Source organism: Mus caroli, chromosome 8 (genome assembly GCF_900094665.2).
Source record: "Mus caroli chromosome 8, CAROLI_EIJ_v1.1, whole genome shotgun sequence".
NCBI classification, from domain to species: Eukaryota; Metazoa; Chordata; class Mammalia; order Rodentia; family Muridae; genus Mus; species Mus caroli.
Genome location: NC_034577.1, coordinates 76808248 through 76879680, shown reverse-complemented (window position 1 = coordinate 76879680; position 71433 = coordinate 76808248). Strand labels below are relative to the sequence as shown.

At 45.6% G+C, this 71433-nt stretch overlaps 2 protein-coding genes across 2 annotated transcripts in view; one reads left to right on the top strand and one right to left on the bottom strand.

The window, feature by feature from the left end:
- Nucleotides 1-11904, top strand: part of Dnaja2 (DnaJ heat shock protein family (Hsp40) member A2) — a 15946-nt gene extending 4042 nt beyond the window's left edge. The window contains exons 4-9 of the mRNA XM_021170603.2: nt 2495-2575; nt 2761-2894; nt 4736-4932; nt 10086-10230; nt 10363-10490; nt 11143-11904. Of these exons, the coding sequence (XP_021026262.1) occupies nt 2495-2575; nt 2761-2894; nt 4736-4932; nt 10086-10230; nt 10363-10490; nt 11143-11334 (877 nt within the window). The 3' untranslated portion in view covers nt 11335-11904. The remainder of the gene's footprint in view (nt 1-2494; nt 2576-2760; nt 2895-4735; nt 4933-10085; nt 10231-10362; nt 10491-11142) is intronic.
- A 10944-nt stretch (nt 11905-22848) lies between these two features.
- Gpt2 (glutamic--pyruvic transaminase 2) lies at nt 22849-56850 on the bottom strand. The gene is made up of 12 exons (XM_021169462.2): nt 56678-56850; nt 56198-56462; nt 46688-46777; nt 44560-44668; nt 40934-41064; nt 37866-38109; nt 34101-34180; nt 32229-32365; nt 30727-30901; nt 28871-29026; nt 27011-27123; nt 22849-24921 (listed from the first exon to the last, which is right to left on the bottom strand). Exons 2-12 carry the CDS (start codon nt 56438-56440, stop codon nt 24831-24833), a joined length of 1569 nt encoding a protein of 522 aa, XP_021025121.1. The 5' UTR covers nt 56441-56462; nt 56678-56850; the 3' UTR covers nt 22849-24830.
- Nucleotides 56851-71433: the final 14583 nt, after the last annotated feature.

Here is a 71433-nt window from a genome sequence, read left to right as displayed (position 1 = left end):
TGGAGAACGTCAATATAGTCAGATTATTATTTACAGTTTTCCTTTCCCGGTCTTGTAAGGCTTAAGATGTAGATCAGTATATCATTATTTGGATGTGATGATGTATTGTTGGTAATTTTTCATTTATAAGTGGTTTTTAAATTTTTTATTTTTCATGAACGTGGAAATCAGGGAGGACAGTTTGTGGGGAGTTGGTTGTCTTTCACCATGATCAAATTTAGGTCTGCAACAAGTGCCTTTATTATCTGCTGAGCCATCTTGCCTACCTATAAGTGTTACTTTATACTGTCTACAACATGGGAAAGTTTTAAGTTTAAAGTAACAATTTGTCGAAAGGCTGAATACCACAAAATATTGTAGGTGCCTTGGAGGATGACTTCAGACGATTTCTTTGTTTTTTAACCTGAATTCAAGGGTTTTAAATTAGTAAGGAAGGTTTAAAGGCTGCATGTGTATAGATCAGTGACAGAGCCCACTTAGCATGTGTGAAATCTGGAAAAAGGTGTGGTGGCTCGAACCTTTAATCACATTACTTGGGACAAAGGGACAGAGACAAGCAGATCTCTTGAATTTGAGGCCAGCCTGCTCCAGAGCTACTTAATTTATACTAAGTAAAAACAAAGCAACAACCAACCAACCAAACCAATCAAAAACCAAATGTGTATTATTAAATCTGTGATATAAATGGATGGTATTGTTGAATAATTTTTAGAATTTTATTCTTTTACAGTTTGATACACACAGAAATATAAAATGTAGTTTTACAGTTTGGCAACGATCTTCATATTACCTTTTCCTATGCTTCCCCTTCAAACTAACCCCTCTTTCTAACAAGTCCCTCCTACTCTTTTGCCTTTCACCCTTGGCCCTTTATACTTAATTATAGTTTCCTGAATGAATAGGGATGGTAGTGTTATTTACCTGAGCAAGGGCAGCGTACCATTGGCCACATCACTGAGAATGAATCCCTTCTCTCAGCAACCATTAACTACAGCTCCTTAGGGAGGGATGGGGCTACTTTGTTTTTTGAGATTAGTTTGGAAGTTGGTCTTGTAATTGAAGTATGCTATATATGAATAAAATTGAGTTGTTTTATTAGTTATGTGTGTGTACCTCATACCTTCATGTAGAGGGCCTCTCTTCCTAGCTCACCCAGCAGCTGGCACAAGCCAGCAAGCTGACCCAGTACATCACACATACAGGCATGTATATATATAGTTTGTATGTTTGTTTGAGACTGGGTCTTTCTATGTAACCTTGTCTGGCCTCGAACTTGCTACATAGGAAAGGCTGACTTTGGACTTTTGCCAGTCTCCCTGTTTCGGAATTAAGATTATAGGTGTGCACTGCCACATCTAGCAAATACACTTTTTAAATTGTTTTATTTTAAAGAAACACTTATTACTTTTTTGAAAATGTGAATGGATGTTTTGCCTGCGTGTATGTCTGGGCACTGTGTACAGTGAGTGCCCATGGAGGCCAGAAGAAGGTATTGAATCCTATGGAATTGAAGTTGTAGACAGTTGTTAGCTCCTATGTGGGTACTCAGAACTGAACCGAGGTCCTCTGCAAGAATAGAAAGTAACTGCTGAGCCATCTTTCTAGCCTCCATATATATTTTTAGTAAGCCTTTTTTTTTTCTTTACCACTTTTTTGAGGTAATATGGATATATAGAATATTGTGTACTTTTGCATACAATTTTGGTAATTTTTAAATTCAGCATTTTGAGTTAGATACTTTGAAGATGTGTTAAAAGTTGTTCAGGGCCACCATGCCAACATTCATCATGAACACTAAGGAGCCTCATACCTTCATGTAGAGGGCCTCTCCTCCTAGCTTACCCAACAGCCGGCACAAGCCAGCAAGCTGACCCAGTACATCACAGTGCTTTTGGCTGATCCTATAGAAAGCTGCTATATGTCTATTGGTTGATTGCCTGTGCATCAGCCCAGACCAGATCTGTACCAACCATTACAATATGAACTTGTCCAACCAGGTCTGGAATGCTTCCATATTCACTTGAGTGCTGGCCCAACTTACCTGCATTGCCTGGTGAATTTATTATTTTTGCTGGGTGGTCGTGGCAGTGGATGTCTCATGTCTTTCATCCTAGCACTCAGGAGGCAGAGGCAGGCAGATCTCTGAGTTCGAGGCCAGCTTGGTCTACAAGTGAGTTCCAGGATAGTCAGGGCTATACAGAGAAACCCTGTCTCAAAAAAAGAATTTATTTTTGCAATTTTGAGTGTGCATGTGTTCAAGAGTCAGAGTCATTGGATCCTCTAAGAGCTGTTGTCCCAGGTAGTTCCAATGTGGGGACTGGGAACCAAACTTTTGTCCTCTGAAGAGCAGTGTTAACACCATGTATATTGTTTATAGTCATAGTTATTCTTGAGTTCTTTGTTACAGAAAGTCAAGGTGAAATTTGCTCTGTAAACTATTTTTATCTTTTAATATTGGCAACATTTGGTTGAACCTGGTTCTTTTTCTCTACAGAGTATCTTTAGAAGACCTGTACAATGGCAAGACAACCAAACTACAACTTAGCAAGAATGTGCTCTGTAGTGCATGCAGTGGGTAAGTGTGTTGTTGCTACACAGTGTCTCTGCTTTTTGAGGAACTTAATAAGCATCTGGGCACCTCCTGATACCTCTAAAGGTCACGTTAATAATTACTACTGCAGAGTTAGAAATCACAGTTTGTATTTTTTTAATGACTGTAATGGTTTGTAGGCTAAGGTGTGATTTATACTTTTGCTTTAGCCAAGGTGGGAAGTCTGGAGCTGTTCAGAAATGCAGCGCTTGTCGGGGTCGAGGTGTGCGCATTATGATCAGACAGCTGGCTCCAGGAATGGTGCAGCAGATGCAGTCTGTGTGCTCCGACTGTAATGGAGAAGGTAAGGCCCCGGATTGGAATGTGTTGGGAATATAGAAGTTGGAAATGTTTTATGTATGTGAGTACATTGTTGCTGTCTTCAGACACACCAGAAGAGGGCATCAGATCCCATTACAGATGGTTGTGAGCCACCGTGTGGTTGCTGGAAATTGAACTCAGGACCTCTGGAAGAGCAGTCTGTGCTCTTAACCACTAAGCCATCTCTCCAGCCCCCTACAATTTTTTAAAAAATAAACTTATATTTATTTTATTTACAAAATGAAGATCTAATAGAAGATTGGAATTTTTTATACCATTGCTGTTTCAGTGTAGTGTCTCTAACCTAGGCTGACCTTGAACTGTGTTCAAGGATGATCTTGAATTCCTAATCTGCCTCCACCTCTGAAAGCTAAGATATTTTGCAAACTCAGCTAGAAATTAATCTTTATCACTAATTAGTAGGGTTCTGGGGGTATTCTAAAATGTCCTAATCAGGTTCTGAAATTGTTTTGTTCTGTTTTGTTTTGTTGTTGTTGTTGTTTTAAGATTTATCTATTTATTTGTAAGTACACTATAGCTGTCTTCAGACACACCAGAAGAGGGCATCAGATCTCATTACAGATGGTTGTGAGCCACCATGTGGTTGCTGGGATTTTAAGTTGACTTTAATCAAGGGAAGGAAAGATGTGGCTAGTGTAACTAAGAAATTAAGTTTTGAATTAGATTAGTTTATGTGGAGAATTTTGCCTTAGCAACACTGGATAGTGAACCCAAATCCTTGAGTGTGCTTGGCAAGCATTGAACTATATCCACCAGTCCTCACTCTCATTTCCACTACCTACACCTACCCTAGCCCTGGTGGGAGCGATTACACCTAGGACCATCCTTACCACTGAGCCACAGCCCCCATTCTGTACTTTGCTTGATGGTTAATTAGTATACTTGTGGAACTTCCCTTTTCCACTTAGTTCTTAGAAATGATGAGGTCATTTTAATAAGGTATATATTGGGCTGAGGTGATAACATTGTTGCTACAGTGACTGCCTTCTAGCATGAGGGCCTAGCCATGGGTACAGTCCCATAAACCTGTGTTAAGGCCAGTAGTGCACATTTAAGAATCACTGTGCTAAAGAGAGAAGCTGATCCCAGGTCCTCACTGACCAGCCAGCCTAGCCTACTAACCTCCAGTTGAGTGAAAGATTCTGTTGTATAAAGCTGGGTGGAAGAAGACAGCTAATAGCGGAGTGACACCTGAGGTGGTCTCCTCCCTAGCTTCATGTTATATTCCGATGAGTGTCTGCATTCTTGGTTGTTAAAATTGCTACCTTCAGCTGAAAACTAGCAGCTGAATTGAACCAGGTGTAATCTGTGTGGGAAGCAGAGGCAGGAGGGTAGTGAATTTCAAGCATAACTCTCTTAAAATTCTAAGCAAGGTTTAGTCTTTGAAGTAAACTGCAGTACCAACTGTACAGTCTAGTAATTCACCATCAAGAATATTTAAGGACCAAGTATAGATAGATCATTTGCAAGTTCTTAGGTTCAGTAACCCTTACTGGAAAGAAAAATTAAAATTTTACTTGGACTGTCTCTGCTGGTAGCGTACTTGAAGTAAAAGCTTAAAAAGTTTGCAAAAGCATTCATAGAAGCTCCAGCAGCTGACTGCCCAAGGAGCTAAGGAAATGTCAGGATAGGTTTTACTCTGTAATCTTGGGTAGCTGGGACCCTTTTTGGGTGACCTTTGGTAAGAGTTTTGTCACTCATGGTGGCTTTAACCAGTGGCACCCAAAATGTTCTTTTTGAGTTAAGGGCACTGTGAAGACAGTGTCATGTTGGGTGCTCTTTCTTACAAGAAGCTCTTTGCAGGGGAGGTCATCAATGAAAAAGACCGCTGTAAAAAATGTGAAGGGAAGAAGGTAATCAAAGAAGTCAAGATTCTGGAAGTCCATGTAGACAAAGGCATGAAACATGGCCAGAGGATTACGTTCACCGGAGAAGCAGACCAGGCTCCAGGAGTGGAACCTGGGGATATTGTTCTTTTGCTACAGGAAAAAGAACATGAGGTAACTTCCTTTTGATTTATTCACTTTTTTCCCCTTTCTATTTTACTCAGAATTGATCTTGCTTGTGAGAAATAGGATAAATCTGTTGGATGCTTTGAAGTTAAAACTGGACACAAATGAAGTTAAGGGAGTCAAGTTAATTTTCAGCTCATAGTGAGCATGGCCAGCTTACAGAAACTGACTGGACAGATAAACCAAGTAAGGTGTGGTCAGAAGCAAAGAAGGTGTGGTCTTTGCCCTATCCTTTCTGTAGATTAGCACTGTGCCCTTACGTGATCTTGTTGTCTCTGCACTTCATTTTCCTTTATGTAAAATAAGCCATTAGACTAGACGGTGTTAGGCAGCATAACTTCACTTGAGAACTCCTTGGATGCACAGTGGGTAGGTTCAGTCTTCACTCTTCTCAGCACTACTATGTTAATTTTACTCTAATTACTAGGTAGCCAGCTAAGTTTTCTGAGGTCAGGAGTTTATATTTTAAAGTAATCTGTTTTATTGGTGCGAAGGACTTATTCATGTTATAGTATGTATTAGAGGACAGTTTTGTGGCATCGGTCTTCCACAGTGGGTTCTGGGGTTAAACTCAGGTTGTCAGTCTTTTGTGTGGCAAGTGCTTTTACCCTCTGAGCTATCTCACTGGCCCAAGTTCTAGAGATTTAAAACATTTTTAATTAGTTTCTAGTTGAATGTGTATTGGTTATATCTGTTTGAGGCAAAATGAACTTGTCTAGTGATGAGGTCTGGTGTGAAATTTTGATGAAAGTACTAAGCATGCTTACTTATATTACTGCCTTCACCCCCTTTCTTTTTCTGTGTTATACCCTAGACTGACCTTAAACTTGCCATCCTTCTTTCTCCGCCCTATCCCACCATGCTTAGCTCATCTATAGTTTTTAATACCTTAGTGGCACATCTATAATCCCAGCCCTTAGGAAGCCAAGACAAGAGAGGAAGTTTGAGATCATCCAGGGTTATATAAGTAACTCTAGGTCTTAGATATCACATCAGAGGTGGCCTTAGCAGTGCAGCCCCTAACTGCTCTATAGCAGGTCATCAGTGCCATCCACCAGCAGCAGCTGCTTGGGCACAGGAGCAGAGACAGTGCCATAGGGCCCTATACCTTGCATAGGGTAGTGTAGGGCTTTCTAACCTTGATCCTTTGGTAGCTTTAATTTTGGTCTGCTGGCAAGTCTGTTTCTTCTGCTCTGCCATGATCTTTAAAACCTCATCCTTAAAAGATGCTTTCCAGGGACTGGAGAGATGGCTTGGTGGTAAAAAGTACTTGCTGCTCCTGTAGAGGACCCTGGTTCAATTCCCAGCAACCACAGTGGCTCACAACCTACTATGACTCCCATATCCATGAAGATCAGGTGCTCTTTGTGTGTGTGTGTGTGTGTGTGTGTGTGTGTGTGTGTGTGTGTGTGTGTGTGTTTATAGTTTACTATAAAGGAGACTTATTACAGTGGCATGTAGGCTGTGGTCCAGCTAGTCAGCAATGGCTGTCTACCAATGGAAGGTCCAATGATCCAGTAGTTGGTCAGTCCATGAGGCTGAATGTCTCAGCTGGTCTTCAGAATACATCAGAATCCTGAAGAAGTAGGCTCTAAAGCCAGGGAAGGAGTGAACTTGAGAGTGAGAGCAAGCAGGCAAGGAAAGAACAGCTTTTTCTTCCATGTCCTTTATATAGGCTTCTAGAAGAAGGTGTGATCCAAATTAAAGCTGTATCTTCCTACTTCAAAAGATCTGAATTAAAGGTATACTTTCCTGTCTCAAAGATCCAGAGAACTGGATCTTCCCATTTCAGATGATTTAATTAGTTTAAAAAAAAAAAAAAATCCCGTACAGGTATGGACTGCAATTTGGGTTTTAGTTAATTCCAGATATAGTCAAGTTGATAACCAAGAATAGTCATCACAATTAACATAGAAGAGATAATTGCTAGGTAAAATTAATAATCTCAGATTTTTTGGTGGGCAGAGAGAACACATAGATCTCTGCGGCTTGATCTTCATGGCCTTGATAGGTAGTCCAACTTGGTTACAGGGATCCAGTCCTTGTCTTAGGCTTTGCCTTCATGTGTTCCACAGCCTTGGTGCTGCATACCAAGGTGAGGCTGAATCCTCTGGTAGCTACTGTGGCCTCCCAAGCCTTGTCCATTCACTATTTGGTGTTTTCCCAAGGAAGAAGCTGCATTTTTTTAAAGTAAAATCATTTCAAAATTACAATATGAGAACAAGGTCATATTGAAAAGCACATTTTAGAATTTGAGTTATTCTCATAAAACTGTGACTTGATTCCTGCACAGCCCTTTCTGATATACGAGTCAGATCTCACAAAGAGGGGTGTGCTGCCGGCATCTTGGCTTTCCCTCAGTATTGCCTATGACTGGAAGTAAGAATAGTGTCTAGAATTCTGCCTTAAGATCTTTTTTTTTTCTTTGTGGTTTTTCAAGACAATTCTCTCTAACCTTGGCTGTCCTGAAACTTGAACTCAAGAGCTCTGCCTGCCTCTGCCCTTGCAAGTGCTATTACTGCCTATTTATTCAATATTACTGTGCATAATGCCTGTAGGACACAAGAGGTGGAAGGCTAGATGTTTCAGTAGCCACATCACTGAAAGTTGGTAGAGTATAAACGGTGATTTATTGTTTAGATATCACTAGGGCATTCGGAGTGTTGCACATACCATAATACTAGCACTTGAGGTTAAATTGTTGACAGTAGTAATAGTGCATGGAATTGCCAACCAACAGCTGATTGCCTGGACTAGAAAATAGTAAAGGGTAGAAGTTAGTTTTAGTTTCGGTTTTACTGTGACTAGAGCAGTAAATGTATGAGCCAAGGATGAGGTTTAGACAGGTTGGTTAACTCACTTCACTTGGAAGAATAAAACAACAAACTTATACTTTGAACTAGAACATAGGGAGGGCTTGTGTGTTATATGTCAAGAAAAGCATTGTCACTTTGTCTCTTTGGGCCTTTTTCCCTTCCAAATACCTATCTGAAGAAATTGAAATTGGATGTGTGCAGTGGCTGAAAACTTATAAATGAGATAAAAGCTAATGAGCTCTGGGAGTGCTGTGTCCTGAGCATTCTTCCTACCGTGTTGGTCTGGGAGTGTTAGTGTCTGTATAATATAAGCATAGGATTTTGGTTATGTTAGTTCCTTCTCTGTAACTGCTTCAGAAATTACTGAAACTTCTGAGGGTTTTATCTGTGTGCTTCATTAATCTTTTCACAAGTTCTCTGGCAAAAGAAAGAGAAGGAAGAAGTTGGGCATTATTTGTTTAAATGTTAGCATCAAGTTATCAAGACGCCTCCCCACCCCCCATGACAGCAACTATCCTGGTAATTTTTTAATTATAAATACTTTAAGTTGGGTGCTTCTATAGAAAAACATGGTATTACTTCTTGTTCCTTTTGTAGCATTAACAAGCATTGAAACATTGGCATTTTGTTATATAGAATTTTTTTTTAATCAGCATTGAAACATTCTGCTTTTTAAATATCTGATGATCCTGTTACAAGAGACCCTGAGTTGAGTAAATGTGTATAACTAATCTACATTCTTTTTTTTTTTTTTTTTTTTTTTTTTTTTTTTTTTTTTTTTGGCCTTTTTGGGGGTGGGGGGAGTTCCAGACAGGGTTTCTCTGTATAGCCCCTGTTCTGGGGATGGCAGAGATTTTCCAGAAATTTAGCTGTCATTTTTTTTTTTTTTATGTTCCTTTAATGGTTGCCTTGTCTCTTCTGGCATTGAATGGTCAGTTAGCATACAAATGGGATTTAAATGATCTGACAGTAACTTTGGTAACTATCTTTGGTCCAGCCAGTTTCTATTAGCCTATTTGTGGCCTGTAGACATCAAAGATAAGCTTGGTGTAGAAATTAAGCTGGCTCACTTAGTACTCAGGAAAACCAAGACACTTTTTTGTTGGGTTTTTATTTTTGTTTTTGTTTTGAGACATGTCTATAGACCAGGCTGGCTTTGAGCTCAGATGCTGTCTCTTGAGCGCTGTAATTAAAGGCATGACCAACCACTCTGACTCCAGGCACACTTTCTTTTGAACAAATTTTGGTGACCTTTTCTCTACAGTTAATTTTATTTCAGTTTAAGTTACAAATTTTAAGTATAGATGTGGCAAGCTCTTAACTAAAAATTACAAGTTGAATTATTTTGAAATTGATTTTTTTTTTCTCCCAGACATTGAAGCTCAGGACATTCTCAGCACTTAACTCAACCTTTGCAATACAGCTCTCACCTTCAAAGGGATCAGAGAATTTACTCTGTAGTTAAGTGTGAATGGCCATAGCCTGTAACTCGAATTCAGGTTACAGGAAAATCAATGTTACAGTATTGAAAGCAGTAACCAAACAAAGTCACAAATCAAGACACTTTTCCAAATACATCAGTAGAAAGTAGGTAGTTATAGCAAAGTATAGAAATCTCAGCTGTCGGCTTCGGGTGTTTGTCAGATGACTCTTACCCTGGGGTTGGTAGAAAGTACAATTTTATTTGTTAAGTCACGGGATGTTCAGTCTGACACAGTGGTGGGCAGCGACTAATTTGGGGGACTAAAGATAGCCCAAGATAAATTATTAGGCCCTGGACCTGCGGTATTCTGGGGGTTTTTGGGCGGGGTGGGGGGTGGGTTTTTTGTTTTTTTGTTTTGGTTTTTGGCGACAGGGTTTCTCTGTATAGCCTTGGCTGTCCTGGAACTCACTCTGTAGACCAGGCTGGCCTCAAACTCAGAAATCCGCCTGCCTCTGCCTCCTGAGTGCTGGGACTAAAGGCGTGCGCCACCACGCCCGGCCCAAGTTTGAAATTTAAGCCAGATAAAATTTCTTTGTACCTGTATGAAGTGCAAAATTGAGTCCTTAACTTTCCTGACTGCACCTTATTGATTGAGCTTTTTTATAAACACTAATTTTAGACTCTCTTCTTGCCTCATTGGGATCATGTAATAGAAGTTTCTGGCATACTCCTTGAGAGTAGCTAGCTCTGCTAATAAAAAGCTTTGAAATTAGGGACAGTGGTTTTGGCTCTGGTAGTGGATGGTAAAGGTAAGATTCTGAAATTGACTTAAGGAATGCTCAGCAGGGTAATGTGTTTTTGTTTTTGTATTTTAATATATTTTGTATATACTTTGTCTATAGGTGTTCCAGAGAGATGGGAATGATTTGCATATGACATATAAGATAGGACTTGTTGAAGCTTTATGTGGATTTCAGTTCACATTTAAACATCTTGATGCTCGTCAGATTGTGGTGAAATACCCCCCTGGCAAAGTAATTGAACCAGGTAAATGATTTCTTCTTACCCAGGTTATCTGGGTTTTGTTACAATTCATGTTTATAGTGGGTAACAAAGGAATATTATTGAATATCTTTCTTGGGTAAAATTCTTATCTAATTTCCTTTTTTAAAATAATAGGATGTGTTCGTGTTGTTCGAGGTGAAGGAATGCCACAGTATCGTAATCCCTTTGAAAAGGGTGATCTTTACATAAAGTTTGATGTGCAGTTTCCTGAGAATAACTGGATCAACCCAGACAAACTTTCTGTAAGCTGGTTTTTAATGTTCCTTAAGCAGCTGATTTGTGGCTCTCCCTTTGGCTTCCTCTCATTTCCTTCTTTTGCTTCCCTTTGTGTTTCTTTTCTCTTCATTTTGTTTTATTATAGGGTCTCCCGCCGCCTGCACCCCAGGCTGGCCTAGAACTCACAGTTATATGTATTCCCTATCTGTTTTTTGATTGCTGGGATTATAGATGTGATCAACCACTCCCAGCTCTTTTGAGACAGTGTCTCTATGGTGGCTTTTATTTTTTAATGTTTGCATGGCTGAATTTTTTTTTTTTTAAAGTTAGGTTTGGTTTGTTTTTATTTTATTTTACTTGCTTTTTTTTTTTTTTTTGTCATTTTGGAAATAATGTTAGCTGATGTAAGTGTTTATGGGACAGCCAAGCAAGGTGATAATAAATGGCTGAGTATAAGGTACTGGGAAGTCTTTGAACTCTCTGGAGAGCAGATCTCTCAGCCAGCACTGTTGAGAAGTACAGTGGAACATATCTGCAGGGACGTTTCTAGCATTTAAATATTTATTTTGTGTGAGTGTTGGCTACATAGCAAGGCCTTGTCTCCAAAAGTGTTTGCTCATTTGTGCACACATGTGCATATATGTATGTGTACACATCTCCTGTTTTTGTTTCATGAAGGAATTAGAAGATCTCCTGCCATCTAGACCAGAAGTTCCTAATGTTATTGGAGAGACAGAAGAAGTGGAGCTTCAGGAATTTGATAGCACTCGAGGCTCTGGCGGTGGTCAGAGACGTGAAGCCTATAATGATAGCTCTGATGAAGAAAGTAGCAGCCATCATGGACCTGGAGTGCAGTGTGCCCATCAGTAAACTGCAGGCCACTGCACGGGTGGATTTTCTTTCCACATTTGCCGGATTTGCCAGCTGCTGGAGTACCTGATGCGTCCAGATGAACTGATGGGCATCTGTTGATCTATGTGTAACTTCTAAAATTGGTATAGTATCCACTAACCACAGAGCTTTACATCTTCATTTCGACTGTTCTGTAGCAGAGTAAAGCACTTGAAATAAGACTCCCTTTCACATGTGGGTTATAAGTTTCAGTCCTGGTATCTGCTTGATTTTATCAGTTTTGTGTAGACTTTATGTTTCATATTTTAAACTCAAATCCAGCATTGTAAAGTTTGTACAATTTGTCCTGAAGCTTTGTGTTTGGCTGCACCTGCATAAGCTGCTACAAATAGAATAAAGAATTCATAGCCTGTATCTATCATTTAGATGCATGGAAAAATGGGCTTTGCACACAATGGGTTTGAAGCTGACTGGGAACAATGGAAAAAATTACATTAGCCATGGTTGTAAAGTTTTTTGGCTTTTTTTTAAAACCATTTTGTGAAAGGTTTCTGAAACTTGATAATAAAAAGCAGTTGGTGTAAATTATTCTGTGTCACATTTTTAGAAAGAACGTATTTTGAACTGTAAAAGTATCCTTACACTGAGGAGTGAATCTTTAAACAGCCTCTAAAAACCCATCAGCCTGAGGCTTGTGCCTTGGGTACCTGCCCATTTTATAGTTAACACTAATGTTGGTTGAAACAGGCTTTATTCACTTCAGTTGATGCTCTGTAGCATCAAAAACATCCAAGTTATCCAACTCCTAGATTACCTGCATATTGGGACAAACCCAGGCCTCATCCTCTTGCACCCCATTTTTTGAAAATAAGGTAATAGGTCAGTAGTTAAACCATGTTTACATAGACCTGTTAAAATGCTGTTTTAATTAAATGTTATGAAAAGTTGCTCTGTCTCATTAAGTTGAATATCTGAATTTGGGTGAGCATGGACTGTTTGGTTTCCTGCATAGAAAACTAAGATTCTTAGGTTAGCAGAGGGTCCTGTGCAGAGTGGCCGAGCCAGCAGTGCCTGTGGGTTCAGTTTGACCCGTGGTCTGATGAGCGCCTCACTTGAATTACAGCTGTCCTGATACGATGATGAAAGGGTGGGTGTCCATCTTCTGATGATGACTTTGTCACTCCTCGGGTATTTTGAAAACATGTCCCTTTGAGGTCCAAGTCATACCAGGTACACATCTTTTACGTTTGTCAAAGGAACAACAGGACAAAAATGGAAATTCAGATTTTTCAATGTATCATACCATCTCTGAGCCTAATAGCACTAGAGTACATTTCTAGAGCTATTAGAACTTGGATGTAAAATGTCTCAAAACTAATCAAGACCTGTGAGGGTTAAATTACTGCCCTATCCACTCTACCTCCATTGTACAAAAATATTTTGCAACGAGCCTGGGCAAGATTCAACCACATAATAGTTTTGTATTTGAGGTAATTTCCCCACAACACTTTAAGCCTAAGCAATGCAGTGATAATATAAACTTTGTAGCCTTTCCAATAAAGGTTTATAAAACCAGTTCCTCAGCAGTCTTCAGTTCTTCTGCCTAGGTTGTGTGTGTGAGTGTGTGTATGTGTGGTGCTGGGGACTGAACTCGGGCCCTTGTATATGCTAGGCAGCTGCTTTCTCAGATTTGCAATCCCCAGCTGCTCTGGGGTTTTCTTGTTTTGTTGTTTTTGTATTTTGTTTTTATTTTTTGACTAGAACAAAGAAAAATTGCAAGCAGGAGACCTCTGACCTGCAAGTGCTTCTAACTGAGTCATTTTCCAGTTTCTCCATACCATAAAGTGTATCTTAAGGAAATGCCCATGTCAGTGAGTACCAGTCGGCAGTTGATTCTAGAAGTTTTCATCATGCCAAAAAAAACCAAATCTCATGTCCTAATTAGTCTTATTTCATTTTCTCTCCAACCCTTTATGCAGTCACTCTTTCTGTTTAGACACACTGCTCTGAAAATGTGTCTTTGAGATTACATCATATAGAACTTTTTTTTTAACCAAACATTCAGTATATGAGTATGCCACAGGTTTTATTCACTTCCTAGTGGACATTTGGAATACACCATTCAGTCTGTAACTGTGAACTCAAGCAAGTTATGTGTGGGATAAATTCATTTAGGTGCATACCCAAGAGTAAAATTGAGTTGTAAGACCATCTAAGGAACTGCCAAAGTGGCTCGACCTTTTTTTTTTTTAATTGACGTTCTGCCTCCAAATACGAGGAGTGAGGGTGTCAGATCCCCTGAAAGTGGAATTACAGTTGTGAGTTGCCATGTGGGTGCTGGGATTTGAACCCCTGTCCTTTGGGTGAGTAGCTGGTGCTCTTCACTACTGAACCATCTCTCCAGCCCCCATGGCTGTAACTCCTTACCATCCAGCACTGCAAGGGCAGTTTTCATCTGACCCAACCTTTGGTTACAGCCTCCCCTGTGGATAGAAAGCACTTTTGATTTGTGTTTCCCTGATGACTAATGTTCATGTATCCTTTCATATGTTTAATTGGCTATTTATATATCTGAGGCACTTTATCCTTTCCCATGTTCCAGAACCCTGCATAGTCATCGTCATCTGCATGAAGCGCCTGATGCTCTGATGATGGTGGTAACTTCCTTCTTTTTCAGGGCTTTAGACACATGAGAAATACTTGTTTTGAGACAAAAGATTTGCTGTTGTATTCTAGGCTGCCTTTGAAGAATTCAGGGCAATTCAATTAGCTCAGCCTAGAAATGCACCAGCCTTGATTCCAGTTTCTTACCCTTCATTTCAACAATTCCTTCTGAAGTATATACTTGGGCTCCTACTCTCCTCAGATTGCTCTATATGTTTATACTATAGTTAGGTCCGTAGGTTGCTCCAGTTCTGGAGGGTAGGCCTGTGCATAGCTGCTCCTTAGATCTCCACTCTCCCCTGCCCTATGAACTGGGCAGCTCATGACTCAGTAGATATTTGTTCAACCAACCAACCAAAAATACACCAAAGAAAATCTAATAATGCAGTATGGTATCAGTTACTTAGTTAGGTTCTTGATGAGAAATGTGAACCAATTTGTGAAGGTACGTACCTTTCTTGTTTTTTGGTGGGGGGGTTGTTGGTTTGTTTGTTTTTGTTTTTCAAGACAGGGTTTCTCTGTATACCCCTGGCTGTCCTGGAACTCACTTTGTAGACCAGGCTGGCCTCAAACTCAGAAATCCGCCAGTTCTACCTCCTGTCAGTCCCTTGACAGGATAAGACTGAAGCCCTGACAACAATGGGCCAGTTGTGGGCACAACCATACCTTGACTGGAACTGCTTAGATGTGTATATCCTTGGCCCCCTTTTATTTTTTTTTAAAAGATTTATTATTATAAATAAGTACACTGGAGCTGTCTTCAGACTTACTAGAAGGGGGTGTCAGATCTCATTAAAGGTGGTTGTCAGCCACCATGTGGTTGCTGGGATTTGAACTCAGGACCTTCAGAAGAGCAATCAGTGCTCTTATCCACTGAGCCATCTCACCAGCCCTCCTTGGCCCCTTTTTTGTTTGTTTTTGACAGGGTTTCTCTGTGTAGCCCTGGCTGTCCTGGAACTCACTCTGTAGACCAGGCTGGCCTCGAACTCAGAAATCTTCCTGCCTCTGCCTTCCAAGTGCTGGGATTGAAGGTGTGTGCCACCACGCCCAGCCCTTGGCCCTTTTTTAATCTTTAATTTTACTTACGGACCCTGAAGATGGACTTCAGGAGCTTGCTGAATCTCTTCATCCCATTCCCACTACATTGGATATTTTTCTGCTTTCCACGTAAGTTTGGCTCTCTATTGGCATATTGAGGATAAGTAGCCAGGCTTAACTTGGGGCACAAGTAACCACCAAATTGCATAGTGCCAGGGTGTGGCTTCACACTAAACTCAGCAGCCTCCTTTCTTGGCACATCCTTAGGTAGGATAGTATTTTGCAAGACTTAACCATAGCCACCACAACTGTCATCACCAACTGGTTTGGTGACAGTAGCACAAACAAGTTTCTCTTCTACTTTGAAGTTGGCTGAGTATGTCCAGTCTGTGCAAGGGGTGCCTATCTGCTCATTCCACCTAACAAAACAGTGGACTTGCCCATTGTGATGGTGAGTCCAATTGTCCACATGATAGGATCTTAAATAACTTAAGAAACATGTCTCATGGCCAGCATGTTTGTGTGGGCAGTTCTGGAAGGAATTAAAGGAAGAGGCTGTTTCTCCAGACAGGCAGCACCCTCCAGCAGTTTTCCTAGATTTAAAGAGGGCCAGAAAACCAGTGTTGCTTGTCTGCCTGCCTTTGCTTCTTGCTAAGTGGGTGTATTAATCCCATTGCTGACCCGACTGCCACTACCCTTAAGTGACATCGGAATCCAGCTTCAGACTGAACTTAGCATCTGCAGGTCTTTAGTGCCAGATTGGGACTGCTGAAGTGTCCAGCACTCTGGTCTGAGGAGCTACTGTGCTCTTGGCTTTCCTCAGCATACTGTTGGTCTATTCAGCTCCTATCATGCAAGCCAGTCTAACACAATTTGCTCACATATCAGTTCCTCTCCTGGATGGACACTCCAATGCACACACTGCTCTTGTGCTTCCCAGCTCAGCTGTATAGTTAGTTCAGACTGCACCATGCGTACGAGGTGTGGCTCCACATTTCCAGTCCCCAGTGTATGGCTTACTGGCTTTTTCACTTGCCATCTTTCCAGCTCTTCCTTACGTTTGTAAATTATTGTTTTATATGTATGGGTGTTTATTCTGAATATCTGCCTGTGTTCTCTGACCATGCCTGGTGACTGTGTAGAAGCCAAAAGAGAGTGTTGGTTCCCCTGAAAGTGGTCATGGAACTCAGTGGCAGAGCCTTTGCCTTGTATGAGTAAGTCATTCGATTTGATCTGTAGTACCAAACACCCACAAATTCCTAGTGTACACAACACTGGCAATCCAAATGTTGACAGAAGTGCTTCGTGCTCTTTGATCTAAATCTTAGATGTGGAGGATCTGAAATAATGACGTGAAAACAAATTCTGAAAGAACAGGTTAGCCCTTTAATGCAGGACTGGGAGGCAAGCAGAAGCTTCTCTTTTCTGTGGCCTTGAACTTTCGGAGATCATCCTGCCTTTGCTTTCGAATGCTGGGATTATAAGTTTTAGGCAAGACATGAGTTACAATGCTTGGCCTTTTTTTCCCCCCAGATGAGTTTTTGCTATATTGCCCAAGCTGATCTCGGACAGCTCCTTGCCAGCAGGTTCAGGCTAGAGGAGAGCGGTCCAGATCCCTCCAGGGTCTCACCTGGGCTAAGTGGGATGGTGAGTGCCAATGGCCCAAAAGAAACACACCGGGGCCAGAGTCTGTCAAAGAAGGAACTCAACTTTATGGCATCAGCCTCTCGCTTATATAAGTTCAGACCATAGGGAAGGGGATTTTTGGTGGGGTGAGATGATGTAGGAGGCAGGGTGGGGTGACGAAGGGTATGAAATGACTGACAGGGCCAATGGCAAAGCTCTACATCAGCAATGGCGGGGCAGAGGCAGGGCCAAACAGGTCTTGCTGAGTCACCCGATACTGTAGTGACTGAGACAGGTCTCAAAACTGAGCCAGGCTCAGGTTTGTCCTCAAGGCCCAAACCAGGGCCAAAATGGGGCCAAACAGATCTCCAATGCCTAGAATCAAGTGATTCTCCCACTTCATCCTGGGATTAATCTCTTGTGCCATCATGCCTGGCTCTCAAATATGTTAAAAACGAATACAATCCTGCAGTACTGGACACCAGCAAGTTTTTTGTAACTTTTTTTTTCTTTCTTTCTAAACCATCAAGGCTCTTACGATGATATTATTTGGCTTCTCAAACAAGTAATGATTTGCACTTAAGTATAATTTTTAAATATGGAAAGCTGTGATATAACTCACAATAGAACCAAACCCATAAAATGGGGATCTGTATTTAATGGTATCTACTTAGGATAAACGAGGACACTGGATGCAGAATTTATAACTTGGACAAAGATTGAAGTAAGTCATGGAAGGTCCAGAAACCAATGGCCAATTCCAGATCACTGATATTCAAAAACATTTCGGCTCTTTTACTGTCTCACAGGTGGCGTGGATTGTGTAATGACCAAACATAAAGACAGTGCTTTGTTGGTCTTACACTTCAACCTGAGATCTAAAAATCTCCAGCTGTGAAAGCAACATAAACAGATACTAAGATATCAGCCCTCATCACACACCTGAAGCTGATGTCAGCCCATTATTTGCTACTCAATTTGTACAAGAAATTATGAGCATGGTACAGGGATACAGGATGCATTCAGTCAAGCACAATGCTGTGTAGATAGCTGAGAAAATATAGGTACTTATTAGTGAGATAGCCATGTAAAAGCCCAGTACCGACCTTATGTGCCAAACCTGATACCACCAGGAGCTGGGTTCCTCTATGCACCACTAGCTGTAGCTGGACTCTTTACATTGTGGCCTTTTCAAGGGCATCTAAAGATTAATTCTACAGAATACATCAGGAAAACTGAGCCATTCCTTCTGAAGGTAGAACTTGCCCTGGTCCCGAATATTTTGACTCCCAACATCTCCAAACAACTCTTTGAGAAGAGCATGGTAGGACAAAAGGGCAATACTCCCATTCTTTTCTCACCCATTGGTCCAGAAAGATACATCTTATAGCTGGAACTTCAGAGTCTAGGTCCCCGGGTATGTGGTTTGAATGAGATCTCTTCCCATAAGCCTTGGGCAGTTGACTACTTGGCCACCAAGTTGGTAGCTAGTTGGGGAAGATGCGTTGTGGCATTGCTGGAGGAAGTATATCACTGGAGGTAGACTTCTTTCAAAGGACTCTTCCCCTTTTAAGTTAGCCATCTCTGCTTCCTGTTTGTGGTTAGAGATGTGTTCCCGGCTACTGCTCCAGCCAGTATGCCTGCTTCTCGTTCCTCTGGAACCATAAACACTATATAACCCTGCCTTCTGCAAGCTGCCTTGGTTTCTCACGGCGACAGAAGAGTAAAGACAGCTGCCTCAGTCACAACCTGGGTCATCAGCCCGTCATCAGCAAGGCTTTAGGGACAGAGAAGCAAACTCTACTGGCCACACTCCTGTCATTTCTTCAGAGACCTACATCTGTCTCAAATACATTCACAGCTTCCTTATCTTTTCTTATATTTATTTATTTATTTATTTATTTATTTATTTATTTTGGGTTTTTCGAGACAGGGTTTCTCTGTGTAGCCCTGGCTGTCCTGGAACTCACTCTGTAGACCAGGCTGGCTTCGAACTCAGAAATCCGCCTGCCTCTGCCTCCCAAGTGCTGGGATTAAAGGTGTGCACCACCACACCCGGCTCTTATATTTATTAACAAAATACCACTCAATATAACAGCACTCAAAATAATATGGGTGAGCAGGAAGCCAGAATGCCTTTGTTTTTCTTTTCTTTTCTTTTATTTTGGGTTTTTCGAGACAGGGTTTCTCTGTATAGCCCTGGCTGTCCTGGAACTCACTTTGTAGACCAGGCTGGCCTCGAACTCAGAAATCCACCTGCCTCTGCCTCCCAAGTGCTGGGATTAAAGGCGTTCGCCACCACGCCCGGCCTGACATGGTCCTTCTTATTTTTATACTTTTAAACAATATATTCTTTTATGTATTGGTGTTGTGCCTGCATGTATGTGTACCATCTGCCTGAAAGATCAAAAGGGCATCAGATGGAATGGAACTAGAATTACAGACGGTTGTGAGCTACACTGTGGGTGCTGGGAACCAAATCTGCGTCCTGTGCAAGAGTAGCTTGTCATCTTACCTGCTGAGCCATCTCTCTAGATCTTTATTATGGTTGTGCTTCTGTACGTTTTTGTTTTGTTTTGTTTTGTTTTGAGACAGGGTTTCTCTGTGTAGCCTTGTCTGTCCTGGAACTCACTCTGTAGACCAGGCTGGCCTCTTCCTTCCAAGGGCTGTGGCTAAGGGATGAGCTCCCACTCCTTGACTATTGAGATAGTGTTGCTACATAGCATTCACTGGCCGGAACTTGCTATGTAGACCAGGCTGGCTTCAAATGCAGAGATTTGCCGGCCTCTGTCTCCTGAGTGCTGAGATTAAAGGTGTGTGTGCAGCACCACGTGGCCCTGCACTTACTTGCTCCATGGTGTGAATGTGGGACTCAGAAGACAACCTGTAGCAGTCAGTCAGTCACTCAGGCAGTCAGTCAGTCAGTCAGTCAGTCTCTTTCTACCTTAGGTTCCAGGAACCAAACCAACATCTTCAGGCTTCATGGGAAGTCATCTGGACAGCTGCCAATGTTACATATTTTTATCTGACCAAGACATTCTACAGCATTGAGTAGTATATCATGTTTCAGTGATTAATGCTTTGTTAGTATTAATCCATACACACTCTAAGATATCTTATAAACCCAGTGACTAAAAACGCACCATACATAATACACAGTGTGGAACCCATCTGAAGACATTATATTGAATCATTGGAAATCCAAGGGTCTGGAGCTGGGTATGGTGCACACCCTGTAACGCCAGTACCAGGGAGGAAGAGGCAGAAGAGTCGGGACTACACGTCCATGCTCCTCATACTCAGTGCTGTGGTCAATCCTGAATGACAATTAGTAGGACTTAGAAGCACCATGACAACAAGTATTTGGTCATATACGTGTTTAATCTTTGTTAGGTTATTTGAGAGAGGAAGACACACCCTTAATGTGGGAAATACCATTCTGTGGTCTGAGGTCCCATAATGAATAAGAAGGAGAAAGTGGGCTCAATACAAGCCCTCATCAGGGTGGACAGTTCCCTCAAGGCCTTGCTGCCAGGACTTCCTGCTACCTTGGACTGTGCCCTCAAACTGTGAGCCCAAATAAACTCCTTCTTCCTTTCTCAAGATGCCTTTCTCAAGGTGTTTTATCATGGCAAACAGGAAAAAAGAATACTAAAAAAAAAAAAAAAAAAAAAAAAGACTGTCATGAAGTGGGGCTGTTGCCAAGATAAACCCAACCATATAGTTCTTACCTGTTTGGAACTGGTTTATTGGAGGAACATGGAAGAGTTTTGAAACTTTGGGCTAGAAAAGCCTTTGAGTACTACAGGCAGAGTTTAGTGGGTCATGCCCGTGGGAACCTGGAGAATAACTCTGAGAGCAATGGGGACAGCAGAGGCCTGGTTCACAAGGTTCCCAGTGAAGAGCCAGTGGGACCATTCATGGGATGTTCTGGGAAATAGTCCACCTGTGTCATAAGAGCCTGAATCTGGTTGAATCTAAAGGCTTGTTGTCTCACTCCAGGCCTCTGCTGACGAAACATGCCATGGTGGGGAGCACAAGTCACTGAAGAGAGGAGGACTGGCGAACGAGCAGGCAGGAGTTCAAAGCCAACCAGGACTACACAGTGAGACCATCTCAACATTACCCCCTACCCTCCCATCTAGAATATCTGTAGTTTCTGATCTGTATTTAACACACTCAACTGTACAATAAAATATAATTTGCCCCCTAGAGAGTTGGTGTGTGTCCTATGTGGGCTCCTGTGAGGGACGCTACAAAACATTTCTCTGTCCACTTAGCTACCAACTAGCTGTGACTCCCACAAGCAGCTCACTACACAACTCCAGCACCAGGGGATGTGATGCCTCTGGCCTCTGTGAGCTCCTGTACTCGTGTGCACACACATACACTTCTTTTTGTTTGTTTGTTTGTTTGTTTGTTTGTTTGTTTTTGAGACAGGGTTTCTCTGTATAGCTCTGGCTGTCCTGGAACTCACTTTGTAGACCAGGCTGGTCTCAAACTCAGAAATCCACCTGCCTCTGCCTTCTGAGTGCTGGGATTAAAGGCGTGCACCACCATGCCCAGCTACACATACACTTCTTGAACACACATCCTCCATGCCCACACTAAAGTGGCCTGTGTTAGTGTAGCACCATCCCTTTTCCATGGGTTGTTTCTTTTTTTTTAATATTTATTTATTTATTTATATGTAAGTACACTGTAGCTGTCTTCAGACACTCCAGAAGCGGGCATCAGATTTCGTGACGGATGGTTGCGAGCCACCATGTGGTTGCTGGGATTTGAACTCTGGACCTTCGGAAGAGCAGTCGGGTGCTCTTACCCACTGAGCCATCTCACCAGCCCCTCTAAATTTTAATAAAGATATAGAAAGCATATTTTTTTAAACAATCTTAAATTTGAAAGCCATATTCCAAGACGAATGTGGCCTGGGAAACCTGGGTAAGATCAATATAATGTCTTATAGCACAACCTGACCCATCGCTTCTCCAGCTCCTGTCCCTACCTCTCCGGCCTTAATCTCTTATTTTACTGCCAGCAGAAAGCAAAAGTCCACATTAGTTTTAAGAACTTGTTAGAGCCAGGAATGGTGGCACGTGCTCACAATCCCAGTGTAGAATGTAAAGGCAAGAGCCTCAGGAGTTCAAGGTCAACCTTAGACTACACAGTAGTTTAAAGTCAGCCTGGGGTACAGATGTATTAGCATACTAGGCAGCCAGAGAGCAAGACACCCTGTCAAAACAGAAACAGAAACAAAAGACCCCCAAAGTTTCTCCAACTCAGCAACTCCCTGTCTTTAGGGTCAAACCCTAAGAAGCAGAAGCTGGGTCCCCAATGGAGGAGTTAAATGACTGAGGGAGCCGAAGGGGTTTGCAACCCCATAGGAAGAACAACAATACCAACCAACCAACATTCCGGCCCCCTCCCCAGAGCTCCTAGATACTAAACCACCAACCAAAGAGGACAGATGGAGTGACCCATGCTCCAGCTACATATGTAGCAGAGGATGACCTTTTTGGGTAGCGATGGGAGGAAAGACCCTTGGTCCTGTGAAGGCTTGATGCCCCAGTGTAGGGGAATGCCAGCTCAGGGAGGTGGGAGTGGGTGGGTGGGGGAGCGCCCTCATAGAAGCAGGCAGAGGGGAGATGGGATAGGGGGTTTCCAGGCTGGGAAAGGGGATAACATTTGAAATGTAAATAAAGAAAATATCCAAGGGGGAAAAAAAAGCAGCAGCAGAAGCTGTTGGTTAGAGTTTGTGATACTTAGGTACATTTACTGTTCAGGAACACATATATATTTATGTGTTCCTATAAAACATATACTTGTGCATATTTAAAATATATAAGATATTAAAAATATATGCACATATACACAGATCCACTCAACAGTGACATCCAGTCAACCATTTATTGCTTCTGTTGTTGTTTTCAGTTTTGTTGTGACTAGGTCTTTTTTGTTTTTGTTTTTTTCAAGACAGGGTTCCCTGGCTGTCCTGGAACTCACTCTGTAGACCAGGCTGGCCTTGAACTCAGAAATCCACCTACCTCTGCCTCCCAAGTGCTAGGATTAAAGGCATGTACTACCACTGCCCAGCGTGACTAGGTCTTATTAGGTAAATCAGACAGGACTAAAACTCGCAGACACCAGTCTGCCTCTGCCTCCCCAGTCCTGGGATTAAAGTGTATGCATGCCATCATACTCAGCCCCACGAAACTTTTAGTTTTTATTGACCAAGCTGCTCAGTCACCACTCTGGAAGTATTTTATTGTTCAGAGCTTCCCAGCATGGTTGTTACAAAGACCCATGCTAAGGAGGCAGAAGAACTGATGATGCTAAGTAGTAAAGAGCATGCAGGCCTGCGCCTGCTCACATCCAAATGGAAACAATGTCTCTAAGGTGTGGCTGTCCAGGTCCAGCCTGGCCAGGTTTCCACAGCCCCACCCACATGCTACCGCTCGAGTGATGCTGAAACCCAAAAGGCATGGCAACAGAACCTGTAGAAAATCCAAACTAACGTAACCAGCCATCCTACGTGAAGATAATCTCTTAGAACAGCTAAACTTTTATTTAAAAAGCAAATCAAGCATATTTGTCATCTTAAAAAAAAAAACATGTAAACATTGCAAAATTTGGAGGGTTATTTATAATCTGAAGACACTTATAAAAATTATTGGACTTGTTAGGACTATAAATACTAACCCTTACACCTCTACCCCCCTCCCCCCATGAAAAAAGCCAATTGTTACAAAAATATAAAAAAATATTCTAGCTTCTAGTTAACCTTTCATGGAAGAATCTCAGAGCTCTGGAGCATATCTGGATTATATGCCTAGCGAGCACACATGGTACCTTTTCAGCTTCTAAAGGAAAAGCTGTAGAACGTCACATCCTGTTATGGATGCGGCTACTTCCTTCACAGTAACGCAATGCTTGTGAGTGTTAACAACTTGACGTTCTGTTTTAAAGTCACACCCTCTGCAGTGTGGGACCATAGGGCAGGAGGCTGGTTTCAGCCTCACTCCACAGCCTTAACATCGTTCTCTCTCTGGCTCCGTAAACTCCCTTGGCTCACTGCATGGGTACCCAGGCTCCTGAGCGGGAGCTCCGGACAGCTTTCCTCACTCTCACTGAAGAACAGAGACAGTTAAGAGACAAGCCTGGCCTGGCGCTCCCTATAGCACCTGTTTCCTTGGTGCGCCCACATGGCCCACCCAGGTGTGCTAATTCAAGGAATATATTTGCTTGGTGGCTGCTACTTTGTGACACACAGGGAAGCCTGATGATATAGGATGCTGTCCGCAGATCAGGGAGGGAGGCAGGAAACTGATGTGAAGAGAACACTGAATCAGATTGCATGCACTCCTTCTTGGCAGCCAGTGTAACCAGGCACGGTGATCAGTTAGTTACAAATGAACCAAATTCAGTTTGAAACCATGAAAAACAACTTTCAGGACCTTGGAAAAGGGATTGCCTCCGTTTTCAGCCCTTGCTTATTTCTGCTGCAACCAGCAGAGGGCGATGGTATGCATCAAGGCTCAGGCAAACCTGGAGAAAACTGTTCTAGGTAGCCAGTGCAATCTGAGCTGGTATCTGATGTGACCCCTGTCCTACTACTGACTTCGATATTCTTGCCTGTGATGCGCTGCCTATCTCCAGACCAGAATGGCCAGCTTTCTCTGAGTTCTCACTAGACTGACTTGCAAGTTTACTGTCCAAAAGGCTACATTTTCACACTGGTCAGGGTTTGATTTCATGGATCTCACTATTGATTTCTGGATTCCCAGCCCTTATCATGTCAAGTCACATATTTCCCAACACCTGCTTGTTTCTCCAGATCTGACATAATCTCATTTCCATGTACTCTGGCTCCTTAAGACCCAAAGGAACTTTCCAAACAGAATAGTGATTCAGAGAATCCTAAGTACATCTGCCAAGCAGGATGACTCTACTTTGGTTGCATTTAAAAAAAAGAACAAAACAAAAACAAAAACAAAAACAGGGCCTGTGAGACATTGCAAAACCACTGTTTGCTCGAAGAACTCTCAAACATCAAGGCACAAAGAAAGAAGTCTCCTTGGGGAAATGAAGATGAACAGCGTTGGTGGCCTGTCTGAGGTCTGAGGCAGAGTCCTTGAGGAAGGCCTGGGTGGTCTTGGGAGAGTCTGGCTCCGGTGCCTGAGGCGTCCTCATGAGTACTGCTCCAGGAACTTCAGGTGAAAGTCCTTCACCTTGTGGAGCACGGTCTTCAGTTTCTCCACGGGAGGGAGAATTGTCATTCTGTCAGGAAGGCGAACAATATCAGCCTGGCTGTTCACAGGATGAACCCAACACCACCACCCAACATAGAATGCCAGTGTTTATACACAGGCATTTCTACTACAGTCAGACCTGTAAAGCAATAAACCAGATTCTGAGTCACCAAAATGTATTCTTCATTACCGCAGAAGGCTGCACCATGGTTGTTGCTGTTGTTGTTTGTATATTTATTTATTTATTTATTTATTTATTTATTTAGGTTTTTCGAGACAGGGTTTCTCTGTGTAGTCTTGGCTGTCCTGGAACTCACTCTGTAGACCAGGCTGGCCTCAAACTCAGAAATCCGCCTGCCTCTGCCTCCCAAGTGCTGGGGTTAAAGGCGTGCGCCACCACGCCCGGCTGTATATTTATTTTAAGACAGGGTTTCTCTACGTAGCCCCAGCTGTCCTAGAACTTGCTATGTAAACCAGATTGGCTTTGAAACACTAGCTGATATGGAACTCACCCTGATGCTCAGGCTGGCTTTGAGGTCACAGTAATCCTCCTGCCTCAGCTTCTTAAAGTGATTGCATTACAGGGATGCCCCACTACGTATGGCTCCAGGAACACATTCTGACTAGAACAGAGACCTTTCTAGAACATGACTTTTTTTTCCCTTCCTGTTTTGTGGTGTTAGGGATTGAATTTAGGGCTTCATACACGCTAGACAAGTGGTCAAACTATATTCTAGTCCTAGAACATAACTCTTAGCCTTTCTTTCAGAAATTGAATCCTGCCCCCGTGTGTGTGTGTGTGTGTGTGTGCGTGCTAAGACATATGGGTGTGTCCCAGTATTCAGTTTCTGACAGTAAGCCAATCTCAAATCACAGGTTTCACGTCAAAGACATTTCCAGTTCCCACAAAAGTAACCTCTCTCTCTCCAGTCCTGACAACACTTTTCCCACCTCAATCACACTCTTGGTGACGTGATGGGCACAGAAGCTAGGACCTCACACTTGCGTAAGATCTACCACTGGGCTACCCTGCCACCCCAGCTCTCTGTTTCAGATGGACCGTGGATTGCAGCAGAGAACCTGACCAAGGATAAAAGGGCCAGGTAGGCAGTTAGTCCATCTGAGGACACAGCCCATATCTTTGACTGTTCAAAGACTTGGCTCTAGATGTCAGCAACTCATGACAATTCTTTTTTTAGCATCTGCTACAAGAGATACTGCCGCAGGAGCTGTGAAGAAATAACTGTGTTATGATCAGAGTTGGCCTCTGTGAGGGACATTTGCCTAACAACTCTGGGAATCCATGTGTCCATCTGTACAGGGCTGGACAAGGCATGGCTATAAACAGCCTCTCGGTTTGTGGACCAAATTCTGTCTCAGTGTAGTACCTTAAGAGGCTTTGGGGCCCAGGATAGTGTCATGGCCTATAGTGCAGCCAAGGAGCTACAGAACACCTGTTCTGTGCCAGGCTGTCCTGGTTGGGATTTCTATCAAATTGACACAAGCTAGATTTATCTGGGAAGAATTTCACTCAAGAAACTAACTCCGTCCATTTGATTAGCCTATAAAATATAAAAGTTTGTGGAGGCTTTTTCTTGATTAATGATTGATGTGGAAGGATCCAGGCCACCATGGGTGGTGCCTCCCCTGGACAGATGTCCTGGATTACATACGAAAGCAGGCTGAGCAAGCCATGGAAAGCAAGTCAGTAAGCAACTTTCCCCTGTGCTCTGTCTCAGGTCCTGCCTTCAGGTTCCTGCCCTGGCTTTTCCCTGAGCATAGACCTTAACCCACACGTCAAATAAACACTTTCCTTCCTTCTACGTTGCTTTTGACAAGCTCTCGATGATGGCAACAGAAATCTAACTAAGGCGCTGGCTTTGTCCTGTGCGTTCAGAAGCACAGAGGGTGACAGGGCAGGAAGCAGCTGAGAGGCGGGACAGTCCAGGAAGACCTAGAGGGGCTGTGAAGCACCCCCGTTTTCCTTATGTAGTGACAGAGGGTCTGAGCCTGCCATGATGAGAGCCACTCAAGGAGAAGAGAGGCTCAGACCCTGCAGTCTCTAAAGCAAGAACTCAAGGGACCAACACTACCCACCCCCAAAGAAAGTGTCACACCTGAAGTGGTAAGTGCCTTCTCGCTGCCCAAAGCCACTGCCAGGCACGACACAGATGCCAGTCTCCTCCAGGAGCTTCATGCAGTAGAACATGTCTGGAGCCATTTTATGGGACTGTGGAAAGAGGACAGAACTTGAGAGTCATGCCTGGCTGTACACGAGACCTGCACACATTAAAAACCCAAACCCAAACCGAGCTGGTTTGGGTTTACACCTATAATCATAGCCCTTGAGAAGTTTAAACAAAAAACATGCCTTGAATTCAGGGCTAGCCTGAGCTACACAGTGGGGTCTCACCTGGGCTATAAATATAAAGACCCCACTTGGCGTGAAGGGCTCAAAGCCAGATAGAACCAAAATGCAGTGTCAGTGCCTCTTTTCTGTGGCAGACCCCTCCTTCTCCCTTTCCTGATGGCAAAGTAAGGCAGGATTCAGGTCACAGCCAGGAAGCTGGTTCTGGGACTCAGACATCTGAAGCTACTGTTGGCCAGGCAGGGGCTGTGACACCCCTGATCTGCATTCAAGGGTTCCAGCATTCCCATCCCCATCCCAGCAACTGTTCAACAGGCACTGGCTGCAGATGTCTATCTATGTGCCAAGTCACACAAATGACCTGAAAGCGGCGCCCTGGGATCTAAATCCAGCAGGGCCTTGCAGGAGATACACCTGGGAGCCACCGCTGACAGTGCTGAGGAAGGCTATGAAAGCCGATTGGATTAGAAAAGCCTTGGGCATTAGGGAGCACACTTCTGAACACATGCCTAAAAGCATTTGCAGAGGAAATGTGGAGGATGTGCCCATCGGTTGGGTTAGGAGAAAGAAAACCTGCAATGACTTCCCCTTCCTCTGCTTCTGCATCCTCACCCAGAGATGAGCAAGGAGCCGTGTGCTTCTGCCTCATCATCACGTGACTCATGCCTTCCCACCAGAGGGCCATAACCATAACCTAGGGAGCCAAAGACATCTCTTTTCTCTGACTTTCTACCTTGTCAGGTGTTTGGTCACAGCAATGAAACCAACATCAAACAGTGTGGGTTATACAATTTCTCGGGGAGTCTCGGGCTCTGGCAGACAGAGTCTGGTCTGGGGTGGGCCTGGATGCCCAGTGTCCAACAAGGTGCTCAGGCACTCCAGGGATACACACATTACTTTCCCTTGAGCTTCAGAGCGTGGTCTGCAATAGCATACAAGGACTTGGAAGAGCAGGCTCTCAGCTCCATTGAAGACTCAGTAAGCCAAACCCAAGGCTTCTATCGTGAACACTCAGGCTTAGGAGTCACTGCTGCAGGAGGCAATGGCTGGGGGAGGTGAGGACTCTCATTGCTTCTCCAACTCCAGTATCACACTCTCTTCTTGGGTCCTGCCCTTCAGAGTCAGTATGTCTTGCTGTTTCAATGGTTTTTAGATGTATTTATTTCATGTGTATGAGTGTCTCGCCTGCTCGTATGCCTGTGTACTACATGCATGCCTGGTGTCTTTGGAAATAGGATGAGGGCGTGGCTCCCCTAGAGCTGGAGTTGTGAAGGCTGTGAGTGAAACCATGTAGGTGCTGAAGGCCAGGCTCATCATCTGCAAGCAGCAAGTGTCTTAACAGCTAAGCTATGCCTCCATCCCGAGAGTACACCGTGGAGGCCCAACCTGGACTCTCCCTTGGGGTTAGCCTCTTACTTGTTCTATTACCACCATACTCAGCTGCAGGCGGGACTCCTAGGAAGCTATTGCATGGCAAACTGCGTTTGTCCAGGAGGACACAGAGTCCAGAACTCCTAAGGTCAGCACCATGGCTCACCAAAGCAAAAAGCCAACCATGTCAGAGACAGATCAAGTGAATCCAGGAAGCCAGCCAGCCCTCCGCTCTGACCTGAGCTGCCTCCACGGCCTTGGCAGGGATGAGAATCCGAGGGAACGCATACATAGCTCCTTGCAAGGGGTTGCACTGAATCCCTGGGACTTGGTTAAACAGATCTTCTGTCAGCTTTGCTTTTTTGGCCAGATTACCAAGGACGAATTCTTTTTCCTAATGATGACAGAAAGCACAGGTATCAGTGATTCTAGACAAGGCTATATGAACCGACTGACAGAAAATGAGCTGCATGTAACAAACACTGTACATGGCTAGGGGAAGAAGGTAGGCATAGACACATGAACCGATCTTTCTACATAGATTTTTTTTTTCATCCATCAGTCTGAATGGCCCTGGACCTGGATAGAATACCCTAGAAACACTTCTCTGAGAGTCACAAGTGTCCCTGGGGACCAGCCCCATCATGTCATCTAGGGATTATCCCTTTGTATTCTCCATCAGTGAGGTGTACACGGATGGAGACTCAGGCAGAGCAGAGTCAGCAACAGTCCCAGAGCTGGACAAGCATCCAAAGCTGGAACAGAATCAATCAGAATTCCTGCAAGTTCTGCTGTACAGGAGGGATACTAAGATGAGAGCTGAGGATGAGAAGATAAACAAAGCATGGTGCGGCCACACAGTGACATACGACCCAGCCTTCAATCCCAAAGAGACCTCTGCTGTTCTGGGCAGGCCTCCACAGGGATAACCTGGAGGACACTGTGCCGAGTGGACTATGCCAGTCACACAAGAACACACATTGTGTAATTCCATCTATACATATATGTCTTAGGGGAATTCATGGGGACAGAGTAGAATGCTGGCTGCCAAGAACCGGGGAATGGGAGAGTGGAGAACTGTGTGTTTACTAGGTCTCATGTGTCAAGTGGGGAGAGTGGAGAACTGTGTGTTTACTAGGTCTCATGTGTCAAGTGGGGATAAAGGTTCTTGAGATGGATGGGACGAGAGAGCGCTGCACAACCATCTGAGTGGCTTTCCTTAATGAAACAGAGCTGCCTGTCTGGGGCTGGAGATGGCTCAGCAGTTAAGAGCACTGACTGCTCTTCCAGAGGTCCTGAGTTCAATTCCCAGCAACCACATGGTGGCTCACAACCATCTGTAATGGGATCTGATGCCCTCTTCTGGTGAACTGTCTGTCTGTCCATCTGTCTGTTTAGACAGGGTCTTTCTGAATAGCTCTGGATGTCACAGAACTTACTATATAAACCAGGCTGGCCTCGAACTCAGACGTTCTCCTGCCTCTGCCTCTTGAGTGCTGGGATTAAAGGTATTCACTACAGCAGGATAGAAGTGTATATTAGAAGTGTATATTAGAAGTGTATATTAATTTAAAACGAGAACAAAGTTTAGTTGTTTGTATTTTACTACAAAAAAAGAGGAGGAGGGAGTCCCGTCGAGGAGGAGGGAGCGCTGTAGGTAGGCCTATAATCCTAGCCTTTAGGAGGCTGAAGCAGGGGGATCTTGAATTAAAAAATAGTTTGGCTGCAAAACCCTGTGTCCAAAATAAAAAAAAAAAAAAACAAGCCAACCTCCCCCTACACACTCCTCTCCAAAGGGGGTGGGGGGGCACAACTGGGAACTGACTTTTACGACGCTCACAGTGAGAAAGAAAAGTCTATTCACTCACACAGGAAGTCTTCCCACTTCCAAACTGTTGCATCTCTGTTACATCTTTAGACTTAACTCATGAGAGTGGTTCAACAACCAAGAGACATCAGGGTGCCCCCTTGAAAGATGGCCACGGGTGGACACACCCAGACACACCATCAGATGCAGGGCCACATGGAGTGGTGGCTGCTCACTTACTGTGACCCTGGCAATAGCAGCGATGGACAGAGGTCAGGCTGACTTACCCTGCTGAATTGCTCAAAGGACTCCTCTCCTGGTTCCGGTGGATTCACAACAATGTCCATGGCGGCCTGTCCCGACACTGGTGGACAGAGGCGAACAGAGAGTAGCTTCACCAGCTGGCCTTTGATCTCGGGGTGCAAATTGATCACCTCCATGTAGCCCCCTCGGTAGCCACACCTGGAGAGACGAGAGGGAGGAGCAGACCCGCCAGTTAGAGGAAGCCCTCATAAACGCAGGTCGGACACCAGACCTCTAACGCCACACCCTCCATGCCCAGCAGGCAGCTGTGGCTGAGTTCTGGCCAGTGTTAGGTGAACAGGTCACTACAAGTCACTCTCTTACAGGGAGAAGCAAGAACTCTCTTTCCTCTTCTCCCTTCTTGTCTGACGGGCGGCTACTACATGTTGAAGAAGCAGACTCATAAGCCACCATTCTTAAACCACCTCAAGGAGCCAGCTCTGCCTTCCTGGGACCTCTGAACCACTATGTCCAAAAATAAAATAAATAAATAAATACACTGTCACCCTTTCTGAACCTCTATACTTTTGGGCTATTCTGTTAGAGCTGCTTTCCCTGAAACCTAACTCATATACACTTAATCTACATCAAATTAAGCCAAAAACAATGAAAGGAGGTGGCTCCCTTGACCTAACCAAAACATTTCTTTCTTTGTTGGTTTTTTGTTTTGTTTTGTTTTTTCTCGAGACAGGGTTTCTCTGCGTAGCCCTGGCTGTCCTGGCACTCACTCTGTAGACCAGGCTGGCCTTGAACTCAGAAATCTGCCTGCCTCTGCCTCCCGAGTGCTGGGATTAACGGCGTGCGCCACCACACCCCGCTACCGGAACATTTCTTCAGGCTTCATATGCTATTTTTTCGACCTAGAATGTTCTCCCAAATGTCTCCCTTTGTACTCCAGTCCCACCTCCTGGCAGTCCTACCTCTGCTCTGACCTCAGTTCTCCACCGGCTGCATAGCTTTCCTCTCTGCCTTGTTCTTCACTCCTTGGTAACACACTGGCTTTGTGACGGCAGAGTCCTCAGTGCTGCGATCTCAGGGTAAGTGCTCAGTAAACACTAGTCACAAATATGGGCCCCAAATATCGGTCTTATAACCACCCCAGTGCTAAGGCAGCCTTGCACACTGAGCTTGGTACCTATCCATCTAACTCCTCCCTTCATGGACCTTCAGACTTCAGGCAATGTTAGAGCAGAAGATTCCAGACTCAGAGCTGCTACGGGACCTGTTTTCATTCCCATCACTTATCCACAGTCTGGTTTCTTTTGAGCCTGGCTGCATTTCCCTGGAGCCTCTGTACAGGGATGGCTCTTATACCACTAGATTTGCCAGAGAGTCTGTCTCCTGATTCTTACACCAGCGGCAAGTGATGAAGGCTGCTTACTAACCATGTGGGTGGACCACAAGTAGAGCAGCAAGCAGAAAGGAGAGTGCAAGCACTGGGACCACAGACCCGCCCCGTGGCAGTGAGGAGAAGCGGCAGACATACTCGCCCATGTAGCCCTTGGAGGTGGAGTGGAAGGAGGCGAGCTCCACGTTGCTGGAGTACTCGTGCCCCATCTGGTAAAGCACTTTCTTAAAGGAGTGGAACCTGCAGTCTGGAGAGTACACGTTGTCCTGGTACACCTGCAGGGGAAACATGACAGTCGCCATGAGTCCTTCTGGAAGGCTGTGGCTCAGAGTAGCCAACGGTCTACACCCAGGAGAGGTGTGTAGGTACAGAGTTAACCTGTTGTCAGGGGAAGGCCACAAAGTCCAGCTTTGAACAAGCCAGTCAGCCCCACTTCCAATGCTATTTCCACACATAAGTCAGAAGGTGCCTGAAGGAACATTCCAGAACAAGCCTCAGACTGGATCCTAAGACAGCCCAGGAGCTCCCCTGACTTCTACATTTACCCATTTCCAGCCTGCCTGTCTGATGCATCAGGCCAGTGGTGACACCAGGGACTTCCATCCTCCCCAGCAAATGTTCTCCTAAAGCGTTGTTCATTCTTCTATTAGTGGGAGCAGCTTCCTGTCCCCTGCCCTCTGTTCTGGGGTGAACTCTGTGGGATGTCCTTTACGCCACTTGCCAGGTTTGTCTCTGCTCTTTTTGCCAGAGCACACCCCCGCACTTCCCTGTCTCTGGATCTAGCACTCACAGCCACCCCGCCTATTCCACACTCAGGGAAGCTGGCTGGCTGCGTCAGTGGGGCAGTCAGAGGCCTGCCCTCCTCCCAGTCAGCACACTTCCAGAAGGAATCCCCAGGTCTCACTGATGCCTCTTTCTTTATCTTTAGAAAGTAAGGTTTTTAGATCGATAATTACTTATGGCAAATTAAATGTAGTAACGGAGCAGGGTGCTTAAAGAGAAAGGAGACGGTAAACATGCTGAAATGAAGGGAAAGTGTCAATGGCTACGATGGACTCTCAGTTTCCTCCAAATCACACAAAGAATGGGAAGCCCAGGCCTCGTGATCGGCATTCGAGAGGTTACAGTTACAGACCTGACATCCTCCCAGGCTCACAAACTGCTGGAGAGTAAATGAGAAGGAAGACAGGGACCACCAAGAGGCAGGGAGCTGTGCCTTAGGAGTGGCTTCAGCCTCTTCCCTACAGGGCAGCTACACCCACACACCCCTCTTAGGTAGGAGCCCCTGCATTTCCTCAGGGAGGCCTCCCTGGCTTTCCAGGTGGAAGTTTGGGAAGGGCAGAGAACTTGCACCTGGCCTGGGCCTGGCCAATTTGCATATTGCAACCCCAGGCTACAGTGGTTGGCCCAATAATTATGGCTCAAGTTGAACCAATCAGGTGTAAACTTGCTGGAATTACAACGATGAAAAGCTGCTTTCAAGGCTAGGAAGACAGTCAACATACAGAGATGAAAGGAGAAGGATCTGGAAGACACAGTTTGAGTCCAGGCTCCAACCATATATATCATCATCATCATCATCATCTCCTCCTCTTCCTCCTCCTCCTCTTCCAAGTTTAAAGTAATCTGTTAAAATTCTGTAGTCTCAACACTGTGAGACTAAAGCAGGAGGATTGCTGGGAATCTAAAGCCAGCCTAAGCTATACAGTAAGTTCTAGGGTGGCCTGGGTCACCCAGTGAATTCTCAGTCTCCCATATATACAGAGAAGTGTGTGTGTGTGTGTGTACAATACAACTAGAGTCCGAACCAACAGAGAGATAATTTATGTCCCAAGTTCACAGGATAAGAATGAACATCCTCACCTTTGCTTGCCCAGAATCATTCTGCCTAGAACGTTCTCTATGGCTATCGAACCATCAGACCTGAATAATAATAATTCTCCCCTATACAAGAGGGCTCACCCCCTCCCTCTCTGAATGTACCCCACCAATCTCTGGGACTGCTCTTACCTCATCAGCCAGGAGAAAAAGCTTCTCTTCCCAGGCAAAGTGAATCACATCTTCTATGCACTTTCTGCTTTGTACCTGGCCTACAAAATCCCCAAGAAAACCAAAATGTAGGTTGTAATGCTATGTAAGTTGTCCCCAAATAATACTCCCACCCAAATCACTTGGGTGTCCTAAGTTCCCTGAAGATCCCAAGAGACCACCCTCCTACTTGCTGGGCAAGGCAGCAAAGCCAAGCTCCAGTCGTGGCTACAGGCTCCACTCCTGTCCAACGCAATGAAGTCAGACACGGGGAAGGAATGGCCTTTCACATCTGGCTGGGATGTGCACATGTGTGCAGGATGTGTGTCTTCTCTGGAGGACAGGAAGGCATGGGAGTGTCACAGTAAGCAGGAACTAAAACTGACCGAGTGGAGTTCATTAGGTCCCTAACGCTCCTAGACGACGCCAGCAGCAAGCAATGAAGCAAACTGGACTGGTTGAGATGGTAACTGAACTGGAGTTACCGAAGAAAAGCTGTGGGTGTCTTCCGAGAAAGGCAGATGCACACGCCCACAAGGAAGTGACAAGCTAATCCTAGCTCATCATCTACCCTGAGTGCTCAAATCAGTGCTTGCAGAACACCGAATGAATGAGCCAGGCTGGTGCCTCCGGCCAGCTGCTTCTGCACACTGAGAGAACACACTGCTGTTCTTGGCTTCCTCAGGACGTGCCTCAACACCACAGGGAAGACACACCCACTACCCATGTCAGAGAATGGCTTCAAACAGCAAGACACTAAGTCAGCAGCCTGCAGACACACCACTAAGACAGAGAGCAAAGGGTAAGAAGGTGGGAGTAGAACTTTCCCCCTGTGTTTTCCTCTGGCTTTGAGTGAAACACCAGGAAGTTCTGGCGTGCTCAGTTGGGCTTGCTGATTTCTTTATTGTGTGTACAGCATATATGTATGTTACACATATATGCACAAATATAGATCTATACACATATTCATGTGTATAATTTCTGCATGTGTAGACATAATGGAGAAAAGCATGGAGAATGTTACCTTTTGGTTAAAAAGAAAAAAATGTATATATATATTTATCTACAGAATGATTTCTATATGGAACCAGCACTACTCCTGCAGACAGGGGCAGGCCAGTTTGTGGGTAGACACAGCCTGCAAACCCTTAGTAGGGTCTCGTGATCTCCTAACTATATCCGAATGGAATACAAGCAGAGATGTGAGCACTAGAATATACCAAAACATGTTCACAAAATGCAAAGGGGAACACAAAGAGGAACTGAAGGGCCAGAGTCTTGAAAAGGCTTCAGACTGGTAGAGGAAAAGGGATGGGAAAGATACAAAAATTCCACTGCTACACACAACCCACACTTGAAAATAAAGACAAGTTTATGCTTACCCAGGGCTTGGGACTCAGCAATCACTGCACATGAAGACACCAAAGAGACAAACATGAACAGTTGAGAGAATAAGAGAAAGTCATGTATGGCTTTACAGGGGTCAGGTTATACCCTGTTTGAGGAGACATAAGACACAGCTTTGATACAGGTCCAAAAAGCTGGAAAGAAGTATCTAAGGGCCAAACCAGAAGATGGGCAAAAGAAATTCCCTATAAACTGACAGAAACATCTGTGATTACACTTCCTCTCTTCTGTAACACACCACAGATGTCCTATGAGGACACCCCAGCAGGAGATAAGAGGAATAGCCCTGGCCCAACTCCAGGTATAATGACAAACACCTCTAACACAAGCACTTGCTATGCTGAAGCAGGAGGGTTGCAAGTTCGAGGCCAGCCTAAGGAGGGCTTCTAAGTGAATAAGTAAAAGAGCTGTCTTATCAGAGTCCTTAGCCCAGAGTCAGTGAGTTCCTGGGCTGCGGCTCTCAGTGAGATCACAGAAGATGTGTTCTAAGGTTTCATCTGATGGGCAATGGCTGGAGTTGCTGAGGCCCTCAAAGGACAAATTCTAAGAAGGAACCCAACTCAGAGGACAGTGGAGCTGAGAAGCAAACACAATAACGTTGATTCAGGTTACTGCTTTATGCCCGGACTCCACAGCTCCACCATACAGTCTTTCAGTTTTGAGTTGGATTTTCATCTTGAAACCAGAAGCACCCTGGCTTAACATCTCAAGTCTTTTTGACATCTTTTAACCAAGCTGGCTATGGTATGTGGTTGGAAAGTTTCCATTTCCTATCACCCACCCACTTTTAGCAGCTGACTGATTTCCATGCATTAAGACCCCAGAAAGCAAGGAAAGATGGTGCCCACTCAAAAGTTAATCTCATAAGGATGACTTATGAGGCCAGACATGGTGATGCATGACTTTAGTTCCAGCACTTGGGAGACAGTGAAGCAGATGTCTGTGAGTTCAAGGCCAGCCTGGTCTGCATAGTAAGTTCCAGGACAGTCAGAGCTACATAGTAAGACCTAGTCTGAGAGAGAGAGAGAAAGAGAGAGAGAGAGAATAGTACTTATAGAAATATACAGTCGATAAATGCCTGAGTAAAAAATCCTGACTTAAAAGACAAGCCAGAGGCATTCACCTGTACTCCCAGCACTCAGAGCTTGGAGAAGGGCTGCTCTGAGTCTGAGGCCTGCCCAGATGACAGAGCAAGTATGAGACCAGACAGGAACGCAGTCTCCAAAGACACAAACAAAAAAGTACTGACTCAACAGCCGACTCAGCATACAAATGCTGCCAGACTTGCTGTTCCAAGTGTGGCCCTGGGATCAGCACAAGTGTCATCTTGGACTGAGTAGACCTGCCAATTCTCCAGCCCTAGCCCAGTCATTAAAGTGTCAGTGAGCACAGCCTACATTTTTCACTTTAACAAGCTTTAAAAGTTTAGGAACCACAGTCCTAAAGAAGTAGCTCTCCTCAGCTGTCTGGACTGGTCTGAGAGGTTCTCAAAGCTCACTTTGTGATGCTGGCCGACAGCACAATTGAGAATACAACTCTGTCATTTCCCTGAAGTGCATCGTGGGTAGAACTCCATTCCCCTACCAAGGCACGGGAGCACACACACCAGTGTTTGCACCAGTTGCACCTCTGCCTGCACGCAGGAATTAAAGTGCTTGTTTTCAGCAGACTGCAGCATCATTTCACATCTCAGAGCAGCAGATTCCACAATCAACTCTAATGTAGTCTGGCCTCAATTCAATTTAGCTCAACAAAGGAGAAAGGAGTTCTTGCTCTCTGATCCAAAGAGCCCTGGAGACACACGAGCCAGCAGCTCGGGAGTCACAACGAGCAGCGATGGCTACTTTTTTTTTCTTTTTAAAGAAAAATATACAAAATTTGAGTGCTTCTCAATGTCTAGAAACAGGCTTTTTTGTTGTTTGCTCTTTTTTTTTTAATATTGAATTTTCTTCTGAAAGGAAAAGCCAAACTTCATATACCAAAATTCTGAATCCAGCTGAGAAACAAGAGGAACTTAGCATAAAACAACCTTAGACTGAGTGGTGATTGTGTGAATAACCTCAAGGAGATGAGTCTTTACAATTGGATGTAAAATAGGAAAAAGAATAGGTCCTGTCAGGAATAAAACCCTGCTCAAAACAAAAACTGAAAAAAAAAGATACCAGCCTCTCATCTCCTAAGGTGGCCTGGGGCGAGGCTCACAGCTGTTAGCAAATCTGGAGAGAACTGGGAAACTGGAACAGAGAAAACTTTGCGTAACTTAATTTTTGAGTAGTCAAGTGTCTGGCACACCAGCCGCTCCAAGCCCCTAAGAATGTGGCCAGAGAGTCAAGTACAGACCTGTGGGGTTTCCGGGGTTGATAATGCAGAGAACTTTAGGGTCACAGTGGTCTTTGGCTTGCCGCAATGCCCGCCGGAGCTCGTCCACATTCAAAGCCCAGCAGTTCTCCTCATCCAGATAGTAGTTGACCTGAACCGCATCAAGCTCGGAGATGACCGCGGAGTACAAGGGATACTGGGGGATGGGAATCATCACGCCGGTCCGTGACTTGCCACCACCGGACACCAGGAGCTTCAGGATTGTCTGCAACAACAAGCAACATCTACAGCAGCAGTTCTCAACCTTCCAAATGCTACAACCCTTTAATGTAATTCCTCATCTTGTGGTGACCTCAACCTACAGTTATTTTTATTGCTACTTCAGAACTGTAATCTTGCTGTTATGAATCGTATGTAAATATCTGTTTTCTAGTGGTCTTACGTGACCTCTGTGAAAGGGTCAGTCAACATTCCCCAAAGAGGTTGAGACCCACAGTTAATCTATAGGGTTCCTGCTGCTTCTCTCATCCTTCAAGAGGCAATGGGCAGACAAGCCAGATGAGATGCAGCCCTGGCTGTCTAGCTGCGGCCTCGAGTGCAAGCCTATCAAGGTTGCTGCAGCTCCCTGATTCTGTTTCCTTAACTGTAACATGAGGGGTGCTGTGGGCAGTACAGAACACAGACTGTCTTAAAGTTCTTGATATAATACATGGCATGTAGTAAGGACTGGACACGTGACAGGTATGCAGTAATACATGCATAATCCCAGGGCTTGGGTAGCTGAGGCAGGACCATAATGAGTTTGAGGCCAGCCTGGGCTACATTGTGAGATCGTGTCTCAAAACACCCAAACAAGCAAACACTTTCTAAAATGGTTTCCAAGCTGGTCCTGCCCTAGAATTATTTAGACCTCACCCTGGTATTCTCATTTAAACTCAACTTTACCAATATAATCATCAGTTGGCCCACACCTAAGACTCCTACATAAGAGACTGGTGAAATGGTGCCACCAGCTACCTGGTGATAGGTACTTCCACCCATTTTTAAGCAAAGTGGGGTACATATTTATATATTTCTTAAGAAAATAAACCATAGGGGCTGGAGAGATGGCTCCGTGGTTAAGAGCACTGACTGCTCTTCCAGAGGCCCTGAGTTCAATTCCCAGCAACCACATGGTAGCTCATAACCATCTGTAACGGGATCTGATGCCCTCTTCTGGTGGGTCTGAAAACAGCTACAGTGTACTCATATACATAAAATAAATAAATCTTAAAGAAGAAAACAATTTCTTCTTTAAGATTGGGGTTGGGGTTGGGGATTTGGCTCGGTGCTTGCCTAGCAAGCGCAAGACCCTGAGATCAGTCCTAAAATCTAAAAAAAAAAAAAAAAAAAAAAGAAACCGTGGGGTTGTGTGAGGTGTTGGTGAAAATGGCAATGGTTCTCGGAGTCAGCAAGCTAAAACCGTCTGCTGGGAGAGCTTCCATTTTCCATGTGCAAAGGGTTCCTCTGAGGTTCAGTTCCGTGCTGCGAGACTCCCGCCAGACTGGACGGTATGATGCACAATTACTGTCTCGGGGCCTACTTCCTCATGGGCTTGAGTAGGAGACTAATGCATTATCTACTTGCAAGGCTCTGGGAAACACACACTCAACTCCAAAACAAGAGCCTGTGAGGAGACAAAGAGCCCCTATAAGATCGAAAAGATAATAGCAACCACTGCTCAGCTCATAGGAAGAATGCACAAGTTAATGGTGCTTAGCAGAGGGCTAGAGCCGAAGAGAAATATGCCAAAAGTGAATGGGGGTGCGCAGCTAAGTAAGCGAAGCGCTTGCTTGCCCCATCCTAAGAACCAGGTTTGATCCTCAGCATTGAGGGATAAACAGAACCAGCCACCAAATAAAAACCCTCCACAAGCCTACACTTTCAGACTTCAGCCATGTAACCACTGTTTCTAGCCCACCTCACCAAAGCCACAGCAGACTCTTCAGCCACACAGCCACTGTTTCTTGTCCACACGTCCTCACCACAGAAGAGTTTTCAGCCACGGAACCACTGAGTCTAGTCCACGTGCCCCACGCCACAGTAGACTCTTCGGCCACAGAACCACTGATTCTACTCCACGTGGCCCACGTTGCTGCTGATCGACTCCTCATCTCCTAAGCGCTCCATCAGTTACTGTTACTTGGCTCTTTCTGGCCAGGCCAAAGTTGAGCTGCATGTTGATTAAATCGTGTGGACTCCCTTCCTTTACTGAAGTGCTAATGTTCTGATTTAAATCCTGAGCGTAGCTTCTAGGACCCTACAGAACTTAGCCAGGACTTGCTTCCCTGGCCCTTTTTTTGGGTAACTATCCCCCACTGTGTGAGCTCACCTACCTGAGATTCATTTCTAAAACACTGGGCCTCTTTCCAGATCAAGATCTTTGCATCCACTGATCTTTGGCTTAGAAAGCACTTCCTCCCCTGCCCCCCCCCCATACATTGCTGCATCTTTTGGTCTTTTTCAGAGGGCCTTTATAGCTCCTGCTGCTGTTATAGTATATGTCCTTTTCACTACAGAACAGAAACTGAACACTCGGGGGGTGGGGGGGTGACCTTTATGTACGTGTGTTAATGCTAGTCCATCATGACATTGGCTTGTTAGCAGAGACCGAGCAGCAAAGGAAGAACACAGCATGTGCTGAGCAACAGAGAGGCCAGCGAGCAAACACAGGGATCCTATAGCTCCCCGGCAGCAGGACCTGCTGGCAGAGCCTCTGAAAGAAACTGATGCTACAGTTGTAGCCAGGGTCATGCAAACTATCAGGGACTAGAAGCTACTGGGACAGGAGTACCAGAGGGTGGCCTGCTCTATCTACCAAGCCTATATCCTGCCTGCCTAGCACTTGGCCCTAACTTGCCAGGTTATTCATCGCCTAAGTGAACACTGGGTATACGAATGGGCCATCGTCAGGTATGGTGGCTCATGCCTTTAGTCCCAGCCCTCTGTGAGTTTGAGACCAGCCTGGTCTACAAAGAGAGTTCCAGGACTACGTAGAGAAACTCTGTCATGAAAAACAAACAAACAAGCAAGGCCACTTTTGCACATACAGAAATACCGTCGCTAGCTCCAGTAGTCAGGTAAATGTTGTCTGGGTCTGCAGGCACACCATCTCTCCTGGTGATAAAGGCTGCCACATCTTCACGGATACAGTTAACGCCCTGGCTAGCACTGTAAGATCCTGTGAGACGACAAGCAAGATGTGGATTAGAGGCAAGATGTTCAATAGAGTAAGTGTGATATCCATGTAGTTAATTGTGGATAAAGATGGCGGTGAACACTAAGGTGGGGCCTCTTTCTTACTCCTCTGGGCTATGGCGAGATGCTTACCTACTTATTTGGGCTCATCCATCCACCCACACATCCTCCCACCCAGGGTTTACTGAGCATCTTCTATATATTGAGCCTTGGTTTCTAAAGTACCAAGTTCCCTAGCCACCCTAAATAGCCCAGCCCCACCTTTTGTTGGCTCACACCCAGTCCTGAAGCCCATGCTGTGCCCCCTCTGTGGTGGGCATCTGCAAGCTCTCTTGCACTCACCCCCTCTCGAGCTTGGCTGTCAACCTTTGCTCGTTATTGTCAGGTTTTGTGAGACAGGGTCTCTGTATATCGCCCTGGCTGGCCTGGAACTCGCTATATAGACCTGGCTGAGTTCAAACTCAGATCTGTCTGCCTCTGCCTTCTGAGCACTGAGATTAAAGGTGTGCTCCATCACACCAAGCAGACTGGAGTCTGTTCTCTTCATCTCTCTGTACGTACTCCTCTAGCTCTCTGCCTCTTATTCGGTAAGTCATGAAAGCTCCAAACGACACACACATATAAAATCCTTCAGAGTCACTTTTAAAAGAATTACGTGTGTAAGTATATGTGTGTGGGTGTATGCACGAGAGTGGAAGCGCCTGCAGAAGCCAGAAGCTCTAGACACCCTCCAGGGGCAGGAGTTAAAGGCAGTTGTGAGCAGTCTAACGTGGGTGCTGGGAACTCAACTCCAGTCCTCTGGAAAGCAAGACACGCTCCTAACGGCTGCACCTTCTCTCCAGCCCGATTATTGTTACTGTTTGCTTCTCTCAAAAGTGGGAGGACACTCCATGAGCACAGAGGCGCCATTCCTCTCAGCCACTTGTGTCCCTCAGTGTGGGGAAGAGCGCCTGCTCTAAGCTGTGTCTGGAGTGGGGTAAGACAACTCCCACAGCTCCACCTGGATATTTCGTATCCAGGACACAACATAAGGACTGAATTGCTTGTCAGATGGACAATAAAGAAAGCATTAGTAAGAGACTTTTTTTTTTTTTTTTTTAAAGAGAGGGTCTCTATGTAGCTCTGGCTGGACTCAAATTCACCAGATCTGCCTGCCTCTGCCCCCTGACTGCTGGAGTTAAAGGGCAAGTCACCATGCCTGGCTAAGGAAAAACAATCTTAAAGGTCATGAGGAAAGCATGGGTGAACTTTAAGACAGCTCAGCAGTTAAGAGGACCTGCTGTCCTTGCGGAGGTCCCAGATTCAGCCTCTGCACAGTTGTGGCTTACTGCCTCCTGTAACTCCAGTTTCAGGAGGATTTGACATTATCTTCTAATTCAGTGGGCACTGCACACAGCTGGGGCACACATAGATAAAGCAGTCAAAAACACATACATAAAATTTTTAAAAAATTTATAAATGAACTGGAGAGATGGCTCAGCAGTTAAGAACACTGACTGCTCTTCCAGAGGACCTGGGTTCGACTCCCAACACCCACATGGTGGCTCACAACTGTTTGTAACTCCCAGTTCCAAGGGATCCAGTGTTCTCATTGCTACAGACATATATGCAGGCAAAATGACCATATACATAAAATAAAATTAAATTAAAATGTTTAAAAATTTAAAAGCCCGCTGGGTGGTGGTGGCGCACGCCTTTAATCCCAGCACTCGGGAGGCAGAGGCAGGCGGATTTCTGAGTTCGAGGCCAGCCTGGTCTACAAAGTGAGTTCCAGGACAGCCAGGGCTATACAGAGTAACCCTGTCTCGAAAAACAAAAACAAAAACAAAAAAATTAAAAACCCTCCATATACATATTCAATAATTGGCACTTAGGTCAGCATGCTTCCAGAGAACACAGACACATTCCACTTCCTGTTCCTCCTATGGTGGGAAACACTTTGGGTGGCCTGAGGCTCAGACAGTGAGACCTCAGCATCCATGTTTAAGAGGGATGTTCCTTGCAGTGGGCAGGGCCTGGTTGTACTGTCACCTAACATGAAGTGCTAGCAGACACACTAGCCTTTCTTACAAGGGCAGGAGGTAGAGAGAAAACACATCCTCGTTTAAAGATGAGAAGAAGGCTCAGAATGCACTGCCCTCATCCACACTCACACGTTCCTGGGACAGGGCCCGGTAGACCACAAAATCCTTATGGTTTACTGGTCTGCTATGACACCCCTAGATCGCCCTTCTATAGGCACGGCCTCTCACCTACCCCCTAGCTCTAGCTGACAAAGAGGGACAAAAATCAATAGATGAGATTTAGTGGGCAGGACAAAGGTCAAAGGCCATTCCCTCTCTACTCACAGTAGATACACATAAAGCCAGCTCCCTCCCCCTGCCTCCCCAGAACTTCTGGAAATCTCAGGGCTACTCTGAGAAACACATTCGTCCTCTGTGCTGGGTGGAGGGTACAGGGGAAGAAATGCCCTGCCACACACGCTGCTCCCTGCCAGCCTATGGTCTAGAGCTCAGGCTGTCAGGCAGGGAAGCAGGGGACACCGGCCCTTTCCTAACAGAGATACCACCGTGCCCAAACCAAGAGCGCTGATGGAGTCACCACGGCCAGCACATAAGCACAGAGCCCACAGCAAGGGACAGAGCAGAAAAGTGGGGAGGGAACATGGAGGGAGGCAGAGACCAAAGGGCTGACGAAGCAATTCAGAAAAAAATATCTGTCTCACTCTTGGCTCTGGACCTCAGAATATCAGGGCACACATCCTAAGAAAGCTTTAAGAAAGCTGTACAGGCACTGGGGAAAGAGCAGAGGAGATAAACAGGAAAGAAAATGAGATGACAACAAAGAGCTAGAGGCCAAGAGTTGGATTTCAAGCAGGGTAGGGAGGAAAAATACCATTTTCACATCCACAGGGGGTCAAGTCCCAGGACTCTCTTCCATAGAGCCTGAGGTACCTGGTGCTCTATCAGGAGGCAAACCGCTGGCCCTAGGCCCGGGCTTTCTACCAGGAGGAACAGAGGCAGGGTGGAAGGAAAACAGCAGAGTGGAGGGGTAATGGGAACAATTAAACTGGAGAAAAAGACAGAGAGAGTCCTGATGCTTCCAGTCCTCAGCAAACAGTAGCCATTTCTCAGACAATGCCACAGACACAAGAAACTTGAGCAACACTGGGAACTGACATTCTATTTAGCCTCCTGATGCTAAGGGTGGTCACTGAACTAAACCTTTGCTGGCCTAAACAAGCCTGAATTCCGAAGGATGGAGGTACTTATACTTAAGTACCTGACTCACCAAAAGATGGCATGATCGATCACTGCCTTAGTACACGGAAGGTGAGTATGTATCTGTGCACACTCTGAACATCAGCCACCTCCACACACGCCACAGTCACAAACAGTGGCCCTTTGCTGATAGGCCCAGACCCATTGGAACCCACATTCATTTCACATCCTCGAGGGCCTTGCAAGCTGTGCCTCACCCAAGCTGTTTCCACCACAAGCCTGCAGGATCCGCCGCGCTCGTTTCTTAGCGTCTTCTGGGAAGCTGGGGCTGTTTAGTAGGTTTGGGTAGGTGCAGAGTGCCATCACCTACAGAAAGACGGTACAGTTGAGTTTACACTATGGTACCCAAGCACACAGGACACGGAGCAAGGTAAAGTGAGAAGAAAACAACTCCAAACACTGCGTCACAGCCTCTCCATGAGGGCTGGGCGGAAGGAGCTCAGGGTAGCAAAGAGAAAGATGCTGGCTCTCAGCAGCAGGAGAGAATTTGATGGATGAGAGGCAACACCAGCAAGGCTTGGCCCAAGAATGGGGAGCCAAACGAGGAGCCATGGTAGAACATGAGGGTTCGCCACCGCCCTGGCTTCCACTCATCTACAAACACTGGACCCAAACGTCCAGGATCATAAGAATGAGAGGGTCTCTTAGGCAAGGGGCCAAGCCACAGTGGGAAGCAAACCCTTGCTGACAGGAACAAGGTTGTAAGACCCCTGAAGACACATAGCCTGAGACCTTCTCCTCCCGGTCTTCCTTTGGACTAATCCCCAGATCTGAAAGCCGGAACAGCTTTTCCTCCCTGTAACACAAAATCACCCTACACGTGAAAACTGAGAGGATTAACTTAAGGCTTTGTGTGACTAGGTACCAGTAAAACCACGCACACCTGTTTAAAGCTGGCAGCTGAGGGACCACGCCAGGCTTACTAAAGGGAAGAACAGGTCACAGCTCTGATACCAGTCAGGTGACAAACCAGCTTCTTGGCTTTTCCTCCTCTGTATAATGAGCACTAACCTAGCCTCCCCCTCTCCCAGGGACATTATGAAGATCAGAGAGACAGATGATGGCTTCGAGCAGCTGACACCATGCAGGACAAGTTAGGACAACTGTGGCCCCGGGGCTGGGTTGGCTTTGGGGATGAGTCCTTTACAGCCTGTAAAGGCAAGTGCTCTTGGGAACCTACTCTCCACCCAAGACCAGATCCACACTCCTACTTACAATCAAGGACCTTGGCCTTCTTCCTGCCTCTCCTCTGGCAGAGGTACTGTTTGTCCCCCAGTTCCACATGCTGGACCCTCACACTCATCTCCAGTCTTCTGAAACTCAGCAATGATTGCAGGGTATCCCTCAGACCAGGGTCTGCTGCATGTCCTCCTGTTTTGCAGGGGCTGTGGCTGGAGTCTTCTGGCTCCAATAAGCCCTCTGCCCCAAAGTGAGGGAAGCCCCACTTTGTACCCCTTCTGAAGGTGGTGACACGGGTTGGGAAAAGGGGACAAAGCTGTCTACTCCCAAAGTTTGTTACCTGCCCTAGCCTGTGGACCTTACACATATAGGACTGTTATTTTGGTCAGAAACAGGCCCAGTTCTTCTACAGGAAAAAGCTTTCTATGGCTCTGTCTCCTACCTCAGTTCAGGCTACCCAGTGGTATTTTCCTACCATGCTTTTCCTATCTCTTGCCTGCTGATCCTGCCCAAGCAACATTCTGCCAATGATATTCAGACATAAAGCCTGACACCACCATCACTTAGAGTCCCTGGGAGGGAGCTGCATTACCCTAGAGGCAATGAGAGTAGGTGGCTGTGGCTGCCATAACCTCCCCTTTTTGCTGGGCTGGAGGCTGACCTCCATCTGCTCTCCAAGGTACCCTGACGATTTCTACATGCACAAGGCCACTAGCCGGTCAGCAGCAGATCCAACACTCAAACCCAGGGGCTCCCTTAGGGTTATATTTTCACCCCGGGGTACCTCCCCCCACCCCACTGTGCTTGCATCTCTCTGTCCACATGTATATCTGAACACCCTCACCGAAGCGCTTCTGTCAGGACCCCAGACCTAACAACGACGAAGAAGAGCCTTTCTGGAAGCGTCCTATCCCAGACCAACCCCAAAGTGTGTTAAGGTATTTTTGATAACAATGGAAGGGGAATTGCTGAGAGAGAGAAACAGGGACACCAGGTACCTGAAAGGGCTGCTGCTTCTGTGGCACATCCCTGAGGGATGCTGGTGCTTGCTGTTCTGGTCCCTTCCCCATCCCCTAGGAATTCTGGTCCCCCTCCCCTCACTCCACTTCAGGGCCCCCAGAGGCCTGTTGCTGAGGGCTGGCTCACCTGACGGAGGAAGGTGATTGGCTGCTGGCCCATAGCATGGGCATCCCCAATGTTGGCTCGGATTACCTCAGTGAATGGTTTTTTGATACCCTGCAGAGAGAAGGTGGCAGGTGGTTACTTAAGGACTCATAGACCCTACATTCCTAAGACAAGCTGGAGCACTGCCACAGGATATTAATAAGCAATCCTATTTTGATCCCTCACCAAATGTCAAGCACAGTGCCTGTGACATGCCTGACCCTAGCTAATCTTCACAACCATTTCCACAAGGAAGTTGACAAAGGACCCCATTTCACAAGTGAGAAAACTGAGGTTTCAAAAGACTAACAAACTTGCTCAGTGTCACAAATGGATTTGTAGTAGGATTTGAACTCAGAGTCGGCGTGATTAGCAACTACTCGGTTGTATGCCTCCCACTTTCTGGACAAACTGGAAAAGCTGTTCAGTGGCTGGGACATCCAGAGACAGATCCATGGCCTGTCACCTTACAGGGATGTCTAAAAGAAGGCACTGGGACCAAAATGGCAGTAGAGAAGGAACAGAAGCCAGCCGCAAAGCATGCGGAATGTCAAGGGGGGAGAGCCTAGATGCTCCTGTCCCCTGTGCCCAAGCAGGTTCACTCTGAAACCACACACAAGGGGTTAAAGATGCTGGGCTCAAGTTCACCTCCAGAAGACACTCATCCCAGGAGTTAACTCCTGGCTTTGCTCTCTTGCAATCCGGGTTTTGCAAATTTGCTAGTTTCCTTTTCTTCTTCCTTTTTTTAAGAGTAAGGACAGATGAGGTAATGACGTAGGGGTCACAGAGGAACTAACAGATATTTGGATGTCACTCGGGAGATGAGGGAAAGACACTTCAGCTGCTACAAAGGTAAAAATGAACATGGAGATGTGAAAACATGGGATTACACACACACACACACACAGCCCAAGAAATCCAAAATTAGCCTGGAGGCACAGACTAGACAGGTTTAAGGACCTGCCCGGGTAACTGAAAATATAATGAGGAATAAACACAGCCTTACACAGCTAGTCCAGGACGGAGGCCCTGCATGTCAATGTGGAGGAAGGAGAAGGCTGGGATGGCCTGCCCACCTCCCATCCTAGCTGTGCACAAGTATATGTGTGTATCCACATGTGTGTACATGTGTGCATACATGTGCACCACACTCAGGTGTGTGCTTGACTATGGGCAAACATGTAGAGGCCAGAGGAGGATTTGAGCTATCCTTCAAAACTCTCCATCTTGCTTCTCTGAGACAGGATATCTCCCCCTGTCCCCGGAGCTCACTGGTTTTTAGCTAGGCTGATCAACAGCCAGCCCTGGCAATCCTTCCGTCTCCACTCCTACCAACACTCGGGTTTCAGGTACAGGTGAGACCATGCCTGGCTTTTTGCTTGGGAGCTGGGGATTTGAACTCAGGTTCATGCGTACATAACAAGCACTCTTACTGAGTCATCTGTCCCTTCCCCACCATGCTTTTTTTTACAGTCAAATACCTCTCAACTTAAAAAAAAAAAAAAGGACAGTGGACTCCAGAAAGAGAAACAGCTGCCACCTAAGTTTGACATCCCTACATGACAAGGCATAGTAGGCCAAGAAAAGCAGCCTAGAAAAGGCTCCAGTGTTTCATGCACAGAGCTCAAGTCTCTGAAAGGTGTGTCTGGGAGACAGGGGACCCAACACGTAACTTGTGTCCCACTTTTTGAGCTATTCAGAGATGGCTAATGTGCAGCGTTACTCCTGGCAGTCAAACACCACTAGACCATGGCAGGTGGTAGCACCACTTGCTGCCCCAGGCTGGGTCTGGGTGAGAGCAGGAGAGAGGGGAATTCGGCTGCAAGGCTCATCCCATAGGCAGGAGCCACGGCTGGGAGTGAGGGAGATCTACCTACCTACCTAAGGCACAGTGTACAGAAGGCAGGTTCACATGCCCTAGCACTGGCCTGGGTTCCAGTTGAGGAGCTCTGCATCAGCATCAGCCTTTAAGTCACTGGAGCTTTCAAGCCTACAGTTCCTGAGCATAGATGACTTCTGTGGTACCCCACAGCCTATTCTTCAGTAAAAAATAAATCTGTCACAGCAATGAAAGCCAGGACTCAACACACAGCTGTAGGCCTGGGCCCCAGGCCAGCACAATACAGGAGGAGATAATGCCTGGAATCTAGCCCAGGATGGCCCTTCCCTGTGCCCTCCCCCGGCACTATTCAGCCAATTCAGGGCTTGCTGACACCAAGCCTGGGAAGACTGAGCATCTCCACACTTGGGGCTTTGTGCCCACAGACCATAGACACTGTGCATGACAGATGAGCCTGGGGCAGGAAACTGGCCCCCTTGAATAGACAAGCAGACCACTCTACACAGCCAAGAGCAGCCACTAAGAAGAGCGTTCTGGGCAGACAAGCTCAACACGGGCTGGGAAATACCAAGATACCCCAGAAAGACTCTGGCCCAAAGTGCTTATCCAGGCCTGTATGAACACACAGTGTTGCAGTGCTCCCAGCGCAGCGCCTTGACAGAGACACTAACAGGCATACAGTGTGAGTCCCTCTGTCTAACACACCTGGACACGTATAGCTCCCAAGGGCATCCCATGCAGTACAGGGGAGGGTCCAGGGAAGGGAGGGGGCTCTTCTTGTCACTTTCACTTCTGCAGGGGTGGAAGGCAGTGAAACACTTCTTCAGACAAAAAGGAAAAAGATTCATCATCGCCCTTCCAGTCCACAGTCCAACAGCATTAAAGGCCACACTGGACTGGTGGACACGTCAGACGGGAACAAGGCAAGACAAAAGCAGTTATCAAAACAGGAAGGCTGAGGAGATGCTCAGTTGGTAAGGTGCCTGTGTCTCAGGTGCAACTACCTGAATTCAACGCACAGAATCACATTTAATACAACAACAAACAAAAACAAACAACAACAAACCAACCTCAATGCAATGGTGTATGCTTGTCATCTCAGTACTGGGAGGTGAAGACAGGTGAACTCCTGGGCTTCACCAACCTAGCTGAACCAATGAGCTTCAGGCCAGCGGGAGCCCTGCCTCAAAATCTAAGGTGTGCAGCATCTAAAAATGAGAGCAATGTTGTCGTATGGCTACTAATGCACCCTACACATGTGTGCACCTATATGTGCAAGAAAATATGCACGTGCACACACACACTCGAGAAAAATGCTATTCAAAAAAGGTGGTGGTGCATGCCTTTAATCCCAGGGTTTGGGAGGCAGGGGCAAGTATAGGCTTTCTCAGAGGCTAAGATGGCATCAGATCCCCTGGAGTTCAATTTAGAGATGGTTGTGGGCTTCCCAGTGTGGGGTCTGGGAATCAAATCTGGATCCCCTGCTCTTCTCCAGTTCCCATGTTGTACACCTTAAATACACACACACACACACATACACACACACACACACACCTGTCAGTTATACACACCCTGGTAAACCTGGAGAGGAGGCAGGAATAAAAACAAGTTAGTTTTCTTGTTCAAGGGATGGCCCAGGCATTTCATGAGATATGCTGAAGAAGGCCACAGTCTCCCTTTGATTCAACAAACACTCCTAATACAGTAAATAAGGAGCCTGCGAGTGAGAGAAGGTAGGCGGGAACCAAACAAAGAGAAAAAGCAAAGCAAATACAGGAAGTGAAGAATAAGAAGTGTACAGAGGCTGCAGAGAAGGCTCAGTGGGGGAGAGTGCGCTCTATGGCTTTGCCAGACAACCTGAGCACAGGAGCAGCACTCATGCCCTGCAGCTTACACCCTCTACTCTAGCTCTACGCCTCTGGCTTCCGTGGGCACCTCTACTCACATGCACACACAAACACATACATGCGCACACGCAAACAAATACACGTGCACACACACAAATCAATCTTGAACAAACCTGGGTACAGGAAAGGAGTTGGGCACAGGGTGGAAGTGAGGCCTTCCCAGACCCCAGAAACTATTTGAAAGGTCCCTAGATCCCAGACTCAAATGGACAATTAATCAGACTAGAGCAGGCAGGAAGTCCTGAAAGAAGCACTGGAGACAAAACCCAATGAGATCCCACAGGTCCTGAAAACAGGTTCATTTAACAGAGGAAGCTGAGACTTAGCACAGGGTAACACTCTTGCAATGGTAGTCTCAAACAGCGAACAAATGCCTAACAAAGCGCCTCTTTAACATATCAAAGTGGGTCTGGCTGCCAAGATCTCCAGCATCCCCCAGTCCTGACTTGTTACAGGGTATGGCTGGGATGCCCCACCCCTTACCCTAAACTCCTCCAGCCCAGGGGCTGGGCTTCCCTTCCCTAATTTAGGTACCTCACCCTTTCCCTAGTTACTCTCCCAGTTCTCCACTCTCTCTCTCCTCTGGTCTGGCTCAGGGTTATGTCCATTCTGGACTCCCCCAGATATCCCTGCCTCTGGCCATGCTCTCCCTCATGTCTACAACAAATCTCCTCTACCACACCAAGGAGTGTGTTAAATGTCCTTTCTTTTCTTTTTTTTCTTTTTTTTTTTTTTTTTTTTGGTTTTTCGAGACAGGGTTTCTCTGTGTAGCCTTGGCAGTCCTGGAACTCACTTTGTAGACAAGGCTGGCATGCGCCACCACGCCCGGCCTTTTTTTTTTAAATTCACGCAGACAGCAAGAAAAGTGGAGATTTATAAGGAACAGGGTTGGAAAGATAATGTCACTCATCGGGAGTACTTCCTGCTCTTACCAAAGACCTGGGTTTGCTTCCTAGCACCCACAGAGTGGCAATTCTGGGGGATCTGACACCCTCTTCTGGCTTCACAGGCACCAGCACACATGGGATGAACAGACAGACAGACAAAACACACATACACATAAACTAATAAAAATCTAAAACAAATAGATCTAAAAAAAAAAGAAAAAGATTTGTAAGTGTGATGCTTTGTATATACTCGGTCCAGGGAGTGGCACTATTAGGAGGTGTGGCCTTGTTGGAGTTTGTTGCAGTAGGTGTGTCACTGTGGGTGTGGGCTGTAAGACCCTCATCCTAGCTTCCTGGGAATCAGTCTTCCACTAGCAGCCTTCAGATGAAGATGTAAAACTCTCAGCTCCCCCTGCACCATGTCTGCCTAGATGCTGCCCTGCTCCCACCTTGATGATAATAGACTGAACCTCTGAACCTGTAAGCCAGCCGCAATTAGATGTTGTCTTTATAAGACTTGCCTTGATCATGGTGTCTGTTCACAGCAGCAAAGCCCTAACTAAGACAGTCAGTAAAGCTGAATTCTTTCCATTCAGGATCATTTGTTATAGCAAAGCTACAGCTGACCCAGAAAGCTGCACACTGAGAGATTCAGAAAGGCCAACGCAGTCTTCTACACATTTTATCCTCATAACCACACAATGATTTCAACAAAAGTAACCAGTCTTTTCTAATTCTAAACCTTCTGCCCTGTGTGAGCTCTTGTTTTTGTTTTGTGTACTTTGTAGTTGCATGTGTGTATATGTGTACAAGTGGAGGTCACAGGCCAGCCTTGGGTGTGGTTTCTCAGGAGTCAGCCACTTCAAGTTTTGAGACAGGGTTTCCTGTTGGTTTGAGTAGGCTAGCGGCTGGTCAGGGATCCTCAAGGATGGTCAGGAGGATCCCAGGAACCTCCTGGTGTGATCCACCAGCACTGGAGTCACAAGTGCACACAACCAATGCCTGGCTTTTCACGGAAGCTCTGGGGATCAAACACACGCTCTTATGCTTACCTGGCAAACACTTTCTAGTTTTAACCTTTGAGACAGAGTGTTCCTATATTGTCCAGGCTGGCCTTGAATTCCTAAACTCAAGTAACCCCCATGTCTCAGACTCCTAATAGGTAGGATACAGGCCACAGTCACCACACCTGGCTGGTGTTTACTTTTACAACTGGAAGAATAAAGCCATTCCTTCGCTTTACTGCACCAAGCCCTGATCCTTGCCTTTAAAAAAGCAAGAGGAAAAAAAAAAAGAAGTAGGTTGAGAAACTGTCAGATCCTTTCAAAACCCCTTTAATTGAGGCTTATTAAAAAGTGCTATTATTCCTAATGAACAATGGGATCTGAAACCCCAAAACAGACTCTCCCTTGGTGGAGCTGCTGTCAGGGTGCAATGGCCTCCCTGGCCTGGCTATTCACATCCCTTACCCTGTTCTCCTTGTCCCTCAGGCTATCTTATCAGAGAAGTAAAAAGCTTGGGGACTAAGCCCTGTCCGCCACCCTGAAGACAAACACCAAAGCCACGTGTCTGACCTGTGATATTGACAGGAGCACCCACTGAAGCAATTCCATAGCTAACATAAGGTTCTGGGACCTAACACAGACATCACCTCAGGTTGCCCGAGACAAAGCTTAGAGAATGGGAAACTGATGCCCAGAGAATACACAGAATTTGCCTGGAGTCGTATTCCATACAAACTTCTCAGCCAGATCAAATCCCTTGGAATATTGGTCCAATTTGCATCAGAGATTCAAAACAGAAATAGGAAAAAACCACTAAGCCAACACAAACAAAAAAATAAATGAAAATAAACAGGGCTCTGAATACAGCTCTAGGTCAACCATGGAATGCTTGCCTCCAGTTAGTAGAGCTCTAAAATCTAAAGTCCCCAGCACCAAGCCCCCAACCTCCAAAAAGAAAAGAAACAACTGACAAATATGGCTAATGAAGTTGAATGAGAGCAGCAGAGAGGGTATGGTGGTGTGTGGCTTTCTTCCCAGCACTTGGGAAACAGAGACAGCTGGATAGACGTCTGTGAGTTCCAGGTCAGCCCGCCTGACACAGAAAGTTCCAAGTCTGTTAAGATAGTGAAAACCTGTCTCAAAACAAAGACAAATATCAGAGAGTAGGGGTGGACAGAAAGGACTTCTCATCTAGCTTGGACGTCTCAAACATTCGGGAGTGTGGAACTTCTGTTCTGGAAGTCAGGATGCTTCTGGCCCAGTGACCAAGACATATAACTACCTGAGCTTTACCACCGCTGGAAACCCTTCCTAGCTCGAATGCCCAGCCAGGATGCATGGCCCAGTCCTGAGTCATCCAAATGACTTCTGTCTATCTTCTCTATCGAATTCACCCCACCTCCCTCCGCCAAACAGACTTCTACTAACTACATCAACCCCTGCCGCTAGACCCAGAACTTCCCAGCTTCTAGCCTTTGATCACAGCACTGCCTACTCTTGGACCATTCTCACACATTCTCTGCCTGCTAAAACATCCCCCCAAAACATAGTGAACTGGGGGCAACAGAGCTGGAATGACAGTATGGCGGCCTGAGACTAAGGCCAGTGCTCTCTCGCTCTCCCCATCCTCTGCTTTACGGGTCCAACAAGAAAGCAGTCATTTCGCAAAAGGTAGAGAGAATTCCTGGAATCTCTCCCAGCTCCGGATGCAGAGAAACCAACTGTGGTGGGGCAGAACAGGGAACACTTTCAGCCGAGCTTTGTTTTAGCAGGGAGGCTGTTGTCCTGAGAAGGGACAGCTGCAGCCTCCCAGATATCAAAGTTTGAAAAAGAAAAGCACAGGCTCTATGTCTCTAGCCCACCAGTGTGTCAGGCACAAAAACAAAACAAAACAAAAAACAAAACAAAACAAAAAACAAAACAAAACAAAACAAAACAAAAAAAATGGAGCCAGCCTTCTCTGGACCAACCTTTAAACAGCCCAGTGGGCAGGAGAGATGGTGGAAGGTTAATAGCAGAGAAATCCAGTTCAGTTCCCACGTCAGGCGGCTCACAAGCACCTGGAACTTCATCTCCAAGAAGATCCAACTCTTGATTTGCTTTGTTTGGTTTGGTTTTTGGAGACAGGGTTTCTCTGTGTAGCTGTAAAATAGGCTGACCTTGAACTCAGAAATCAACCTGCCGAAGCTTGTACCACCAATGGCCAGCAAAGAAACGTCTCTGGCCTCCATGGGCACCTGCACTTATGTGCACATAACTACACACATACACATATTTTAAATAATAAAAACAAATCTAAAAAAATGAAAAATAAACTCAGCCCTGCAAAGAGTCAGCAATAGACACTGACAGATCCAACACAGCGTTTTTAGAATTGGGTATCTGATGTAGGTAGGCTTCATAAAAATTCCAACAGAAAGAAGAAAGAGATTCTAAGAGTTCCTCTTACATACTCAAGGATAGTGAGTGACCATGCTACTCTGCAGACACTGGGATCTGCTGAGTATGGAAACAAAATCAAGAAACCCTCCCATCCATCCACATCTTGAATCAGAATGATCTGGTGACCTTTTCTTCTTTCTCTCCTTCCTTTCTTTCTTCCCTTCTTTTCTTTCTTTTCTTTCTTTCTTTCTTTCTTTCTTTCTTTCTTTCTTTCTTTCTTTCTTCCTTCCTTCCTTCCTTCCTTCCTTCCTTCCTTCCCTTCTTCACTTCTTCCTATGTTTTTTCCAGACACGGTTTCTCTGTGTAGCCCTAGCTGTCCTAGAACTCACTCTGCAGACTAGGCTGGCCTAAAACTCACAGAGATCTGCCTGTCTTAGCCTCCCAAGTGCTAAAATTAAAAACATGCGCCACCACCACCCGGCTAACATTTTCTTTTTAATCTTAGTAGTGATGTTCCCTCTTGACTCTGCCTTCCAAATCTCACCCAGTTTAAAACCCAGTATCCTAGCAGGGCATTGTGTTGTGTGCCTGGATGCCTGTAAACCCCAACGCATAGTGGGTGTAGGTAGGAGGATGTGGAGTGGAGGACAACCTGGGCTACATAGTCAGACCTTGGCCCCAGAACAAAAAACTTGGTTTCATCCAAGGCCACCAGTGTTTCACACACGGCCAAACCATCCTAGTTGGGACAGGGAGAAACAGCTATAAGTTCAAGCCAGCCTCCCTGGCTGGCATCACCAAGATGAAGTCCCAGGTTCACCTCATTAAGGTCATAAGGACCCAACTCTCCCACTATAGCAATCAAAGGCTCTCGGGGTACAAGATAAGGAAGTCTACCCATTTCTTTTCCAGAGTCCCGGTCTTGTCAAGCCACTGTGGCTGGCAAACACCCAGCAGGCCTCTGCCAGAAAAAAGGGTTCGGGAACAAACCAGCCAGTCACACAGTCTTCCTTCCTCCCTCCGCTCCTACTTAACAGGGTTTTCACCTCGCCACCCCCCCCCGCCCCCAGCCCCTTCGTCTCTCTTTAAAGCACTTACTTATTATTCTCTATCTGAAACTCTCACTTCTATATTCGCTTGTTTCCCCACTTCCAAGGGATCCACGAGGGTAGGGCACTTAGGGAACACGCAGTGCCTGGCAGCAGAGGCCGCTCAATAACTGGGCACAATTCAACAAGTGAACCGTCGAAGGCCTCACTTTGTGCCAGATGCGGGGCACTGGTGGGTGACGGGAGAGAGAGGGGGCGTTCTCTCGCTTTAGCCAAAAATGGCACAAAGAAGAAGCTGGAAGCCGAGGGGGGTGGGGGTTCGGAGGGTTGGAGATCCTGCAGGGAGGACCCCAAAGTAGCTCGCCACAGTTCTTCCCGCCATGAGCGCCCCCTGGCCTCACCCCCCGCAGGCCCCGCGCTCACCCGCTGCAGCTCCATCTCGATCTCGCCAGCTTTGAGCACGATGGGTCCCCGCACAGCGTACTCCACCGCCTTCACCTGCGGGTTCATGGACTCCAGGGTGAGGATGCGGTCTCGAGGGCTGCGCTCCGGTCGCACCTTGAGCGCCGCCGAGGCTTCGGCTGCAGCGCTGCTGTGACTACGGCCCCAGGGGCCCGAGGCGCGGGGGCAGGAGCCCCGCCGCACCAGCACCGCTGCCCGCTGCATCGCGAACCTGCCGAGGTTAGCCCTGGCCCAGAAAGAAGGAGAGCAAGACGTCACGCGCAGCCCCAGGTGGGCACCAGTCCCCCAAGAACCCAAGGCTCTCGGCCGGCAGCGCCAGCCTAGCTCCAGGGCTGCATTCCCACCCTCTGGTTACCGGGACCCTGCACCCTGCCACTGCAGCCCCAAGACGCTACACCGCTGGGTTGCCGGAGCTGCGCCTAATGTGGGTATGCAACGTGCCTGTCGCCGCCGGACTGTCCGCACCGCTCCGGTTAAGGTGAGCCTGGGCTGCTCCCAAACCCGGTGGCCGGCCACCGCATCCTGGCGCCTGGCACCAGCACCTCCTGGCTCCCTGTATTCGCACACCCACCGCCGCCGACTCCGCCTCGGGCCTGCGCACTGACTTCTGGGTCTTGTAGTTGTCTTGACCGTATCAATGCTGCAGTGACGAACCGGATAAACTACAAGTCCTCTAAAGCCTGGCGCAGACCAGACTGGGCTGGGCAGGGGGTGGGGGAGCGGTCGTCTGGGCTGGGTCTTGGTGACAGAGAATCCCTAGTTTAAGGCAGCGGCTGTCCTTTCCAGAGGCTTTTGGAATTTTTTATTTGCTACTTGGCTGCTTCTCCCTAGATGCACACCCCGCCTCCCTTCACCCTCACCTCGGGACACCTACAGTGACGTGGGATGCGTGGTGATGCACTCTTCGCCTTGAGTTTCATCATCCCAGCCATATGGTTCTCCTAGCCACTCAGGGGCAGCTGGTTAGGAAGTAGGGCCACTGAAACTTGATATGCCACCCAGTCTCCTTCTCAGAATCAACGTTCTTGTTAGCAAAAATCTGTGTATGGGGAGGGTGGGGTAGGGGGTGGGCGTAGGGAGGTTGTAGGAAGGGACCACACACCAAGTGCTACGGTTTTGCATCACCTCTCTATCCGAAGACCCACCTCATATCCATTGTATGCATTTTATTTTCTTTCTAGTCTTCCTAGCATCTAAAATTTACCTCATTTAGATACTTCCCGAGGACTCAGAAGGGATAAAAACAATGTTTTTATTTTGTTTTGTTTTGTTTTGTTTCTGTCCGTTGATTTCACAACATCTCTAACACTATATAGGCACTTAGTAAATATTTGTTGAACAATGACTACACAGAACATGGTGGCAATTACTTTGAGCAAAAGTATCCAGCCAGTAGATCCCTCCACACATGCATTTTGCATATGTGGAGTGTATTAGAAAGAGTTCTCTAGAGTCACAGAACTATACAGTAAACAACAACTATATAGTTGTCTCTATATAGTAAAGGAATTTGTTGATGACATACATTCTGTAGTCCAACTCCCCAACAATGGTCAGCAGCAGCTGTGAATGGAAGTCCAAGGATCTAGCAGTTGCTCAGTCCCACATGGTAAGCAGGCAAAGAAGAATCTTCCTTCTTCCGATGTCCTTATGTAGGTCTCCAGCAGAAGGCATAGTCCAGATTAAAGGTGTGATGGCACACACCTTTAATCCCAGATAACCTTGAACTCAGAGATCTCCCTGTCTTAATCTTCTGGGATTCGTAACCACTATGCCTCAAGATGTCCATGCCAAGATCCAGGTCAGAAACTTATATCTTCCAGCCTTCAGATTAGGATCCCAGGAAAGCCTTCTAATTCTGGATTGCAGTTCATTCCAGATATAGTCAAGCTGAAAACCAGGAATAGCCACTACATGGAGCAAGCTTGAGACAAGACTAGGTTGAGTGTGCAATTGGTGCAAAGGTAGAAATGTAAGCTAGGGGGCTGGAGAGATGGCTCAGCGGTTAAGAGCACCAACTGCTCTTCCAGAGGTCAATTCCTGGCAACCACATGGTGGCTCACAACCATCTGTAATGGGATCTGATGCCCTCTTCTGGTGTGTCTGAAGACAGCTACAGTGTACTCATACAAGTAAAATAAAATAAATAAATCTTTTTTAAAAATCCCTTTAAAAAAAAAAAAGAAAAAAGAAAGAAATGTAAGTTAACAGGCTGAGCCACAAACTTCTGCAAGGAGGACATGATGGAGGACATGATGGAGTTGCTTTCTTTCCCTCTGCCTCAGACTCCCTATCTGCAAAATAAATCCAGTTAAATGGCCTCCCTTTTCCCTTGGTGTCTTGAACATTTTGTAATTCTGGGAGTTTTGAGGCCAAACAGCCCGGGATTTGCACAGTCACAACAAACACATTTGTCTTGTGAAACTTGGGGAAAGGAGACACTATTTATTCAGTGTAGGGGAGAGGCAGTATAGGGGAGACAGAAGCAGGAAATTGGGGTGGGGGGGGCTGAGAATAATTGCACACAACCACTTCTGAGTCACCTGACTTCAAGCACGTCACTGTCCTCCTCATGTGTGAAATGGAGGCCGCAGTACCTACCATGAGCAACTGGGGAGAAAGTTCTGGTGGGACTTGGCAGAACTTGGATCCTGAAGTTACACCACACTCTTGTTGATCTCTCCTCAAGGGACTACCATACACTTTGATCAAACAAATCGATTACTCATGAAAGAGGAATGTGTCAGGGAGAACAGAAGCTAAAGATAGCTCTAAGTGTTCCTTAGTAAACGAGTCTGACTTGTCAAGTCTCTGCAAAGAAGTTATTTATGCGGTATAGGAGGCTGCTGCTGCTTCCCTGTCATCTTCTCTTACAAGGAAAGAAATAGTTTGTTAAGGGAGAGAAGCAGAGAAGTAGAGAGGTGAGCCAGGCCTTCCCTGTTGGCTGCCTCCCAGAAAGCAAGCAGGAAAAAAAGGCAGTCTGGGCTTTTTTTTTTTTTTTTGGTTTTTCGAGACAGGGTTTCTCTGTATAGCCCTGGCTGTCCTGGAACTCACTTTGTAGACCAGGCTGGCCTCGAACTCAGAAATCCTCCTGTCTCTGCCTCCCAAGTACAGAGGCGTGCACCACCACTCCCGGCCTGGGTTTTTGTTTTTAATTTTATATTACGCATACAAGTGTTTTGTCTGCATGTATGTCTGTGTTCCATGTGGGTGCAGTGCCCACAGAGGCCAGAAGAGGGCATCAGATCTCCTAAATTGTAGTTCTAGACACTTGTGAGTGGCCATGTCATTGCTGGGAACCAAACCTGATTCCTCTAGAAGAGCAATCAGTGCTCTTAACCACCAGATAACTCTCTATTCTCGTGTTTGGGCTTTTAATTGACCAACACCTCTCTTAACAAGGTCCCCTCCTCAGCTTTTGTCTCCTTGCTCAGCATTTAGTGTCCAGGTTGAAGACTCTCCCAGTGTTGTAGGACCTTTGGGCACTTCAATGGTTCTCAATGTTCCGTTATCACTCACTCTGCCCCGTTGAAGAGCCACACAAACACACACCTCCAGGCCCAAACCCCACTCAACTTCGATCTCACATGAGATAAATTCATTCCCTGTCTGTGATGATTTGTATATGCTTGGCCCAGGGAGTAGCACTATTTGAAGGTGTGGCCTTGTTGGAGTAGGTGTGTCATTGTGGGTGTGAGCTTAAGACCCTCATCCTAGCTGCCTGAAAGTCAGTATCTGCTAGCAGCCTTCAGATGAAGATGTAGAACTCTCAGTTCCTCCTGAACTATGCCTGCCTGGATGCTGCCACACTTCCACCTTGATGATAATGGACTGAATCTTTGATCCTTTAAACCAGCTCCAGTTAAATGTTGTCCTTATAAAAGTTGTCTTGGTCATGGTGTCTGTTCACAGCAATAAAAAGCTAAGACACTGTCCTTTGAGTCACTGTGCTGTCTGTCATTCCAGCTTGTGCCGTCTGTCATTCCAGCTATCAGTAGAAATAAGGGGTGTGAGAGGAGGTCTTTTAGGAGTACACACAAGGTCAACTGAGAAAAAACACCCAGAATGCTGCCCAGTTACACTGGCTGCCACATCACTGTTGCAAAACACAAGTAGCTCATGTCCCTACCATATCCAGTACCACTGTGTCTATGAGATTGCATAAGCAAGTTCCCAGGCTTAGAGGTGTGACTCAGTGGTAGGTGGCCTGTCTACCATTCTTGAGGTGGAGAGGAAAGGACACTGACCAAAACAAACAAACAAAAGAACCAACCAATCAAAAGACCTCATGTGAACCACCCTTAACTGTGTACAAAGCACAAAAAGGCAAGCAATATTACTTCTGCTTTGCAGAGCCTCGGGTTAAGCAAGTTGTTCAGCCAGCCAGGGAGCATGGAGTAGGACCTGTGCTTCATAAATCAGATGCTGGAGTTCCGGCCTCCCACCGTTCTCTATGCCCCGCCCCCTAGCCCACTGATTCGCTGGGACTCTAGGATCAATCTTGTGTAACTCTGAATTTGGAAATATGAACTGTTGATCACAATTCACTGAGTTTTGAAAACTTTCTTCATGACACGTGTAACAGGGGGTGGCAATTCCATGAACTTTGCTTTTATTTTGCTCTCCATACCCGCTGCAAGCCAGGAGTCAAAAGATCCTAAATATGAAAGCAAATCTTGACTGAGTAGCCCATGAATGCCTTCCGGTTGGCAAGATGAGTGTTCCAAACATACAACAAAGGCAGTCCACCCACACAGCTGGTCATGCATTCACAAGGCTTCTTCTTCATTCCTTAATTCAACAAGGTCTTATTGGAGATGTATCGTGTAGTAGGCACTGTGCTGAGTTCTAAGACATTGATAAGCAGAACAGCCTGTCCCACATAGAACAGTTTCGTAACAAAAGCAGATGCCACGGGGCTCATCACGTACCCGAACATGACGACAAACTGTAATGAGTGCTGGGTAGAAAGGAATGGCGTTCTGTGAGAGCAAAGAAGCTGAGTGAGAGCTAACCAGAGTTAAGTGACCTGTGAGCTCCAGAGAAGGATAAAGGACAGCGGCACTGGTGCTATGGTCTTGGTGGGGTAAGGGGAGCTTGTTGAAGCAGGAAGTAATTTTTTAAACCTCTCATTCCCCACCCCCCACCCCCGACCTCCAAGAAATAAAGTAAGCAAAACAACAAAAAAGTTCAGGTTCACTGGCATGATAACTCAAGTATTTAATCCCAGTACTCCAGAGGCAGAGGCTGTAGATCGCTGTGAGATTGAGGACAGCCTGGTCTACAGAGTGACTTAGTGAGCCCAAAGCCAGATAGAGACACTTTAAGCCTTGACCCCAGGCGGGAGGGGGAGGCTGTAAGGAGGGCGTGTGACTGGAAAAGCCCTTAGGGTCCCTAAAGATCCTGTCTCAAAAAGGGGGGCTCAGCAACCTAGTAAGTTTGAGACCAGCCTGGGCCACTTGAAATCCTGCCTCAAAAACAGAATTAGTAAGAGGGCAAGGGGTAGCTCCGGGGCAAAGATGGCTGCCATGCAAGCCTGGCAGGCCGACAGAGGAGAGAACGGCCTCCATACAGGTTTCCTCCGACCTCCACACATGTGCTGAGGCAACTATGCCCTCCACATACATCATGAGCACACGTGTATATATAGCTGTAATTTACAAATAAGTAACTCTCTGCTCCCTCACTTTATGCAACCCAGAAAATCCAAATCTGATAAGGAATTAATACCCAGATAGCCAAGAAACTAAGTGTAGTGGCTGTTCCTGGTTGTCAACTTGATTATATCTGGAACGAACTATAATCCAGAATTGGAAGGCTCTCCTGGGATCCTAATCTGGAGGCTGGGAGATACAAGTTTATGACCTAGATCTTGGCATGGAGATCTTGAGGCACAGTGGCTATGAATCCCAGAAGATTAAGACAGGGAGATCTCTGAGTTCAAGGTCATCTGGGAAAAAGCAAGTCCCAGATCCAGGCTTGGTGGCATACTCCTTTAATGTGGCCCACACCTTCTGCTGGAGACCTAAATAAGGACATTGGAAGAAGGAAGATGGACTCTCTCTCTTTCTCCTTCCCCTGCTTGCCTTGTGGGACTGAGCAACTGTTAGATCCTTGGACTTCCATTCACAGCTGCTGCTGACCATTGTTGGAAGTTGGATTACAGACTGTAAGTCATCAACAAATTCCCTTACTATATAGAGACTACCCATAAATTCTGTGACTCTAGAGAACCCTGATTAATATTCTGATTTGAAAAGGGGGACTGGTGAGATGGCTCAGCAGGTAAGAGCACCTGACTGCTCTTCTGAAGGTCCTGAGTTCAAATCCCAGCAACCACATGGTGGCTCACAACCATCCGTAATGAGATCTGACCCCCTCTTCTGGAGTGTCTGAAGACAACTACAGTGTACTTACATATAATAAATAAATAAATAAATAAATCTTAAAAAAAGAAAAAGAAAAGGGGACAAACTGCCTATTCAGACTAACCATATCACCAAGCTTTGAGGTCAACTAAGAGTCCATTTCTCAATGGATAAGGTCAAGAGGTAACAAAGAAGATGCCTGTCTTCAACTTTGGCCATCCAAACACATGCGCATCTACCCATACATGTGCACACATAATTTCATATATCATATAACATGAGAAAAAGGGGCAAATGAGCTGAAAAGATCTTCAAGAAAAGATAATGGTCATGGATATAGGAAAAAGTGCTCAATATCCCGAGTCAGATGTCATTTCACCCAGTTGGAAGGCACACCAAATTACACACACACACACACACACACACACACACACACACACACACAAAGTGGATAAGAAGGGAAGGGAGGAGATGGGAACTCTGATACACTGTTCCTGGGAATATAAGTTAGTGCAGCTATTATGGAAATAGAAATTGAAGAAGAATTTCTGGAAAGAAGCTGAGCCTGCAAAGGCTGATTGATTTCAACTGCAGTGATGTGGAGAGGTTGAGATGATTATAATTTATCTTGGGCTAAATTTAACCCCCTAAATAGCTATACCTTGCTCACCTCTTTGTCAGACCTGGCATCCTCTGACTAACAGATAAAACCCTACTTAAATCTACTAGCTTAGCAGACCACTAGCTTCCACCACCCAAATTCCCTTTAACTAGAATTCTCTATGCACTCAAATTCAAGATAATAGAGGAGACTCAGAACCAGACTGGATGAGCCTCAGGGGGAAAACCTACATCAAAGGGATCCGAATGCTGGTTTCAGATTTATCATCATCGTAGCTGTATTACTTCATGTACCCAGTTTTAGCCTGTGCAGAAATTCTTGAATGCTCATCTGATTTTTGAGCTACTTAGTGTTCTAATGTCAGAAGTTGCACAGCCATTCCAAACAGACTGACTCTCCGCACAATGAGCCCATTTCTTTACAGGTCACCAAGGATGACAGCATTTCCTGTCCACTGGGAGGGATGCTCAAAGGGCTTAAAAGTGATAGCTGAGATTTTTATCTTCTCTGTGAATATTTGAATAGATTAGAATGCCTGAAATGTACAATGTCCATTATGAATCGTGCTTATCTTTAAGTAATGAAGTTACTGATGGCTTGTTTCCCCCCTTTTAATACATATTCAGCATGGTGGTTTGAATAGGAATAGCCCCACGGACTCCTGTTTGAATGCTTGACCCATAGGGAATAGCACTGTTAGGAGGTGTGGCCTTGAGGTGGGTGTGGCCTTGTTGAAGTGGGTGTGGCCTTGTTGAAGTGGGTGTGGCCTTGTTGAAGTGGGTGTGGCCTTGTTGAAGTGGGTGTGGCCTTGTTGAAGTGGCTATAACCTTGCTGGAGGAAGTGTGTCACTATGGGGGTGGGCTTTGAGGTCTCTGATGCTCAAGCTACACCCAATGTGGCACACATTCTCCTTTTGTTGGATATGGATCAAGATGTAGAACTCTCAGTTCCTTTTCTAGCACCATATCTGCCATGTTTCCCACCATAATGAGCTATACCTCTGAAACTGTCAGCCAGCCCCAATTAAATGTTTTCCTTAATAAGAGTTGTCGTAGTCACTGTGTCTCTTCACTGCAATAGACCCTAACTAAGACATTCAGTTTAAAGAAATGGCTTGACATGATAGATAGCACTGTAATTCCAGCACTTGGGATGCTGAGGCAGGAAGACTGCTGTAAGGTAGAGACTGGTCATGGCCACTTGGCAAGACCTTATCTTAAAAGGCAAAAGCTAAGATCTGAATGTCATTATCCAGACACATATACAATAAGTGTGTGATAGGGGTGGTATAATAAATAATATAGGAGTGTGGGGAATGGGATTGTGATGAGGGAAGGAGAGATTGCAGTCAGAATATAAATAAATAATTAGAAAAATATTTGACTGTGGTAATTTCTTCGTCTGAGAGTGCCTGTCTTATTAAGCTGTAACACTCCAAGCAACAATTTTCTTTCCTGAAACTTTGGACCTCTACCTGGCCCAATCAACCAGGGCCTTGACGTTAGCCTCCAGCTGCTTCCCTCTGCCAGCCGTTGGCTCAGGAGCAGCAGCAGCTGGTAGAGACCCAGCAGCCCTCCTAGCTCCAGCTTCCCCTCAGAAAACTAACGCTTTGATTGTTCTGGCCACACTGGAGTCCCAAGAGACCTTTCACTCCCACCAGCAGGGCAAAGGATTCCCTACCAGCCACTCTCCAATATGCAGACCAACGCAGATCAGCACCTTACCACCATATTAGAGACCAAGTGTTCAAATGCCTGGTAATATGGAAGACATCTAATTCAAACCACCACAGGTTCCCTGGAACTGCAATGATAGGTGTTAGCATTCTAAATTCTGCCCCACAGTTACCTGGCAACAGCCAGGTATGCCTGACTCACTATAAAAGGGCCTGCTTGCCCCACTCCTCTCTCTTGCTTTCTTGCTCTTGCCTTGCTCCCACTCTCTCCCTAGTCCCATTCCCCCTCTCTCCATATGCTCATGGCCAGCCTCTACTTCTCTCTCTCTCTATTTCTCTCTCTCTCTGTGTTTCTCTCTCTCTGTGTTTCTCTCTCTCTGTGTTTCTCTCTGTGTGTTTCTCTCTGTGTGTTTCTCTCTCTCTCTCTCTCTCTCTCTCTCTCTCTCTCTCTCTCTCTCTCTCTCTCTCTCTGCCTTTCTCTACCTCTACTACCCTCTTGACTCCCTCCCTGAATAAACTCTATTCTATACTGTACCATCATATGGCTGGTCCCTCAGGGGGAAGGGATGCCTCAGTATAGGCTCGCAGAGGCACACCCTTCTCCCATACCTCATCACACATCCATAAAATATATCTCCTCCTCTATCTTTTTTGTTTGTTTGTTTGTTTGTTTGTTTGTTTTGAGACAAGGTTTCTCTGTATAGCCCTGGCTGTCCTGGAACTCACTTTGTAGACCAGGCTGGCCTCAAACTCAGAAATCTGCGTGCCCCCACCTCCCAAGTGCTGGTCTTTATCTTTTTTAAATATATTTTTTAAAGATTTATTTTATTATTAAACATAAGTATACTGTAGCTAACTTCAGACGCACCAGAAGAGGGCATCAGATCTCATTTACGGGTAGTTGTGAGCTACCATGTGGTTGCTGGGAATTGAACTCAGGACTTTTGGAAGAGCAGTCAGTGCTCTTTCCTGATGAGCCATCTTTCCAGCCCTCTTTATCTTTTTATAAACACTTCATATGGTTCTGTGACTGGGATTTAGAAACTCTGCAGATTTGCATTACCCCTGCTATCACATGGAGATCCAATACTCCCGAGCCAAACTTTGGAGAACTGGTAAGCCCACTGCCCGCACTGGTCAGAGTAAATGTCTCCATGGTCCCAGGGGAGAGTTCTTGAGCTCAGAGCTACCCCTGTGCTGCCCTTGAGGATAGAGACATTCAGTTGTTTCACTGACTCCTTCTAGGACTTTTAACTTGGGTGAAATTTTCCTCTCTCCTTTGAGACAGTTTCTTTGTCACTGATGAGAAATCCCTGAGCCCGGGTGAACTGTTCTCTATAGCACAAGGACACTGGCCCAGAGTTTAGCCTCCAGCCACCACATGACAACATGGTGGTCTCTGTTTATCGATAATGCCCTCAGGACTCTGGTAGGGCAGTTAATAACCCTATTCTCTTACCCATGGGTCGGTCTTCACTTCCTTGTCCCTATTTACTGGACTGTCTTGATCTAATTCACAGTAAGCAGAAAACAATATCTCTACATGGCCATTAACCTGGCACTTTCTCGCCAGTGTAGGCTTCCCCCTCTCTCTCCCTCATTTGTTCACTCCCAAAAATGTGTATTTCCTCCTTAGCTCTGCTCCAAGTTTGCCACGTGAAAAGCGGGTCTGGCCCCATTCTTTGCATCCTGCCAGGGACTCTGTCTGTGAGACTTTCCCACAAGCAGGCAACCATCTGCCACCCCTACACTTGTGCTCTCTCTCACTCAGGACTCCTGTGCTCTGCCCACCACCGCCCTTACTTGACTGCCTGCTACAGCCACAAGAAAAACAGCTTTCTTTCTGTCTCCTTTGGACTCTGTTAATTGAAAAGCCGTTTTCTAGGGGGCTGGAGAGATGGCTCAGTGGTTAAGAGCACCGACTGCTCTTCCGAAGGTCCCAAGTTCAAATCCCAGCAACCACATGTTGGCTCACAACCATCCGTAACGCCCTCTTCTGGAGAGTCTGAAGGCAGCTAATAAATAAATAAATCTTAAAAAAGAAAAAGAGAAAAGCCATTTTCTGTGCGCACACACACTTACACATGTGCGCTCCACCGTCTGCCTGTGCTTGTTCATGTGCACACACACCTGTGTTTGTGAGTGCTCTCTCTCTCTGGCTAACCCCACTGTGCACTACAAGAATAGCGTGCATGTTGCTAGGATACTGAACAAACTACTTCAGGTGCTTCCCTTCCTCTGCCCACCTTGGGGTGGGGCAGTGCCAGTTCGCAGCCAGAAGTACTTACTGGTCTGGGACTTCCGGCTACTAGGAGGAAGCTCTGTCCCACTTGCCTGTGTCAGAGTCATTGCACCACAGAATGGCACTTCCCCCTTAACACCGTTGTTGTTGCTGCTGCTGCCGCCACCGTTCAGCAGCACTGTAGCCCTGTGTGTAGCCTTCACTATTATTGTGCTCCTAGTGATGTGTGCTCCTCAGGCTGTAGGCTGCACACCAGTTCCACCCCCACCCAAGTGCACTCCTGGTGCCTCAACTGCACATGTGTGTGTCTGCCTGTCTCTCACTCCACAGACTAGCCATTCCCAAGGCTTGCCTGCCTGCTTAGTTCCTGTCACAGGCCTGAACCCAGGGGGACAAACTCACTTTCTGTCACCACAATCTCAAGCCACTACTGCCAGCTCTCTTAGTCTGGTCCACGCCAACTCTAAGCCATGTGTTTCTCTACTAATACAAAATGTGTTTTTCTCTACTTACACAACCTGTCAAAGTTACTTAAGATTTTTATTCCTATCGAATCTTGATAAATAATGATTTTTGCTACTGCCATTAAATTATGGTACACTCTATTCAGATATAACCAATCGATACAGCCCTCAATCTTGTCAGAAGTCTTCTCATTATTAATATATTTAAGTTTATGACAAATAGAATCTCCTGAAGTCTAACAGTTCTGAGACCCAAAATGTCTCAGAAGATTTGGACACAGCTACAAGATACTGCCTGGATTGTGGTGTGATAACCACTGAGAAACGCAGTGGACAAAACTGGATACCCTGAGTCAAATGACTTTATTGCCTATATCGAGGTAAGCCAATTCTTATGTCACATGTATCCTTTTCACAGAGAAAATGGCTCTTCATCTTCTGGGCTTGGAAGCCAGACTGACTCTGCCCAAATTGCCATGGAGACCATAGAGGCCATAAGAAACTGGACTATAGGTGAACTCTGTCATTTTTAAAATAATATATGCCTACTAGATTGTAATTTATTCTTCCTCAGATTTCTGACTACATTGACAGGTAAGGTAACTGTAGGTTGACAGCTAGGAGACAGACCTAGCTTCTTACCTAAACTCAGTTTCCATCAATTAAGTGCTTCATATTTCCTCTTCCTGCTATGCCACTGTCCTAACACTATTCGAGTTCTTATAAATTTGCCTAACTCAAGTGAAACATTTCACTATACGATCCAACTACATAATCACAAATTCTTGCTCCTTCTGACCCACAAAAGGCTCATCTTAAAGACTATACATGTTGTTAACTTATGTTGTTATTTCTTTTGTAAACTTATAAGCTACAGGAAATCCACTCAGATCCACCTCTCATGGACCCAATAGACTCCATCCAGATAAGTCCATCTGCTAATCAATAGCCTACAGTTCCCACTTACTACCTATTCCTGAGGGTGGATTCCTCTGGATTTCATATTACATCTAAGAAAATATTTTCTTTCTCCCAAATGCATGTGCACTTAATCTTATTCTCTATCTGTAGTGTGTGTGTGTTTCAGCATCTTGTTAAGTGTGTGTGTGTGTGTGTGTGTGTGTGTATGTGTGTGTGTTTCAGCATCTTGTTAAGTCCAAGCGTATAAACACATCAATAGGCAATTGGGAGCTGCTTGGTATGGGTACTGGGAACCAAACTTGTGTCCTCTGCAAGAACAGGTCTTACATGTTACTGAATCACCTCACCATTGACTTGATTTTTTTAATTATTTATTTTATGTATGTGAGTGCCCTGACACTGTCTTCAGACATACCAAAAGAAGGCATCAGATACTGTTACAGATGATTGTGAGCCACCATGGGGTTGATGGGAATTGAACTCTGGACCTTTGGAAGAGCAGCCAGTGCTTTTAAACACTGAGTCATATTTCCAGCCCTCACTTGACTATTTTTTGATGCCTAAATTGACTTTGTCCTGTGCCACGGACCGGGCTCAGTGGGCCCTTCTCAATCCGTGTGATTCAGGGTCTCAGACAGATGGGCATAGAGTCGGCGGGAATGGGGGTGACAAACAGACGCGACACGAGAGGGTGTGTTGAATATGAATGTAATGTCCAAACGAAAATCTAACTTTTTTATACAGAAGGAAAACAAGAAAAGTCAGGCAGACACATCTGCCCTGAGTTTCACTGACACAAAACAAAAGGAATGCATACATCAAAAGATGGTGGGGACCAGGTCACCATTTACCACTTAGAATGGAGCCAGGTGTAATGCTAGTCTATTGTTAAACCCACCACCAGGGGTTCTTAGTAAATATCTGATTATGCTGTTCCTTTGGGCCTAGTAAAGAAACCTGTCCTAGAGGAATTCCCTTCCACTAACTCTTTCATGGTTAATCCACCTATTCGATAGGCCATTGTGTATTCCCTTGTTTGGGTGGGAGTTGGGCTACTGTCCTAAGCAGACTAGCCCTGAGCTATTCTAGCTCCATTCTTTGTAATATCTAATTAGTTTCACTGTCTCTACTAGAAGTAAATTTGAATGTTATTGAATAGGTAACATTCTCACTGAATTCCTACTGAATTCCAAGCTCATCGGCTTCAAGGATTTTCTAGGACACTGGAATACTGGTAGAGGCTTACCTATGTCAAAAATCAATCTTTAAAAGGCACTTATAACAAAACAATACTGAAAGAGAGCATACACCAGACTAACTCAGGGACAGGGTCTGAGAATACAGGCTATGGGAATGCCAAGGTTCCAAGAGGCATAGTTTCCTTGAAACTCTTTGCCTCGTGAGTGCTTCCAGGCCTCTAGGCCTATCAAGTCAATCAGACTTCACTGGAGTGGGCATAGCATTCCTGTGTTCAATAGACTCTGGTCTCTAACCATTGCTCTACTGAGGCAGCATTTCGGGAAATTTTAACATTATCAGGAGATAACTATGATGATAAAATGAATGGTTTTGAAGAATTATCTATGCCCTTCCTTTCCTTTGTCTGGATAAAAGTGTAATGCACAAGTATGGGTCTATATTCAGAGCCCTGTCCCTGGCACACACAAAATAAAAGGTATATATTGGCCAGGTGGGGCGGCACATGCTTATAATCCTAGTTACTGGTGAGGATGGCAAGATTCAGGCTGGTCTGAGCATCCTGGGGAGATCCTGTCTGAAAATAAAGGGAAACAGAGCTGAGCATATCAGCTCAGTGGTAGAGCACTTGCCTTATATAAATAAGGCCAAGAAGCAGCTGAATCACTAGTACAGCAAAAAGAAAAAAAACACAGAAACAAAAACAAAACAGTTTTGGTGGGGCAGGCCTTTAATCCCAGCACTCAAGAGGAAGAAGTAGGAGTTCAAGTTCAAGGTCAGCCTGATCTACAGAGTGAATTTCAGGATAGTCGGGGCTGTTCCACAGAGAAACTCTGCCTCAAAAACAAACAAACAAAAACCCCAAAACAAGCAATAAAGCAAAGCCCACTGTATATTGGCTAACAGCACCAAACTGTGTGGAGGTATTTGACTCTTAAAGAGCCCCTACATTTCTTGTATAGCAACTTGATGCTATGGGCTTATCCAGTAGACTCAGCTCTGGGCAAAAATTGAGAAAATCAATGATATTAGACTGTTAAATGAATAAATACATTTATTTATTTTTATTTAGAAGTTCGGTGAATTACCTGCATGTATGTATGTGCACATACATGCATATGTGCCTGGCACTCCTAAAAGTCACACTATGGCACTGGACCCTCTAGAACTGGAGTTACAGATAGTTACAAACTGCCACAGAGGTGCTAGGAATAAAACCTAGGTCATCTAAAAAAGCAGCCTATGTTCTTAATTGCTGAGCCATCACTCCAGGTCATTAAAAAAAAAATAGTGGCTACATTTATCAGGATGGGGGTGGCGACAGTGGCAACACACCCCTAGTTTACAGCAATGGGGACCTAGGAGCAGGTGGATCTCTTTGGGTTTAATGCCAGCTTGGCCTACAAAGTTAATTTCAGGCCAGCTAGGACTACACAGTACTATCCATTTTTAAAAAAAAAAGATTTATTTATTATTAAATGTAAGTACACTGTAGCTGTCTTCAGACACACCAGAAGAGGGCACCAGATCTCATTACGGATGGTTGTGAGCCACCATGTGGTTGCTGGGATTTGAACTCAGGACCTTTTGAAGAGCAGTAAGTGATCTTAACAGCTGATCCATCTCTCCATCCCCCAGTACTATCCATCTTAAGGAACCAAAAAATAAAATAAAATAAAATAACAATAATAATAACAATAATAAAAAT

What these genes read in the sequence shown, in the direction of transcription:
- Gpt2 (XM_021169462.2), bottom strand. Translation starts at nt 56,440, where the DNA reads ATGCAGCGGGCAGCGGTGCTGGTGCGGCGGGGCTCCTGCCCCCGCGCC. An exon ending in TTTTTCTCCTGGCTGATGAG is followed by an intron (nt 32,366 to 34,100) that starts GTAAGAGCAGTC and finishes TTTCCCCTGCAG; the next exon opens with GTGTACCAGGACAACGTGTA. An exon ending in GAAGGCACTTACCACTTCAG is followed by an intron (nt 24,922 to 27,010) that starts GTGTGACACTTT and finishes CCTTCCTGACAG; the next exon opens with AATGACAATTCTCCCTCCCG.